At 35.7% G+C, this 54660-nt stretch overlaps 7 protein-coding genes across 8 annotated transcripts in view; 3 read left to right on the top strand and 4 right to left on the bottom strand.

Moving 5' to 3' along the window:
• LOC121234539 (F-box/FBD/LRR-repeat protein At5g53840-like) overlaps window positions 1-2110 on the bottom strand; it is a 2169-nt gene extending 59 nt beyond the window's left edge. The window contains exons 1-4 of the mRNA XM_041130503.1: window positions 2078-2110; window positions 1011-1928; window positions 780-923; window positions 1-304 (exon numbers count right to left, since the gene is read on the bottom strand). The exon at window positions 1-304 is cut by the window's left edge and continues 59 nt beyond it. Of these exons, the coding sequence (XP_040986437.1) occupies window positions 1-304; window positions 780-923; window positions 1011-1928; window positions 2078-2110 (1399 nt within the window). The remainder of the gene's footprint in view (window positions 305-779; window positions 924-1010; window positions 1929-2077) is intronic.
• A 2342-nt stretch (window positions 2111-4452) lies between these two features.
• Window positions 4453-6336, bottom strand: LOC121234902 (adenine/guanine permease AZG2). Its single transcript, XM_041131045.1, has one exon. The coding sequence runs from the start codon at window positions 6294-6296 to the stop codon at window positions 4632-4634; it is 1665 nt and encodes a 554-aa protein (XP_040986979.1). The 5' UTR covers window positions 6297-6336; the 3' UTR covers window positions 4453-4631.
• Window positions 6337-17541: 11205 nt separating this feature from the next.
• LOC121234315 (kelch domain-containing protein 4) lies at window positions 17542-28262 on the top strand. Its single transcript, XM_041130209.1, has 20 exons — window positions 17542-17740; window positions 18225-18311; window positions 18433-18501; window positions 18602-18734; window positions 18994-19040; window positions 19298-19384; window positions 21340-21401; window positions 21987-22029; window positions 22121-22201; window positions 22936-23052; window positions 23542-23647; window positions 24279-24342; window positions 24707-24749; window positions 24946-25212; window positions 25296-25457; window positions 26018-26149; window positions 26431-26577; window positions 27274-27360; window positions 27822-27890; window positions 27992-28262. The coding sequence occupies exons 1-20, from the start codon at window positions 17609-17611 to the stop codon at window positions 28082-28084; spliced, it is 2028 nt and encodes a 675-aa protein (XP_040986143.1). The 5' UTR covers window positions 17542-17608; the 3' UTR covers window positions 28085-28262.
• A 70-nt stretch (window positions 28263-28332) lies between these two features.
• Window positions 28333-31236, top strand: LOC121234317 (GDSL esterase/lipase 7-like). Its single transcript, XM_041130212.1, has 5 exons — window positions 28333-28980; window positions 29503-29633; window positions 29752-30000; window positions 30325-30571; window positions 30849-31236. The coding sequence occupies exons 1-5, from the start codon at window positions 28746-28748 to the stop codon at window positions 31055-31057; spliced, it is 1071 nt and encodes a 356-aa protein (XP_040986146.1). The 5' UTR covers window positions 28333-28745; the 3' UTR covers window positions 31058-31236.
• Window positions 31237-33943: 2707 nt separating this feature from the next.
• Window positions 33944-37754, top strand: LOC121234318. 2 transcript variants are annotated; one of them, XM_041130213.1, is made up of 10 exons: window positions 33944-34214; window positions 34477-34502; window positions 34720-34810; window positions 34895-35104; window positions 35874-35996; window positions 36075-36132; window positions 36292-36365; window positions 36659-36747; window positions 36840-36912; window positions 37392-37754. In XM_041130213.1, the coding sequence occupies exons 1-9, from the start codon at window positions 34110-34112 to the stop codon at window positions 36907-36909; spliced, it is 846 nt and encodes a 281-aa protein (XP_040986147.1). In that variant the 5' UTR covers window positions 33944-34109; the 3' UTR covers window positions 36910-36912; window positions 37392-37754. The 2 variants fall into 2 exon arrangements, with proteins under 2 accessions (XP_040986147.1, XP_040986148.1); XM_041130214.1 differs by lacking the exon at window positions 36659-36747 and having other exon boundaries at window positions 33945-34214.
• Window positions 37755-37860: 106 nt separating this feature from the next.
• LOC121234316 (heme chaperone HemW) lies at window positions 37861-39701 on the bottom strand. The gene is made up of 2 exons (XM_041130210.1): window positions 38807-39701; window positions 37861-38722 (listed from the first exon to the last, which is right to left on the bottom strand). Exons 1-2 carry the CDS (start codon window positions 39637-39639, stop codon window positions 38095-38097), a joined length of 1461 nt encoding a protein of 486 aa, XP_040986144.1. The 5' UTR covers window positions 39640-39701; the 3' UTR covers window positions 37861-38094.
• A 499-nt stretch (window positions 39702-40200) lies between these two features.
• On the bottom strand, window positions 40201-43730 carry LOC121234319 (probable ubiquitin-like-specific protease 2A). The gene is made up of 7 exons (XM_041130215.1): window positions 43427-43730; window positions 41680-41878; window positions 41422-41589; window positions 41163-41294; window positions 41009-41090; window positions 40793-40903; window positions 40201-40703 (listed from the first exon to the last, which is right to left on the bottom strand). Exons 1-7 carry the CDS (start codon window positions 43491-43493, stop codon window positions 40626-40628), a joined length of 837 nt encoding a protein of 278 aa, XP_040986149.1. The 5' UTR covers window positions 43494-43730; the 3' UTR covers window positions 40201-40625.
• Window positions 43731-54660: the final 10930 nt, after the last annotated feature.

The raw sequence follows: 54660 nt of genomic DNA, 5'->3' as shown, positions 1-54660 counted from the left end.
CAATGGCTGCTGATTTCTCTCCAGTATCCCTTATTCTTGCATCTAGTTGTGGACAAAAAATCATGTCTTGTAATCTCTGTGCACAACCTCTATCAAGCCATTTAATTTCCTCTTCAAATGAATACCGGCTATCAATAACTAGCTTCTCCAGGTACGCAGCATTGTTGAGTACATAGAGGGAAAGCTCCATGTCAACTGTGCAACCAATAAAACCTGTCACTTCAACCACCTTGAGGCATTGATGTGGATGTTTAGCCTTCCGCACCTTCATTTTTCCCGTTGCAGCCCCATTTGAGAATAGCAACTGTCACAAGGAAGAGGACGTTCCAGTAGTCATGTTATGGTAGTTAAATAATACACAGAAAGGTTAATTAATAGACAGTGGAATACTTGTATAGGGACATCATTTTTCAATGTTATCTATCATGAATATCCTCCTACCATCACCAAAAATTGGAAGCAGAAAACAGTACTACTTTTCTGTTTCATTTTTCTGTTCAATGGAAATAGGTCATGAACTTTGAGTCCAGAACTGCCAACCGAGATAACATTAATGTACATTTCATCAGAGGGTGCCAACCAGTTGCACCTTCTAGCTGTTAAATAAAACTAAGGAGAAAATGTTAAATAAAACTAAGGAGAAAACATCACTTTCACTTACAAGCTGTAGAATAAAAAAAAAAAACTGATGTTTTGACCTCGGCATTCTGTGCAAAACAGCACTAAATAGATAGTCATAAGAAGAAGAAGAAGAAGAAGAAGAAGAAGAAGCTATTTACCTGCAGTGAGAACTTTTCCAAAAAGGGTGATGCCTTTAGCAGGGAAGTGCAATGGAGCAGGGTCTCAACATCTCGTGCATTTACTCTCAACTTCAATTGCCTGAGATTTGTTAACTCTGGAAATCTGGGGAACCGGAAAAACTTCTGAAAAAATGAACCGTGAAAAAAGAGTACATGCATAAGCAGCTAGTCGTTATTAATCTCAGAGAGGGGGAGGAAAAAAACAAAAACCAAAACAGGATTAACAAGACACAAAATTGTATTGATGATCATACTGATCTCAACTCCGAGGTCTAGTTCGAGTGTCTTCAACTGAGAAAGACAACTTGAAAACTGGCTGGAATGATTAACAAAAAAGCAAGCATAATGACATGCTAAAGACAGGTCAACGAAATTGGGAACATGCTCTAGAACAATCTTTGTGATCTCCGGACCCCTATATTTAAATGAAACAAGATTCATAGCAGAAATCTCAAGACTCTCAAGATATACGCAGCGTAATATTTCCAACCGCTTTAGCTTCAGCGAAGGGCCAGCAACCTTTAAATTCACCAAAGATTCTGAGATTTCCACGTGCAACACTTCGAGAAATGGGCATTTAGATAAAATGTATTCAAGAACTAGTCCTGTCACTTCCACTGCAGTCAGACAGAGGGATGTAAGCGAATGAATGCTATACCTATGGAGGAACTGAGTAGTAAGAGTGTAATTTCCAAGAGTAATGCCAATGATAGTAGCATTTTCAAAGTCCAATGTAAGCCTTTTAACTTTCTTTTTCAGGGAAAAGTGTACCCAGGTTTCAATATCAGACTTAAAGTACCCCAGCTGGTACACTTCAAAACATACTTTGAATTCATCTATTGTTTGACTTTGATGCATTTCCATTACGTGTTTCACCAAACGGAAAAACCTACGCCTTTCAGCTTCCATACACTCGATCCGCACCTTTCGCCACCGTATCTGACTCATCAACTTTGACTCGTCAAAGTTTAAACCACATGTGTATCTCCACAGATATCTCCACCTACTGGACAGTACACTCGGCCTCCCCGCTTCTTTGATTTTCAATAGTGACAGGATGTAGACAATAATTTCTTGCGGCAATTCACTTAGATAATCCACTGATGAATGACTGCGTTTCTCGCCGCTCTGTGGATTTCAGAACAAGACAATAATGTTGACATTATCTTTGAAACAAAAGGTAAAAAAACGTAGAAAATATGTACGAAATTTGAGCAACTCGATGATTGAAAGACGAGGAAAACATAAACTTTAGTTGCTTTCAGAGAAAGAATCACCTTCAAAAGCACAAATTCAGGGACAGGTATCATCGTTTTCATTGTATTGGCCGGTTGGTGTCTTCGATCGCCTTCGTGCTGGGCTTGAATATATGGACCCAAGAAAATCCAAGACCGAACGGTGGTGCTCAACGAAAGGGCACGGCTGATCCGTGGCTGAGGAAAAAGGCGTGGAAGAGCTGCTGGACGTGGGTTGCTCTGTTTTTGGGTGTGAAAAACAGAGGCTTGCCGTATGATTGCAGGTGGCTTGTTGGCTCTCTTTCACGGTGGTTTCAGGGCAGGGCTACGGTGGCTGAGCAGAGGTTGCCGTCCTGGGTTGGTTGTGGTTGGACTGGGTACGTGGTGATGCGGCGTGGACGTTCTACCATGGAGGACAAACCGCGGCAGTGAGGGTAGTCTCGCGATGCTGCGGCTTGCCTCCTTGGGGGGCTGCTGTTCCGTGAGATGGAGGCTGGATGCGGGCTGGTGGTGCAAGGCAGTGGCTCGTGGCCAGGCTGTGGCTCGGTTTCTGTTTGGCGTTGCACGGTGACTGAGCAGAGGAAGGAGGTTGCTACGTGGTGGCTCGAGAAGGAGACGTGGGCTGTTGGACTTCACGTGGGGAGGTGGTTTCGTGAGATGGTGGCTGGCGGCTTGGGGAGGAACCCTTCTGTGACTTGCATGAGAGGCTGTGCGTGAATGTGTATAATGTGTGTGTATATATGTAGTGTTGCCGTGAACCCTGGTGGGAAGGAGACGTCCGACGTCCCCGCCGTGGAGACGTGCATGGCGTGAAGTCTCGACCTGGTTCTCACGGCTTGGGTTTTTTGCGTGCATTGGTTTGGGGTTTCGTGAGTTATGGGACTTGAGTTTTGTCTTAACAGACATATTTGGGTTTTGGTCCATTTCGAAATATTTGTACCCACGTCTTGGTAAGCAGTGTATGGACTTGACGAATGGGCTGGGCTAGTTAGAGCATAATCTTTTTAGTTTATCTGTATTTTCATGAGTCAAGTATATAATGAATACTAATCAGTCTCGACTCAAATTTTAAAATAATCTAATTCGTCTCATAAATCTTTCGGAATGATTACCAGATAAGAATATTCTAATTGATCTCTAAAATATTAAATGATTTTAACCTATTTATCAAGTCTAGTAAAATCGATATTCTACCAAAACAGATTTTGGGCCCATGGCCTATTCAAAGTTACTCGTTAATTCTTAAGCAGGCTATCCATACATATTAACTAAAAAAAAAAGTTAATAGTACGTGGGTTCGGTGTTGGGCCTGAGTGTTATAGAAATTACGTCGTATCTCCTCTAAAACCTATCCATAACTATTAAAAACCAAAAAATGGGGCAGATAAGAGAGTAGTTTGTTTTGGGGTTCACGTTAACTCGATGATCGGTGACATACTAGGTTACGACAAAAACCACTCGCCTTATAATGTTTACGTCCGCTGCGATTATGACTAGGTTGGTGCGACTGGTGCTCAGCCCAACATGAAACGTTAGCAATGTGATTTATGTCGAGCTACATGTAATCTTGCCGGCCCGGCCCAATAATTGTGGCCATCGATTTCTACGTATCCCAAATGTGAATGTCTTTCAGCGTGATGTTTTGACTGTACATTTACCTTAAAGTAACGCTGGTTACAGTTTTGTGTACAAATTTTGACATTCTCATTAAAGAAAAATTAAGACCCACTATTAAAAAAAAAAACCTTTTTTTCACTTGATGCATGTTTGAGGTTCATAAATCTGATCATTTTAATTTGAGATGGCTAACTCAACTCAATGTACGTTTTCCCTGCATTGGGGGGACTCATGATCTTTTAGTATGTTGTTTTGATTTTGTTAATGAGTTTTGCTAAGTACAAGCAAATTTGCGTACCAATCTACGTACTAATGTTGTTACCTTCATATTCTAAATTCAAATTAGTACTGTTTCAATAAAATTTACTTTTTGACTAATCATATTGAACGGGTGCGCGTATTAGTGCGCAGAATCGCTTACAATTAGATTTTTCCTTTATTGATATCTAGTGTCTGGAAAATCATTTAAATTCTTGTGTACGTTCCATATATATTTTGATGAATAGTGAAGAAATAAAGATGAGATGAAAGAGTTTCACCACCTTGTGGCGGCACAACCACCATGGGGTGGCAGTTATTCAACCAACCAGGGGTGTCTGAGGGTGACCATCCTGCCCATGGGTGGGTGGCCGCATTAGGCTCTAGTACGGTGGCTACTGCCAGCCACCTTGTGGGTGGTCACAGCAGGCCACAGCGGTAGCCTAGCCACCCAATTTAGATTACCTTCATTTTCATTTTCTTAGATTACCTTCATTTTCATTTTCTTAATTAATGTTTATTATTATTAAGATGATATCTTTTAATAATCAGATGACATATATTAATTAACATGGTTTGGGGAAAATTATTTTAATGTAAATGAAAATCTAGATACTCAACATTGGAGATGAATTTCACCTTATACCAAACATTAATCTAATCGAAATAATTAGGGTTAATCGATCCGGTCTGGTAGGTCTAATATATATATATATATATTTCATACATGAGTGATCTGATCATGAACTAATGTTGGATCTACATGATGACCAGCAGTAGCATGAGAGACTTGATTTTGTTCCTGGATAACCCTCCTCCTCATCTTGATCAGCCACCTTATGGACCCCATTACAAAATCATAGAGGCTAAGAGCCATATAAAGCCCAATCCCACCAATAATTCCATTGGAAATGGAATAAGTTAGTGGCATAAGAAGAATTGTGACAAAAGCTGGGATTGCTTCCTTCATGTTACTCCAATTTATTTCATTTACCACCTTCATCATCATCACCCCAACCATAACTAGTGAAGGGCCTAGGGCCCATGAAGGAACACTTGAAAACAGTGGGATGAAGAACAATGATATGAAGAAGTACAAACCAATAATCACAGCCGTTAATCCTGTTCGACCCCCTTCTCTCATCCCTGCTGATGATTCCACGTAAGTGGCTATTGATGAAACCCCCAATGTAGACCCCACGACTGTGGAGCCCGCATCAACCAAGTAGGCCAGGTACTCACCCTCAAAACCTCCTTGATCATTACCAAACCCTCCAATCTCAGCCATTGTGTGCATTGTGCCTGTGGTGGCAAGCACATCAACATAGAACAAGGTTGCTAATGCCACCCAAACCTGACTAGTATTGAAATTATTAAAGCTAACAGCCCCGGCTGTGGATTTGATTATGTGAAAATCAACAACTTTTTTGAAATACTCGTAGTTGTTTTCACCAAGTGGGGTGTTTGGAAAATATGTCACTGAGGTACCCCTAAACCATGATATCATTGTCACAAAAACAATGCCATATATCATGCTCCCCTTAATGTCTTTCATTAACCCATAAGATGTGATTATGAAGCCTACTAATCCAAGCCAGAACTTTGGACCCTGCAATTTTCCCCCCATGCACTCACCCGTTTCTGGGTTTGTGCTAGCACAAGCAGTGATGGTTACCAATGTAGACGAATCGGGACCAACAAGCCCCACGCCTTGGTGCACCTGTAAGCCTACAAACGCAATGAAAAGCCCAATTCCTGCAGCACAAGCAAGCCGAACTGGGCGAGGTATAAGTTTGGCCAGCTTTGCGCGCAGCCCAATTGCAGATATTGCAAAGAATGCACAGCCCTCGACTAGGACCACTGCTAAGGCAGTTTGGTAAGATATGGCCCCAGATCCATGAAAGCCCACCAAGTTGTAGGCAAGGTAGGCATTAGGTCCCATGGCAGGGGCCAATGCTAAGGGAAGGTTAGCAAGAACTCCCATGGCGATGGACCCGATCATGGCTGACAACGCAGTGGCTACAATAAGGTCGTTTTTGTTCTTCGAAAGACAATCTTGGTACCCAGAATTGGGTTCGAACATGCAATCAGGGCTAGCTGTTTGGTTTGCAGGAGCCGTGCAGTCAGCAACAGAGCAAGTTCCGCCGGAGTCGGAGAGGATGGTAGCATTGACGGTGATGATATAAGCCATGGTGAGAAAAGTGGCCGTTCCTGCTCGTAGTTCTCTGGTGAAACAGCTCTTTCTAGCTTCTAGTTTGAAGTATTTCCCTACAAAGCTCTTTGAGATCGCATCATTTAGGCTTTTCTCCATTTTACACCATGACTTGGCCAGATTTGTGAAGAAACTGCCCTCCACTCTTGCACACAGCTCATGACCTAGTCCCATCTCTCTCTTCTCAGCTTCTCTTGTATTTTCTCCTACTCTATGCTCTGTTTGTGCATGTTTGTATCATGTATTAGCTTGTACTTATATGCTTTAAAAAGGGAATCTTCTTAGATATTATAGACAAATGTGCACCATGCAGCATGCGCCCTGAATTACTGTATAAAGGAATAAGCGTTACAAAGGAGAGGTTTTCTTTAAGAAAATGAGATAGTTGCATCTGGGTTATCTCACGTTTTCTGCTTTTTATATTCACGTTTACTACGTACGTACTACTTCTGCAAGAAAAAAAATATATATAAAGGTTTGGTTTTGGAAGGGTGGCCAGTACTGTGATCATTAATAAAACAATCCATCCATCATTATCTTGCTTAATTACCAAATACTGATCGGCAATGACAACTTAATCTTTTTAACTGATCAAGTCCTTCTTGCCCCATATATAGTTTGCTGCATGCACCGACAGATGACATTTTTTAGGGTTAGAACTGTGGAAATTAGAGTCATAGTCAAGGATGTTGATAATTATGTTATTAATAATTAGGAGAACCGTTTTATGATCAGAATATAACTGCGCATGCTTAGTCAAACTAGCTAGTTTTGTTCACATGATTATTACATATTCATTATATTCTTGGATCCATTAGCGAAGCATTAATTTAATTACTTGACTTTGATCAGCTTTAATATTCTATCCGTTTGTTTTCACATATGAGATGAGATAAAAGTTAAGAGTTAAATAAAATATTGTTAGAATATATATATATTTTTTAGAATTTGAAAAAGTTGAATTGTTTATTTTATTTTGTACGAAAATTTGAAAAAATTATAATGATTAGATAAAATGAGATGAGATGAGTTGAAAAACTTTCTGAAAACAAACGAGATAGTTTAGAAATTGCATGCGTTTATATATATATATATATATATATATATATATATATATATATAGTATTAAGATAATGATTAGGGTTTTTTAGGTTTTAAGGGTAACTAGTACTACTGCATGATGATCACTATTTTAATTTAGATGATTTTTTAAAGAGTTTATAATTAACTTAGATTATTATATAGACAGCTAACATATATATATATATATATATATATATATATGATATAATGGGATATCATGGAATAGAGAGAGAGATTTCTAATTAACGAGATTCTGAGGTTAAATTTGTGATGTAATCCATGCAACAACCGATATATATATGTATATATATATTGATTTATATTCAGTACTTAAATAAATCGGTATGATGACCAAATATATATACATACGTGTTAGATCCTCACCATTCATGAAGACATATATATATTGATTTATATTCAGTACTTAAATAAATCGGTATGATGACCAAATATATATACATACGTGTTAGATCTTCACCATTCATGAAGATAGATCGAGTCTGCATTATTGATAACATCATCCTATATAAATATATATTAATATATATATATATATATATGTAGTTTGTTACTAAAAAAAAAAAAAATATATATATATATATATATATATATATATATACTAATATATTCATTAGGCCCACAAAATAAGAAGTAAAGCAAAAAACTGATGTTCTTTATTTATTTTTTTTCAAGTTGTTGGCTTGGACGGACTTGTATTTAGGTGGGTAGGGTTGAAAATTCCAAAACCAATATCTTTGAACGATCTAAAATATATTTTTTTAAAACAAATATAAATATAAGTTGAAAGGAATCTTATGATTTGATCCTTTGAGGGAGCCCTTGCAAGGCTGGTACATGGACCACTATTTCTAGAAGCATATATACCATTTCGTTTATTTTTATAAATGAGATGAGATAAATTGAGATAAAAATTAATAATTAAATAAAATATTTTTATAAAATATTTTTTAATATTATTATTATTTTAAAATTTAAAAAAATTAAATTATTTATTTTATTTTATATAAAAATTTAAAAAAGTTATAATAATTAGATGAAATAAAATGAGATGAGATTAGATGTTTTATGAAAACAAACGAGACAAGATTGAGAAATATTTTAGGTGCAAAAATATTTTATAAAAATAAATTTATTAATTATTAATATAATTGATGTCAAATTATAAAATTACTTTTAATATTGTAAAATATACTTAATAAATCACACGAAATTACGTCAATGTAATTACAAGTGATGAAAATTTAAAAATTTACTTTTATGAAATCGTTTTTTATTACCAAAATAATATTATTATTATTATTAAAAAAATATTCTAATAATATTTTATCTAATTGATCTTATCTCATTTTATAATCTAAACAAATATTAAATTACATCAATTTAAAAATTTACTTTTATAAAATCCTCTTTATTTCCCCACACTTCCCTTAGGGCCTGTCTACGTAAAGCTGTGCGCAGTACTTCTGAAGAAGGCCAGTAAACATTGAAATGGAATTGGTAGGTACCTCTTCTTTCGATAAATAAACGATTAAAATAGGTAAAAAAGAAAAAGCGGTATGGAACTATGTGTCTATGAAAAGAAAATTTTTTAAATTGTAAGTGTAGAAATACGTTAAAAGAAGTGTAAAACGCGTGCGATTATAAAAATGACAGCAAACTGAGAAAGGACCAAAACTACTCTTCGGAACTTGGAGGGAATTAAAATATATATATATTTATATATAAATATATATATATTTAAGATAATATCAAATGAAACATATTGGAATGTATTAATTCCATATATATTTGAAATTTGTTGATATAAAGAATTTTAGTTGGCTTCATTAATGCAACAAATTATATCGTATGATATCACATATTTTATTCAAAAAAAAAATTATAGTCTGCATAGAATGCACAAACGCCATACAATCCTTTAAAATAAATAAATAAATATAAGACTTACATAAAAAAAAATTAATTTTTTAATAATGAATCTTATTCTTTTTAAAAAAAATGTGCGATACTTGCACCACCTATAATTATATATAACATCATTCTTTTATTCACGACATGCATATATATATATATAAAATAAATATAGATAGAAGTTACTATTGGGAGCATCCATTTTGCACATATGATGTGGCATCATCTAGACCACACATCTTCCCAAGTGAGTGTTGGGAACAATTAACTGGAAGTAGCCATGCAGTAAATACAAAGTGTGCACTACTACAATGACTTCACTCTAACATTACTCATATATATATATATATATATATATATATATATATAATGTGTATCGAAGTGGCCGCGAATCTTATTTTCATCACAAAGAGTACATATCATCGATCCGACCTTTTGAGGGTTGTGACCATGTCATGTGTCATGCGGGATGTAATACTACGTTTTGTCATTTTTCTTAATTAATATGCAGTTTCTCTCGTTTTTTATGAGTTCTTAGTAGTTAGTACTACAGAATCACTGATCAGAAGTGGGTTCTTTTGGAGACGCTTTTTAAAATGTTCCGTTACGCCTTACGGCTCGTCTCAAGAATACTATGCCTCTTCTTGAGATTATTAATGCTCTTGCCCAACTTGTCTTGTCAATAGGGAGATATTTCATTAGGTGGAGTCTAGATTTCGCCATTCGACTGTTATTTGATGAGTAATGTTTGAGATAAAGTTATGAATTAATACAAACTTTAAAAAAAAAAAAAATAGTCCCATAAAAAAAATTATATTTTTTTACAGTGAAATCTATTTTACACAATTTTTTCTTAAGAAAAATATTTTAGCCACAAATAGATTATACAAAAGTAAACTTACAAACTGATGTGGTTTGATGTGATACGTCAAATTGTAAAATTATTTTTATTATAAAATAAATATAACAGATTTCATAAAATCACATCAATATGTGAGTTTACTTTGTATAATATCTTTTGGTATGTAACAGTTCTATTTTCTTAATAGAACTCATTTTTTTTTTCATAAAAAATTTATGCGATACTTATACATTTAAAACTTATATATATCATTATTCTTTTATTTGATGCACCGCATATGATTAATATACATAATTTGAAACGGTGAACTCGAAGGCTTAAAACATGCATGTCATAAAAATCTTCCTTCTATGCAATATGCATAAGATTCCATAAAAAGCATTTCAATTGTATTTTTTTTTTTTTGCAACATTAATTAAGGCTTAATAAATTGTTATATATATATATATATGTATGTATAGGACCTATATATATATAAATCAGCAGTACCTAGGCATGGAGCAACAACTGTGACGGGCTGTAAAAGGATCTTCCATTAGAGGCATAGCTTTAAAGCCATTATACAAATATTAAGACTTGCATGCGCAAAACGATTCAGATTTATTATTTACAACTTGTGTGTACGTAATTGAATTTGAAACACAAGTGGATTCTCCTTTTGAGAGACAGTGCGAGGAAAAAGTGAACCATAAACAACCATAAAGAAATGAGAGAAAAGACTGCCTCTAGTGCTAGAGTTTGGCATTACTTCGATAAAAAGGACTCCAGGAGCCCCCAAAAGTTAAAAAGAGGGACAGACAACCTCGAGGTACTCTTCTTTTTAAGTCTCATGTCTTTCCCTAGCTTCATCTGTTTACAAAGTGCTTTTTATCTGAAATTATGGTTATAAAGACCAACCACATTACGGCTTAGTACTTACTCCTAGGAAGAGTAGAGTACATAACATGAATGTTGTTAGGAATTATATATGACTAATATTATATACAGTCATAAAGTATACAATCGTTTTAAAAATAATGTAGAATCTACTATTAAAAAATTAATTTTTTTTTTCAGTCATATATTTACTAACTTTTTTAAAAAAAATTACACGATACTTACGCACTCAACGACTACAAATATAATTTCTCGTTTTATATATATATATATATATTATATCCTCTTACAAAGAGATTCGCTAGTAGTTGTCACAATCATTTAAAATGATCGTCTCACTAATTCAGATTGAAAGATCTCTCGATTCATAAAGGATATATATTTTAGGTGCTTAAAATCATGGTATTTTAGAAGACGAGAAACTTCATAAAAATATCTATTTTGTCGCATACAATAACAATATCGTCGAATAGGCCACTTTCGACAATATTGTCGTAAGCAATTCTCACTCATTCCACTTGGAGCAACTCCTAGACCCAAACATCACCTTCGGACCCATGATTCTCATTCACTTCTTTTGTTCTAATATTTATAGCTAGTAAATTTGCCTATAATATATATATACATATGTGTATCCTCCTATACCCAATTGTTTAGAAACTAAAGCTGCTATTTCTGCTAGCTTTTACTTTGCATGTTAATAATGGTGTCCATTACAAAGCAGATCATGGTCATGATATTCATGTTCGTGTTTCTTTAATTATGGAATTTCGTGTTAAGAGTAATAATTAAGAAGGCAGGCAGGCAGGCAGTAGGCTCATGGGAGGGGCCCAAGGAGAATCTTCGTTACGTTTGGAACATGGAAGCAGTTGAGTTTATCTGAGTTGAATTCAAATTTAAGCTTAATTCAACATCTAAATAGACATTTTTTAAATTACTAAACATCACTCAACTCAAGACCTATTTATACGTGAGACCTAAAAATCTCTTTACATGCGTGATCCACAATCATTTTCAGCTTCTCATATACACATTTCATTTTAATATCTAAACACTTCTAAACTTATCTCAGGTGAGTCCTACAAAACCCACTTTACCATTTTAATTCATTACTATTTATAAAGAACTCAACTCATCTCATCTCAACATCCAAACGTAATCTAAAAATTTAGCCTCAAGGAGATTATTGTGTAAGACCTTGTTTGGTTTCACATGGTCTCAATCTATTTTCATCTTAACATTCAAATATCATTCAAATATAAATACTTTTCAATCAAAATTTTAACTTTTCAACTAGAGAAAATCTTAAATCCAGTTAGTCCATTATATCCTAAATAACAGTCTTCAATATATGAGTGACACAGACATTTCAAATTAATTCCCGTGTAGTCACACATCACATTTGAAATTCTCAAATCGATTGTCCCCCTCTCAACGGAAAGAAAATCTCCTCATCTTCTCCAAGACCAACGCACCTCCACTTCGCACACCGTAGTTCATCTCTTTTTTTTTTCCTCAGGTTTTTTCTCTCATTCTCTCTTTAAAGGGTTGAGACAATGATTTTCATTTTGATTTTATTTTGGTCATGCTTCTAATTGGACAGTGGCATGGGATGTGGGGAGGGAGAAGAGGTGGAGTGCCTGATCACCACGGAAAGTTGTCTGAGGAGATCGAGTACTGGAATGGAGGGGAAGATTTCAAAAAAAAAAAAAAAATGTAAAATTTTATTTTTAATTGATTGTGTTGTATTGTACATGACCCAAAAAATTACATATCCGACCTTTGAATTTCAGTCCTTATTCTCATCATTGTTTGGCCTACACATTATTTATCACTCTTCAAGACCAAAGCTAGAAGGAAAACAAAATAGATTGATACCACAACAAGTGCAGGAAAAGTGAAAATTTTGTACAAGTTCTTTGCCTTTCTTTTTTCTTTTCTGTGTGTTTACAACCGAGCAAATAATCAAAGGTTTTGAAGAAAGGGAAGAGAAAGGGTCTGGAGAGTTCTGGTCATGAGGGGCTGGAAGATAGCTTGTTGTGGTGCCTTGTTGCAACGAGTACATGTGGCAAGAATGGATTATGGTGGCTCCGCTATGTGGGATTCCATGAAGGTTGCTGCTTGCTAAAGGTGGCGAGGATCAGAGGAGAGTATGTGTTTTATCACGTAGTGTAACGAAGTCTATTGTAATTTCTGTGAAATTGTTGACATGGCAGAGTATTATTGGAGGGCTGTTAATGCCTCAATATCGGATGGACCGCTGCAAAACGTTATCCTTTCAACTAATCATTACAATTTTCCTAAACTTTTTTTTTTTAAAAAAAAAAATCAACTTTTCCAAATTTCAAAACAAACTTATATTAATAAATTATATTATAACAATATTTTAATTTTATAATATTTTTATTCAACTATTTCTCTCTCATTTCTCAAAATCTCATAAAACATCTTAATCAAACTATTTCACTATTATTTACAAACTATCTTACTACTATTTATATATTTATCATATCATCTCATCTATATAACTAAATGAGGATAAGCATTCGAATTGTTTTCCATCTGTTGAAAGTATTGGACAATAACACCACACCAACTACTCTATAATTTATCTACAACTTCATATTAAAAAAATAATTTATTTTTGGTTTATTTCAAAATTATTGTCCTAGTAATAGTTTAAAGCACATGAAAAAATAATTATTTAATACTTAGTTGTAAATAAATTGTGATATAGTTGTTATTATATCATTTTCCTAAAACTATAGACTATCATGATCTATATATTATGAGCCGTGTCTTAGAGTACTACTTGAACGTGATCCAACCCAAAAAAAAAAAAAAAATATATCACAAGCTACAAAATTAAATTTAGTTATCGGTTGAACTCAAATGTATTGATCATGGTAGACATTGCTTCGGAGTTTCTTAAAAATAAAATGAATAGATTATAACTCTTTTATAATTATATATTAAAATGAGTAGTAGTTTTGTAAAACTGACATTTATAATTAATGAAATAATGTAGGGATGATACCTGCATAGTGCGGGAAGAGGTGGACCCTTCCCCGCACCTCGTCCCACACCATGTGAGGAAGGCTTTTCAACCCCGTCCCCGTGCCAAGGGGCAAGGTCGAAAATCTTATCCACCCCACTCCCCGCCCAGGCCAATACTACCCATGACTCATTTGATCTAAAAACTATTTTTGGGTTTAAAAATATTAGATCCAAATTATAATATAATTAAAATTATAAATTAAAATTTATAAATACAAAAAATAAAAATAAAAACTAGTAGCATAGTTTTAAACTCATTAAAGTTGTATTTTGGATTGTCATTAAGTCTTACATTACTTAAATATGACTAGTGTATTGCCTTGACCTTTCTATATAAAAGTTGACTTAAGAGGCCAAGATAATCTAATAACTTGAATATAATTTCAAATTTTTAACAAATTATATAAATTTATATAAATATTTAGAATTTATTTATTTTATATATAGAAGAGCGGGGGCAGGGCGGGTGAGGTTGCCAACCCCCCCCCCCCCTCCCCCTCTGGGAGCTAGACTTTCTCCTTGCGGGGCAAGAGCCCCCACCCCCACTGCACCGCATGGGCGGGTGAGGTTGCCAACCCCGCCCATGTAGGGGTGAGGTGGGATAGCGGGGTGTGGGCCCCGCTACCCACTCCTAAAATAACGTGCATGCTTACATTGACTGATTGTGAGATGGATTTTAAAATAGTTGTTAGAGAATTGTAGTTGTGTCATTATTCTTGTCAAAATCAATTCTCGTGCTTACTAACTTTAGCATGAATGACATATATAGTATACACATTAGAGAGCTGGCATAATTAACATAAGAAATTAATATCAATGTTGAAAAGAAGAGTTTCTTTCTAGACGGACGTAGAGACGGCTTCAGTATTTTATTATATTTTCAAGGATTTTAAGGTCTTGTTTGGATAGAAATATGCTTTCATTTCATTTATATCATCTCGTATCATTCTATCTAATTTTAATATCTAAACACCATAAATATAAATATTTTTCAATTTAAATCTTCAACTTTTTTTATCTAATTATTACCTAATTATTATAATTTGTTTAAACTTTTAAACAAAACACAAAAATAATTCAATTTTTTTTAAATTCTAAAACAAAAATAATATTCTAACAAAATTATATTTAACTTTTTTTCTCTCATTTCTTAAAACTTCATAAAATATTTTAATTCAAACCATTTTTAACTCATTTCATCTTAACTCAAATATCTTACTATTATTTATAAACCATTTCAACTCATAATCCAAATCGGCCTTAATATATCTCACATTTGTTACGAGTTTCATGTTTTTTTTTTTTTTTTTTAGTTATGTTGTATGCTCCACAGCTCCGGTATCCAAAAATATGAGAGGGATTAAGATTGTCAATAACCGCCTCAAATGCAAATAATTGTAGTTCAAAACTATAGTACTGCTAATGGATTCTCCTTCAATCAATGAAACTGTCTCCATGACGACCTTTTCCCGGTTACGAGTTGAGAAATTATAGGACCGGAATCATTATATTTATTTATTTTTCAGAGAATAAGGATAATACTCTCAATTTTATTAGCCAGTATACAAGGCCATGACGATGGAATAAAATAATAATAATAATAATAATAATAATAATAAAAGCCAAAAACCAAGGCCTTGTAAAAGTATAACTATGAACATACTTAAAAAAAAATGCATTCATTCATTCTTTTAAAGAAGAGAGCGGTATTTTAATTTTATCGATAAACTCTCACTTATAATATAATAATACTTTATATAAAAAGAGCAAGAGGATTACAGATGTAAACTCACTTCTATGAACAAAGAGGAAAAACCATTGTTAGGAATGAAACGAGACTGAAAATACAAGAAAAAACCATGAAGGACGATCTAATGTCGGAAGTCGGGGATACGTACACACGGATCCAAAGCAAAATGGCCAATCATATGTTTGGGAAATTCATAAATGGAAGAGAAACTTACATTGCTGCCCAAAGCTCTATAAGTAGTGAGACTATCCGCTAAAGTGCTCCCTTCTATGTAAACATGAGTAGGAAAGTGTTAATGCAAAAAATTGCATAACAGGTTAGAACAGGAGAAAAAATCATTCTTAACCCACTAAGGTACTCCAAGACTAAATAAAGTGGTTCGAAATCCACGATAGAAATCCGGAACAGTGGTACGGTGCTCGTACGTACATCCATAACAATAAATAAAAAATAAATATAGGAAATATAAATAAAGATGAAGACACACAGATTTGTGTGGTTTAGCACAAGGCCTACATTCATAGGTCATTTGAAGGACAAATCCATTATAATATGGGTATCTTATAATCTCTCATGATCTTTCATTTATCTTTGTACAATAGAAGTCGGATACCTTTTTTCCGGAAAAGATCATTTCAATAGCTATTCTCGTGAGGTCGAGGGTGATCTATGTGTTCTCATAATCCTTTCTTCGCCGTTTGGAAGTCTTGTTTCCTCAAATCTCAAATTCCCTTTTTATTGTGGCCCTATCAGTGGTAGGTGAGGAAGTAAGGTTTATCCCACTTTTCTCTTGCTTATCAAACTGGTTTTCTCCCTTTTCTTATTTTTCTCTTTTCTCTAACGCCTTCCTCTTTTCTCTCTAGCACTGGCTTTTTCTTGTCCCCTCGTCTTTTCTTTAGTGCTTCTAGATGATGACCCTTTGGTGTTGGGCCTGGGATGCCATATATGTCTAGGTGATTTTTTCCCTATAACATAAATAAATGGTTAAAATGTGAAATATCATCCTAAAGATCAACATATTTTCAAGGGGGACAAGAATTGTTATAAAACCAATTTATTAGGATGAGGAAATCCTTTTCCACCAGAAGATTAGGAATACTTAATTTGCTTAAACATGCTACACTTTTGAAGTGCACATATGAGTGAGTGAGAAGTGAGAGTGTCATGCCAAAGTATGCAATGGTGCCAATGAGGACTAGAATACTTGGATTTCATTTCTCGGTTTATTTTCACTTTCTATACTATAGTGTTTATTTTGAAATGTTTGTTGTTGTTATTATTGTACATTTTAATTATATTGATCTCACTTGACCATGAAAATTTTATTAAGAAAAAAATTTTATTTTCAAGCTATTGTATAAAACACACTTAGGCTACGCTTGGATATTGAACTGAGTTGAATTGAGTTGAGTTGAGATGATAAAATATTGTTATAATATTATTTTTTAATATTATTATTATTTTAGAATTTGAAAAATTTGAATTGTTTATTATATTTTGTATTGAAATTTGAAAAAGTTGTAATGATGAGTTGAGATGGGTTTAGGAAGCAAACGAAGAGTTGCGTTTGGGTAGTAATGTATTTTCAAGTATTCTGTAAGTAGTAGTGAAAAAATAATGAAAAAGTAATGATATTGAATAATAGTGAAAATTAAGTAAAAAATAATAATAAAATAATAAATAGTAGTGAGATATTCTAAAAAGTAAAATGTTTACACGCTATAATTTGATTTCAAAGATAAATTGTAATAGTTTCTTATATTTTCTTTTAAAATAAAAAACAAAAACCAAAATGGAACCCGCCCTTTGAAAACGACACGGTTCCAAGTCCAACGCCGTCGTTTTTATAAGCCGTGCGTCTCTCTTCCACTTTCGCGAACCGAGTGAGGTCTGCTCCGACTCCGAGAGCTAGCCGCGCTTTGAACGATGGGGAAGAAAACGAAGAAGCCCGGGAAAGGCAAAGAGAAAACAGAGAAGAAAACAGCGAAAGCAGAGGAAAAGAAAGCTCGTAGAGATTCCAAGAAGCTCTCTCCCGAGGATGACATCGATGCCATTTTGGTACTCATGTTCAGTATTTCTATAGTTTCCCTATATACCTATATGCTTCTTTAGTTAAACATGAATTAAATAAGCTAACTTTGGTATATAGATTGATGGTTCTCATGAGATTGATCGAATTGTGTACTATTTAGACAGAAATTCTGAACATTTTACCGAATTGAAGACTGGTAATTGATTAATTTGATTCACTAAGCTAATTTAGAATTTGGGCTATTGTCTGTCATTCCTGGAAAACTTTGATAGAAAGTGATGTTAAGTCTAAAGGGACACGCACAAGCTCTTTTGTCGAATATCCATTTGAGGTAAATGGGGGCTTAAGTTGAGCTTATCACATAGTTAGATTCAATGGGTTTTATCACAAGTGATGTTGCTCAAATGAAATTTATTTTATGAATTGAATGGTCACATTCTTCAACAAACAATGAAGAAGTGACTGTTTTCTTGAAGTGTATGATTATATTGGATGCATTTGATTCCACAGTTGAGTATACAAAAGGAGGAAGCAAAGAAGAAGGAAGTCCACATTGAGGAGAATGTCCCAGCGCCATCTCCCCGTTCCAACTGCACGGTAATACCCTTACTTGTAGTCGTCGGCAATTTTATTGAGTGTGCTACTTCTTTTATTTTTTTTCCTTTTACCGGTATCATTAAAAGATTTCTTTTCTTATCTTACTGACTTACCTTTGTAGCTGAACATTAATCCCTTGAAAGAGACAGAATTGATCCTTTACGGGGGTGAATTCTACAATGGCAACAAGGTTAGGTCTAACATTCATCGCTGTAATATTTGCTCTATTTGAAGAAAAGTATGCTTCTGCTTCACTTACGTAGATTCTATGCTAATTTGAATGGTTGCAGACATATGTGTACGGTGATCTTTACAGGTATGATGTGGAAAAGCAGGAATGGAAGTTGGTTTCAAGCCCTAATAGCCCACCTCCTCGTAGTGCTCATCAGGCAGTTGCTTGGAAGAATTACCTCTATATCTTTGGTAAACTGATAACATCTTTGCTTAATGTTACTTAGGCATTTTCTGTGTATACTTCATGTGCACTTGGGCTATGCCTATTCCTATCAATAAAGTTTTACTTTTACTTATCAAAAAATAAATAAAAATCTTTGCTTAAGTACATACGTACATACATACATACAGCTGCACACACACACACACACACACAGAGAGAGAGAGAGATAAAGACACATTAAATGTCATTTGATACATGTATATAGTCACATTCTTTTGTTGTTAGGTGGTGAGTTTACATCCCCAAATCAAGAGAGGTTCCATCACTACAAGGTGAACCATGTTTTATCTTGCTGCTTTTTGCCTATTTCTTGTTAGGTCTTCCTCTTGCACTTCCTTTGTACTCAGGCTATACCTTTTGATTTTTTTAGTAAAATCTTTGATTCTTACCTAAAAAAAATAATAATATTCTTGCAGCTTTTTTATTCAAGAATGCATGGCTGAGAATAGATATGGTTTTCAACTGTATTACCTACCTCTATATGTATATTTTCATGCTTGATCTGACAATGTCATCCTTTTTCTCACAGGACTTTTGGATGTTGGACCTGAAAACAAACCAATGGGAACAACTAAATCTAAAAGGGTGCCCTAGTCCACGCTCGGGTCATCGAATGGTAAGTTCAGGTTATTCTAGATTGATGCCCATGTCAGATAGGATCTTTACTTTATTAGTTTCAATCATGCATGTAAATTATAAGAAAATGTGTTAGCTGAAAATAGAATATATTTTTGAAAAACGGATTTGTACTTTAGTTCATTTATATTATGTTTGGGTGAAGTGGAATTGAGACTTGGTGTAGTCTTAAAGCAACCTAGAAGTAGTCATTGATAATCTCTTGACATTTAAGTTCGTGTTGGATAAATAATAAGACTCCAGTAATCAGTGCAATCTAAGTAAACATAAAGTATACAAGAAATAAGCCTATATTTAAGGAGAAAAAGATACAATCGTGAAAATTAAGCCCATTAAAGTCTACAGAAGCTGTTCAAAGGAAGATGGTATCGAAAAAGAAAGTTTTGAGCTCTTTCAGCGTCGTTCATGATCCTCAAAACTTCTACCTTTTCTTTCCTTCCAAATATACCATATGAGATAAGTACGAACCATTTTCCACATCATTGTGATTTGTGAGCTGCCACCTAGCCCTCTCCAATAATTGGGATTGGTCCAATCTTCTTCTGGGCATGACCCAAGCCAAACCAATACGTCTGAAGAAAACACTCCATAGAGCACTCGGAATCTCACAATGGAGTAAAAGATGATCCACTGTCTCCCACTCCTCTTACACATGTAGCACCAACCAACTAATATGACATGTCTTTTTCTTATGTTATCAGTGGTGAGAATCTTGCCTAGAGAGACTGTCCAAGCAAAGAAAACACAGCCCTTATGGGAAGTTAGACCTCCAGGTGCTCTTTCAAGAAAAATGATTAAATGATTTGTTATTATGATGAGCATAGGCATTACAAAAACCTAAACAAATTTTGCCAATTGTTGTTTATGATTCTGTCAAATAATACAGTGTCATCAATATATATGATTTCATGTTCCTGACTGAAAAAATATCCTAACAACTCATATGTCAACCTTGGCCATTTTTTTTTTAAATATATGTGGTTTCATGTTGAATATGACATGCTATAAAAGGTTTCCAATTAGTATCGGTTTTGAAACTAATAAAAGGTTCAAATCCCCTTGGGTGCAAACAATCTCTAGGGGCCATCGGACTGGAGGATTTTCTCCTTGAATTACCCGAGGTGCACTTGTGGGAAACTCCTTGCTGAGGACCTGTGCACCCCCGGGATTAGTCGGGATGTTCTTGGATACCTGGTGCCAATAAAAAAAAAAAAAAAAATCGCAATGATAACTCAAGATTACAATTTGCTGGATTGAACAATCCACACAAGTTACCTTCAAGTTCAATATCTAGTATCTCCTCAGTAACTAAATATTTTCTTTTGTTTGGAGTTTTATTCACGTGTGAAATCTGTGGAGTTTTCCTTATTGATCTTGTTATAGAAATTCCATCTCTTCTTTCTCTAATATGGTCAAATAAATTTGAAACACATATTAATTAGGAAAGTCCTACATGTATTAGGAAGCTGGAAAATTGTATGTCATGCTGTTTGGTCTTTGTCAATGCTAGAGTATTGGTTGCTGTTAAGTCTATGCCTTTAGATGCTCATAGAATATGTAAATTATTATCAGCAGTTCATTATTTGCATTGATATATTTCATGGATGGAATGATTGTCTTTTTTTGTTTTCTCTCCCTACTGTCTAGGCTGTTTCTTTCTAATTTACTTGTTGTATCTCTCAAAGCTTCTCTTTCTTTCTCGCTTTCCACATCACCAACCAGCACACTGAATGCATAAGTATTTTTTTTTTCCTTCTCGTTGAATGACTAAGTTGTAGCTTTTTGGCCTTTTGCCTTTTTTATTTTTTAATGGTATTGTGTTCAGCTTTCTGGCTTGATATTGTCTTCCACTCGGGTTTTGATGTACATAGTATAAATTCATAATTAAGTCTGTCCTCGTCTCATATGGACCTTTGTCTTTTTCATCTTTTACAGGTTTTATACAAGCACAAGATTATTGTATTCGGTGGCTTCTATGACACCCTTAGAGAAGTGAGGTTGTTGATAAGTCTTTCTTTATTGTTAAAGGTTTCATCATTGTATATTAATGGGTCTGTGTTGATTGTCTGATTGCTTGATGTTGAATGCTTTGACCCAAACCACTTTAGGGCACTAATTGTGAGTTTATTTTGTTGCATCTGTGGCTCTACTGGGAGATGATTCTCTTTAATTGGAAAAGCAGAATATTTTAAATGCTTTAAATTGATTAAAACAATTCATGGTCTCCTTGATGCTACATATTTTTCGACAGGGATATTTATCAAATTTTTTTTTTTTTTTTTTGGGGGGGGGGGGGGGGGGTTGAACTTTCGGCATCTGTTTAATTCAGTAATTTAAGTATTTGAATGACTGAACCCAGAATCAGAACCTTGCCATGTTGTTTATACTTTTTAGTTGTCATGGCACTGGAGTTTTTAAGTACTTCGACGTGGCGGTTGTTGTTTTTTGCAATACGTGTTTAACATTACAACTCTTTTCTTCTTCCTGATTGGTTTTTTGCGTTCTGTCTGAGAATTGCATGAGTTTCTTTTTACTCACTGCCATATGATAATTAATGCAGTTATTTTACTCCATTTATACAGGTATTATAACGATTTGCATATTTTTGACCTGGATCAGTTCAAGGTGAAATTTTTGGCCCCTTTTGTAGTTGGATAGTATTACCATGATCTATTGTTGTTGTTTTGATAACTGATGCTAATGCAATGCATTGTAGTGGCAAGAAATTAAGTCTAGGCCTGGATCCATGTGGCCAAGTGCCCGCAGTGGCTTTCAGTTTTTTGTTTACCAAGATGAGGTCAGTGATTTAGAAATGCACTTTATTATTGTAATCATGGAAATACTCCCTGCTTTAGTTTTGGATTGTAAATTTTCCATTCTTTGCTCAAGATGTGCTACGAAGTCTGGGGGCATGTAGGTATCAGTCAGAAAGTCAAATTTTGTTGGTCTTGAGGAGGAACTGATCTTAGTAATTTCAGAACTGAAGTCTGAGCTGATCACCTCACTTCGCTAGTTAGAGTTGCTAATTTTTAAAATCTTCCTCTCATCTTGTGATGTCCCCATATTGTTTCGAGTCATGTTTTTGTGATATGACAAATAGTTCTTCCTTTGTATGAGTAATGATCTTTTGGTGGTCTACTTTTTCACAAAACATTTTGAAAAGAAAATTTTAGATTCTGCACTGATTTTATCTAGGTTTTTCCAGTGATTTTATCAACGTATATGGTCATAATTTGATGCATACTGTTAAGATTGGTTCTAAATCTCTGACATAGTTACAAGTCATAGATAGCCTGATAGATGCAAGGTGCTTTTCAATTATATACCATTCCTTTATTGTTGGTTTGTAGATGATTCTTAATGGATCATCTATAATTATCTCATAAAGGTATCTCACATTTATGGTTTCTTTCATCCTTTTCAAAGAAGTTGACATTGTGGTCTTTTTTGCCAGCTCTAAGCCTCTAAATTCAAATATTGACAGGAGAAAAAGAAAATCATATATTTTACAGAGTTGGTTTGACATTGCAGATTTTCTTATATGGTGGCTATTCCAAAGAGGTTTCATCTGATAAGAACAGCTCAGAGAAGGGAATTGTTCATTCAGACTTGTGGTCCCTTGATCCTAGGACTTGGGAATGGAGTAAGGTTCGTGAATTCAGTGCCTTCTTTATTTACCCAGTCCACACTAGATGCGTATTGATAGCTCCCTTTATAAGCATGTTTTTCTGTTCTGTTATCTTTCATGTTAAGATTTGATTGCTTTGCTTTGTTTGTTGAATAGAAGTATGATGTGTTCTCTCACTCTGTTCTTATTTACATTTATCCGGGTGCTCCATGTTTGTGAGTTGATTACTGAGTGTTATTTGTATCAACAGTACATAATCTTAGGTGAGTTGGAAGCTGTTGGCTCTTGAAAGTAGACCAATCCTTTCATTGCAACAATCATACTGTGAAATTCAGACTCTTATGTTGTTGTTTTAGCTCTGTTGTAATATTTTATCAGAAGAGTATGGCATGAATCATGAGCAAATGCCTCTCCTATTCACCTTTCATGAAATTTTTTATTTCTCATTCGGTGATCTTGTTGCTATCAAATGTCTTTTATTACTACTAATGCCATTTCCTTTGTAACAGGTAAAGAAAAGTGGGATGCCTCCTGGGCCTCGTGCTGGGTTTTCCATGTGTGTTCATAAGAAGCGGGCTTTGCTATTTGGGGGTGTGGTGGATATGGAAATAAAAGGTTAGTTTTTTCTTGCCTATGTACTACTGTATTCATGTCAGAATTTTTCACCTTAAGTGTAATCTAAATATTTCTTTTTTCTTATCCTCTAAACCGTTTTCTATATCATACGTGCTCGTGTTGCATCCATCCTCGTGCCATTACCATATGGAACTAACCCCTATCAACTTGAACTGCATATCCTCAACATCTACCTTTCATGTGGTCATTTTATAGTTTTGTTTCTCGTTAAGATTGTAAGAAACTATTTTATTTAAATCCTCTTGAATTGTAATTCTAATCTCCTTCACTTTGGAAGCTACCTATATACCATTTGAACCAATTTCTGACAGTAAGATGGGGAAAAGTGAAGTGCATTTTATATTTCCCTGTTGGTCAAGACCAATCAATGTATAAGTGAGAAGTGAGATGGTGTGTTTCAAGGTACTAATCATGACACAGAGAAGAAAAAGAGCTAAGCTAGTCAGTAAAACTTATTTGTCTTGTGTTTTAATGGATAATTATGCTCGGCAGAAGAATAACTGTGAAATGTAAGTGTTTGTCACTGACCCAGTATGGTTAGGTTAGTGCTTTTTGTTATTAATGTTCTTGGGGGGTGGGTGCTTATTGTTATTATTGTTCAAATATGCAGGTGATGTGATAATGAGCTTGTTCCTGAATGAACTTTATGGCTTCCAGCTAGACAGCCGTCGCTGGTAAGTTTGAACAGAGATTACTTCCGTGAATGGATGAGTTTATTTAAATTATTGTCAGTGCTACTTAGCAGACATACCCTATAACTTACATTTGGTACGTTGAGTCAGTTCGGTTATTAAATCTTGGTTCTCTGTAAATTTAATCTGTAAGCTTATTATGTTTTCATAAACTAAGTTGTATGTTTCTAATGTCAATGCAAGCAGTGTCACTGAATTTTCTTGCTTGGTTAATATATATCTGGTTCTCTTTCTCTAATTACTTTTTCTTTTGTTTTTTTTTTGTATAGCCAATGAATATTTTTACTGTGAATTTGATGTTGTAGTCCGTGCCACTTACTGGCAAGTATATATCTTCTGTATATAGGTACCCATTGGAGCTACGGAAGGAGAAGTCAACAAACAATAAGGTACAGTCTCTGTTTAGAAGGAAAAAAAGAATCGGTAGAGTCTGAACGAAATATTTAATATGGATATCTACCCATACGTCCCTAATCTTTTTTTCTCACAAATCTTTCACATTCTATGGGTATATATAGTGGAAGTCATTCCTTGAAGATTGATTCTGTTTTAATAGTGGCTACCTTTTGCCTCGGTGTTTTCCAGTTAAAGAAGAGTTCCGGGCAGAAAGATACTGATGCCAATCTTGATGGTAAGGCAAATCCGATTGAGCAAGAGGAGAGTGCAGCAATGAGTGAAGATGATAATTTAGAGTACCATGAAGAAGCAGGTGACATAGAAAGCAACATTGATGAGATATCTCACCACGTGTCAACAACCATGAATGTTGGTAATGGAGGGCTGGCTTCCAAATCTGGAAAGCCTCTTGAATCTAGTGCCAAATTGGATATGCAAAATTCAGTATTGCCAGAGGTTTGCCACACTATTGATTTTTATTTTCACTGGCATTTAGATTTTTCCTACTATTAGATTATTAATCTAGTGCTAAATTCTAGATAGTGAAACCCTGTGGGCGCATTAACTCCTGCACGGTCGTTGGAAGAGATACATTGTACGTATATGGGGGCATGATGGAGGTCAAAGATCAGGAAATTACACTTGATGACTTGTATTCCCTTAATCTTAGCAAACTCGATGAGTGGAAGTGCATCATACCGGTTTGTTACATTACCTTCTCTACCTATAAATGCTTATTGCTTTTTTTTATTTTTATTTTATTTTTTATTTTTATTTTTATTTTTATATATATATCAGTAAATAAGAATTTTATTAAAAAAGGTGAAACCAAGTACACGGGAGATATACAAGGGCAACACCTATGCATGAGTGTCTAAAGATACAAGGAATTCATGTGCGTTCATGCCATTAAAGTCTATTGCAATCGACCAATGCTTATTGCTATCCTTTTACTGGTGACTTTATAGATGGCATAGAAGTAAGGCGATAGTTTCTAGTCTTAAATGTGGACCATTTAATAGTCTTTGAAGTTCCAAGTTGAAACTTCTAATGGGTTGAAATTACACCATTAAAAATGGGCTTCTACAATGTTGACATTACTAATATTATATATTTGCATCAATACCCATAAAAAAATTATATAATTCCATATCAAGTTTGTTTGGATCTGAGAAAAGTTGCAAAAAGAATCCTATTGGTTGTCCTAGCTTTATTCAATTTTGTCTGCTTAGCCTGATTATGCTTTATTTTATTGGCAAAGGCATCAGAATCTGAGTGGGTGGAAGCGTCGGAGGATGAAGATGAGGATGATGATGATGATGAAGATGATAGTGATGATGAATGCAATAGCAACAGCGATGAGACTAGTGATGGTGATGATGATGATGTGGAGGTGCATCTTCTTACTTGTTCAGCAAAAGATGCTTGTGTTATTTTTTAGTAGTTAGCTGCCCGCCCTCCTCTTACCAAGTCATGCTCGGTGTTTTTAAATTTGAACCTTGTAAAAAAAAGTTGAACCTTACTTTGCCCTCATGTTTTGGGCATGTAAGTGAGTGAGAGAGAGCTGGTGATACTCTGCAGAACGTAGATGTAGGGGCTTCTACTTTATATTTAAAAAATTGAGGAAGGTGTGCCGGTTTGTTTGAATTATGCTTCACTCTTCTGTGCATGTAGGCTGCAGGTGATGGGTCCCTTCAAATGGGAGATGCTGTTGCTTTGATCAAAGGCAAGGGGAAGACTCTAAGAAGAAAGGAAAAGCGGGCCAGAATAGAACAGATCAGAGCCAGTCTAGGCCTTTCAGATTCACAAAGAACCCCAATGGTACATTTACATGCACGCGCACACACATATATATGTACACATGTATAATTTTTTTTTTTTTTTTTTTCCAGATATACCAATACTAACATAGTATCACTACTATCACTAAGTCACCACCACCGCCACTATCATTATCATTGTAACTACTAGTCTGATGGATGAGCTTTAAACCTTCTTCAATACTTCGTTTCTCTAGGCGTCTGTTATAGATTTTGATTGGCTGAGTTTCTATGATTTTCTTGTATTTTTCTCGTTTATCATTAGGTGTTTTTCTTGTATACGTCTTGTGTACTTCGGACTAAGCTTTTTCGTCATCCTATAATTCAATTACCTATAAAAAAAACTACCATTATAGTCATAATTTCTTATTTTTGAAATATACTCATCCAAATAATATTTAATGGAAAAACCTATTTATTATCATCCTCTCAACATCCCTTAATGTGACATTAAATGATAGGCCCACAAGTGAAATATAATAAATAGTCTCCAATCATTTAATACCACATCATGGGATGATGAGATGGTGATGGTAAAAGGGATGATAAGTAGCATTACTCATAATTACATCGGTTTAAATCCCATAACTAAAAAATTTTTAAATTGTTCATCCAGACACAACCTTGGACTTCTAATATGTTTTCTGCTTCAGCCAATGATGTTCTCAACTGATAGCTTCTCATTTTTCACGTGAAGCCTGGAGAATCTTTGAAGGATTTTTATAAACGTACAAATTTGTACTGGCAAATGGCAGCTCATGAACATACTCAACACACTGGGAAGGTTTGTTTGTTCTCTTCATAATAAGCCTATTTACATGCATTCTTCAATTTTATTAACTAACCTGCTACATGTTCTCTCATATGCCTTTTGTTGTCCTCATATGGTTAATTAACAAATGTGGATTGGGTTTTCCGGGGGTTTATTTCCAGTTGAAATTAGAATTAAAACATAAAAAATACCAACAATATTGTTTCAGTTCATTTTATTGATGCAAGGCAAACCCAAGCCACAATTTCTACGAAACAAGCTGCATAAAGCAATTCTTGGAAGTGGTTGAGTTGAACTGTGTCTTTGGTGATTTTGTGTGAATGGGGAAATACAAGATACATTAGTTTGGATGTGATCTCAAAATCCCCTAAACCCAATTTCATTGGATTTCCAAGTTAAACATGCCACAGTGTAAATGAATGTACCAGTTGATGTCTTCGTGCTTTTGTGACATAAATTGTATTGGCTCACAGGAGCTCCGTAAGGATGGTTTTGATCTTGCTGAAGCTCGATATCGTGAACTTAAACCAATTCTTGATGAGGTAAACTTTTTGGTTTGTATCTCAAGGTTCAGATAGGACTTCTGCCTAAGAAAAAAAAAACATCAAATTTACATTGATTTTTCTTTATGCATATGATGCAGCTGGCCATATTGGAGGCAGAGCAGAAGGCCGAGGAGGAAGAAGGGCCTGAGACTAGTTCAAGAAAGAGAGGGAAGAAAAAAAATAAGCATTGAACCCCAGCAATTTTGAACTCAGTATATGCCATGAAGATATGTCATATTTATTTGTTGATTTTCATAGTAGAATTAATACATTATACAGCCCATGAATATGCCCGCATATGTACTAAGAGTGAGACATGTTTGCGTAATATTCACACACAAGTAAACTTCCCCTTTATTTTTCCCAGAATGTAAGTGCCCTCGATGTCCAACACATTCTCTATCTCTCTCGAGTCTTTGAATTCTTGTAATGGTTTAGAAACTTGGCAACTACTTTTGCAGAATTTTGCTTTGGTGCAAGGGCTGATTTTGATACAGCATTAATAAGCTACTAAAATGTTACGTGTTTTTTTTTATTTTATTATAGTTTCCGAGGGGTTAAGACAATGCTTAAATATTAGAAGAATTCTATTTACAAGCCGGTGCGGAGGATCTGTTATATTGTTAGATCCAAATCATTTAATTTGAAAATTTCTATGTTCTAAAACATCGTAACGATTTTGGGATTTTCATCCATAACTTCTTACCTCGCAATGCCAATGCTATTTTAATTCCACCTTGTCTAAATTTGGCAACCCTAACTGCATACCCTATTATAAGAACATGAAATATCCCTCCATTTTTGCATACCGATGAGAAAAAATCCCAAATAGTAAATACAAGAAAATAAAAAATGTTCAGGAACTCCATGATTCCTCTCGTCCTTGTTTGCTTCTTCTTTTGGAAGGTCGAGTCTCAAGCTAAGATTGCATCAGCTTTATACACATTTGGAGACTCGACTGTTGTTTCTTGGAACGATGTTGTCCTAAACACACCTGGAAAAGCAAATTATGCACCTTATGGCATAGATTTTCCTGCTCGTCCCAATGCCAGGGCCACGAATGGTGCTACCATCAGTGATTTCTTTGGTTAGTTTGTCTCTAACTAGCATTGTATCTTGTGTTGCATCCTATATCATTTTTTGGTCACGAAGATTTCAGAACAAACCATCGGATATTAGGGAATGAGAAATACTCTAGCCATAAAGTGATTATACAAAAGTAATTCTACAAACTGATGTCGCTTGATGTGTTTTGTCAGATTATAAAGTTACTTTCATTGTAAAGTAGATTTAACGGATCATATTAAGTCACGTATGTTTGTGAGATTACATAAATGTAATCTCTTTGTGGCTGTAGCACTCCTCATTTTGAAGTGTGGGTCCTATAACATTTAATGCCGCTCATATAAAGTTTTCGAGCAAAGTGGACCTCTCATGAGTATTTAATGTTGTGTCTATCTCTTTCTATATTGGGTCATCCAATTTGATCAAGAAATTGGAAAGGATCTCAATTAGACTCGTAGATTCTATTATTTGAGTTAAGGTAAGAAGAAGGTTTGCCTTGTACTAGATGCTCTTGAATCATATTGACTTTGTGAGCTAAATGCAGCTCAATGGCTTGGAATACAAAGCCCCCCTTCATTCTTGAGTATCAATCCTAAAACAAGCAAGTTCTCCGAGGGTTTTAACTATGCATCTGGCTTGGCCGGAATCCGTTCCGAGACTGGCACTGCTGATCCTGTAAGAACATCGATTTGCCAATGCCTCCGAGTTGCTAGTTTCATATCACATCTAGAAAGGAATTGCTAGTTTTTTTTAAGACTGTTTTGTATTGCTCAAGAATGAGGTTATCATGCAGGGAGTTGTAAACTTGAGCATGGAGAAACAAATAGAGTTGTTCAGAAAGACAGTTCAAGAATATCTGCCAAGGCTTTTTAGCAATGAAGCCGAGCTCCGAAACCACCTGTCAAAGTCTATTTTTCTGGTGGTTGTAGGCAGCAACGATTACTCTCTCAATTATCTTTCAAGTCAATACAATACCAGTCGCATTTTCAATATGGTACAATTCGCTGATTCCCTTGTGTACTATCTCCAAACACAATTACAGGTAAAGTCGTCATTTTCTTCTAAAGAAATATTTTAGCTACAAAGAATTTTTATAAACGTAAATTCATAAACCGGCGTAACTCAATGTGAGACGTTAGATTATAAAGTTACTTTTATTGTAAAATGGCTACCATTTTGTTAGTCGATTTAAGAAACTACTTATAATGTGCCGTATCAATAAGCGTGATCCTGAATAACAATATTTAGAATACAAACTAGAATTACTCAGAAAAAGACTTGTCAAATGTGGTGAGTAATGATGAAAGATATTATAAATTGAATGTTGAAAATATAGTGGTTTAAACAGAGTGGCATATTTATGCAGGATTTGTTCTCGTTAGGAGCAAGAAAGTTTGTAGTGTTTGAGATAGAGCCAATAGGTTGTAAACCAGCTTTCCTCCAAACAGTAAATTCCAAGGCAAAATGCGCAGAGAAAGTGAATTCCTACATAGCTTCTTACAATCACAAGCTTGGAGTTATGGTTCAAAGTATGGGACTTAGAAACACAACATTCGTTCTGGCCAAGAGGTACCAATTCATGAACGATTTGATGGCAAATCCAACTCGTTATGGTAAGCAAACTCATCTCCTTCCTTTTCGTACATATTACATGCCGAGAAATGTTATTCATCATCATCTCTTAATCGTCATCAGACATAGTATATCTATTAGTTTGTAGATTTACTTTTGTGGGATCTCTTTACGGATAAAACATTTTTCTATTTAAAAACTATTTATTATTTTTCATCTCTTCAAACCCAATAAAGATTGCACCCTTTATTTTTAATGGTACTTTTGAATGATGATGGATTTGGCATGTTTCTAACTTATGAGTCTTGACTTTTACAGGTCTAAAAGATTCAGTGAACCCATGCTGTGCCGTTTCAAAATCAGGGATGTGCATTCCAAATAAAGCCCCATGCCAAGACAGGAACTCGTATGTCTTTTTTGATGCAAATCACCCAACAGAAGCAGTATACAAGACAATTGCTGAACAATGTTTTAAGGGTACTGATCAATGTGTTCCAATTAACGTCCAAGAACTTGCAAAGAGATGATGAAGATATTGTTCTCTCAAGATTAACTAAAGTTTATCTACGTGCATGTTCTGTTCTCCTTCTCCTTTGTCAATATTAATATCTTTATCTCCAAAACTTGCTCGATCGAGCACCTTGATCTTCTCTCTCCCTTACTCTTTTCTAAGCAGTAATGGGAAATCCCACAAGTTTTGCTTTGAGTAGAGAGAGTTATTAACTTAATAGATATTATATTATGATATACCCATATAATAGGATAAGGGCACGTGGTGTATGAGATCTCAAATTACTTGAAAAGAAAAAATTTTTACATTTTATAAGGTTCCGATAGAAATCCAATTGTATCATGAGAAGTTCTACTCACCAACCTACTATTCCTTCTACACCGCACACCTTGCTGACATGTTTTATTTTTATTTTTTCCTGCTGCTAACCTAAACATACGTTTCACAAATTCATTTTGAATGTTTCTCCTTCCCCGTGTTGTTCCCTCCACAAACACAAACTAGTACTCAAACTAGAAAAGTTGTGAGATCAGAAAGTCAGGGAGATGATAACTGGGAATGATTTCTACAAGGTCATGTGTGCAATGGTTCCTATATATTTCAAAATGTTAGTAGCATATAGCTTAGTAAAATGGAGGAAGATATTCACTCCCGAACAGTGCTCAGGGATCAACCAGTTCAGGCTCATCACTCTCTTCCTTATTGCTACTTTTTCCTACACACTTGTGTTCGTCAAAAGGAGAGAAGTTCGAAGCTGAGAGAGTGAGAGAGCAAAACGAGGAAGGGGATCTAACCTTGTGAACCCAGTTTTTTATTTGGGGTGCGGTGTGTTGTTTTCAAACCGACTGTGTATCAGAATTTTTTTTGTATTATTGATTAGATTTTTTGGAGTATAGGCTCTATGGTTTGAGTATGGGTATCAATGAGATATTATGTTCATCAGCCGCACTCTCTCCGTACACTTCATGTGAGATTTTTTTTTTTTTTTTAAACTCAACACATGGTGTGCTGCGGCTGCAGCATACAGTAGGTTGTAATAAAAATTTTTCCGAGTGTCAATTCGTGTTAACGGGTCGTATTCGTGTCGTATCAAAATATATATATTATACTATATAGGTCAATCCTAACTCGACTTGTTAAGTTTATCGTGTCAAAATATGAAACCCTAACACAACCCATAAACATAATGGGTCGTGTCAACCTGTTTTGACCCGTTTATGTAAATTGGTTAAACAAATATGAAATTAACCCGTTTGACCTAGTTAAGTTTAGCATAATTTTATATAAATGTTAAAATCACAATATTTATAAAAAATATAAAACTAACTACAAGTCTAAAATTACAATCAAAATAATAAAAATATCGAAATTAAAATCTCAATAATTTTATTTTTAGGTATAATGGTATAATTGTAACTTTAACTTTTTTAACGGGTCATAACAGGTTATAATGGGTCAAAACGAGTTGACCTGTTATCAACCAATTAAGTAATCATATCTAAACGGGTCAACCTGTTTTGATCCGAACTCGTTAAGGCTAAATTCTAACCCGCTTTTATCGTATCGTATTCGTATTAAGTTAACGAGTCGTGTCACATATTGTTACTCATAGATTTGAGTCTTCTATTGAGGCGTTACAATATAATTTTGCAATGAAGTCATAGAAAATGAAGGGATGTATGATGGGGTTAAATTAAGAGCAAAGCTTGGTTGAAAGAATAGCCAGTAAAGGAGTAAAAGGCACATAGAATGATTATGGAATGTTACATAAAAGCACAAAAGTCACCCATCTTTGTATAATAAACAAATAACATTCAGAGTTGGTGCTCATAACTCAGAAGCCAATAACAACATATGACAAGCTGATAATCTACATGGGTATGTCTTCTAAGTATAAGAGAAGAGATAGGGGAACCCTTTTTTGAATCATTTTCTCAAATGTAATTTCATAAGGAATAATTATTACATAATTTCAGAATATGAACATGTGATACTGTCATGCTATTAAAAGTTAATACTTATATAAGCGGTTTTAATATCAGCAATACTTCGTGAGTATTTCATAATTTTCCTTCAGCAAAAGATATATAATTACAAAACAACAAACTAAAAATCCGTTAAAAATCACAAAAACAAAAGAGACAGGATATAGCACAAGAAAACTTACAAGCAAAACAAGAAAAATCATTACAAAAATTTACACAGGCTTTTCTCTAAAATGCTGCTGTTGCCCTTGTAGATCAAATAACTTGATGTTTCTATGAAGGCTTTGTGCTTTCCCTAGCAATCTTAGTTCAATATACTGATTACCTTAAGCCTGCAACTAGACAATATGGTTGAGGTTGGTTACCTTCTGGCCACTCTCAAGATTCAATCTCAACCATAACCACAATTGCACCTTAAAAAACTTTGGTAGTTTGTCCTAACCAAAGTGTTTTATAAGTAACAAACTTTGGTAGGTTGTTATAACTAAAGATAACATTTTTATAACTAATTTACAACTTATTTTAAATTAACCAATGTAATTATGCCACTTCATTAAAATAATAATTTTAATTTTATATGAATACCCTTCATCTTAAGTAGAGTTGTAAGTTAATTGTAAGTTTATAATTTTTCTTTCTTAAAAAAAAAATACTCTTTTACAATTCCATATTTTTTATGGTATTAGGACATTTTCGAGGTATAGGAATATGAAAATGCTACTCTTCCCGTTGGAAGCTTCTGTTGGGATGTTTTTATTTTTTATTTTATTTTATTTTTACTTAATGATTAAAAAATTATTTTTTAATGATGCTATAAATTTTTATTTTTTTAAAAAATATTAAAAAATAAATGTAAAAAAAAAAAAAAAAAAATCCAAAATACATTAGCAGAGCCCAGCGAGAGGCTGTAGAGCCAGCCGCAGGAATATTCCTATCCGTCACAAAGGGTTTCATAATCCAAGCATCCAAACACATCCATATGAAATTCCAAGAAACGAAAACGTAGTTCAATCGAAGCTTTTCTTTCCGAGGAAAAGTTTCGCAGGTAGTCTCACAAAATTTCATACCAATCTCAAGATAGAGATGAAGAAAGCCACAGATATCGCTTCGATTCTTCTATTGATATCTCTTTCCCTTCAAGAAATATCCCATGGTTCTTCGGCTTCATCCCTTACAGGGGGAAATCAGGTACTTACGAAGCTCAAAAGCATGGATGGAGAAGTTGCATTTACAAGAGTTCAAACCACTATAATAAATACAAAAATGGGATTGGTTTGTTTTTATATTGAATTTCATAATTTGAGTCATCGGTGTCGCTGTGATTTTGGTAAGTGATAGTGATATAGGTTCTTTTATGGATCTGGTGCTTAGTTTATGTATTGTGTTAAAAAGGAATAAAGTATATAGGATGAATAAGAGATATAATTTTTATTTTTGTTTTGTGCTCCAGGATTCTGAAGGATCTGCAGCTGCAAGGTACCATTGCTTTCTTGACAGATTACGCAGAGAAATTAGTATTTGAATTCATTATTAGTGTGGTATTTCAGTATTGAGGTTAATTAGATGCCTGTTGAATGATTAATGAATTAGGAGCATATACTCGTTATGCCTGTTGAATGATTTCAGTATTATTGGTGTCATATATTATTGTGCGAAGTTTGGTAATCTGAACTTGTTATGCGTCTTATGTTAGAACTCTTAATCAAGAGCAAGACCAAGAGCATGCTCATGAGGTTCATTGTTCTAGAGAAAGAAGTAGGGCAGCTTGGGAAGTAATTGAGGAGGTATGAGGAAATGTTTCACAGTTACTTGTGGAATTCTGAATTTGAATAACATCCATGACTTTGTTGTTTGTACACATTGTGCAGTATCTGATGCCATTTGTGGAACGAGAAGACTATCAGATTTCAAGTAAATGTAGACTTCATCCTGACAATGATCTGTTCAGGGATCAGGAGCAGCACAAAATTCATGTGGATATAAATGAATGGAAGTGTGGATACTGTAAGAAAAGCTTCCGTGCTGAAAAGTTTCTTGATCAGCATTTTGACAACAGACACCACAATCTATTGAATATTGTATGTGGAACTATGTTCCTTATCTTTATACAATCTATTGAATATTGTATGTGGCACCATGTTCCAGATCTTTATATGTTCTGCAGCATTCATTCACTAATTGCAAGCTGCAATATATCAATTGCCACAATGTGACCAACGTTGCATTCTAGTTTTTTTATTTTTTCCTCCATGAGATAGTGCTAATTGTCATTCATGCATTGACCAATGTTGAGTTGACCACCTGCCATCTGTCATCAACTAATTTATGTTTCCCTCTTCCTTGTGCTCAAGTCTGATTTCTTTTCAAGTCTAATAATTTGTCAAGTATCATGATATTTATTTAAATAAATGATGATTCAAAAGAAGTGGTACATGCCTTATACAAGTTATATTTTAATTTCTAAGTTTCTATTGTATTTCATTGTATACCATAGCATCTGAAGTATGAAATAATTTTTTTCAATCAAAAAATAGAAATAGAAGTATAAAACTAAATTTAACATACATTCTTTGTGAAGAATATATGCTGATTATTCTGTGATGGTGGACGTCGGATATTGCATTTGTAGTTGCTTTTGATTCTGTAAGATTGCCTTGATTACATTTCAAGACTACACATGCTGAAAGCGCCAAGTCTCTAGGTTCCTAGACATGACAATGAATTCATAAATTCTGTTTTCAAGAAATTGTGTAATAATTTACTTTTTAGTTTTGAATTGAAAATTTGTGGTCTTTGCATTCAGAAAAATTGGATTAGCTTAACACAACCAACTTTTAATGAATTCAGAGTCATGGCAAGTGCTTGGCTGATTTATGTGGTGCATTGCATTGTGATACCATGATGAATACCAAGTCTCGCAAAACCAAGTGCAATCCTGCGGCTACTGCTAGAAATCGTCACCTATGTGAGGTTGCTTTTCAGTTGTATTATTGCTCGCCTTCAGTTTTTAGTATGTTTTGTTGCTCACCAATATTATATTTCTTTCAGGGTCTTGCTGACAGTTGTTTTCCAGTCCATCAGGGTCCCTCAGCAAGCCATCTTCATGGTATTCTTCTACCTTTTCGAGAAGATATTCTGTCTTGTTTGTGTAACATACTACTTACATTGACATTACTGCTATAATTCTTTTTATTTTCTTCAAAATAAATGTTTTCAGTCTATATAGTTGCTAATTTCCCATGGTGGCATTTTGATGCACTGGCAGATTTATTTTTGCACCAATTTTGTGATGCTCAAACTTGCTCTGGAAAACAGAAACCTTTTCCAAAGGGAGGCAGGGTAAGAGCACTCTCTTACTGCAGTAGTTTGGGTTTTAAAGGCAGAGCTCCAATTTACAATTAATAGTCTGTGTTGATCAATGTTATTACAGAATAAGGAAAATTTCATCTTCTTGTCCATAGATGTTTTGCTCATATAGGTTTTCTGGCATGCCTATCAGTCTCTCTCTCTCTCTCTCTCTCTCTCTAATCCACTACGTCAGAAGATGGCTTCCTGTTGGTGTATGGAATTTCTAACTATTAAGATATTTTCTGCATAGTTGATGTCAGCTACCCACTTTTTCATCTGTGCAGAAGAAAACAAGTGTATTCTACCTGGCTATATCAATATTGACTTTGATGCTGCTCCCTATTTTCTATCTAATCGTCTATTTGCACCAGAGGTACCTTTTTCTGCCTTTCCATTTCTCATTTGACAAGCTTTTTTTTTTTTTTTTTTTTTTTTTTTATAACTTTTTCTTTGTGTATTTTGCAGCGAAATGAGGAAGAAAACCCAAGAGCTTAGGCGCATCTCTAAAATTGGACAGAAAGCAAAACCCTCATAGCTGGTAATTTATACCCATACTTTTCGTATAAAATAAGAGATTACATCAATAGATTTCTAAAGTTTTCAGTTGTTGGTATAATGGTTCACATAGTCCCAAGGTTAATTTGTTGAGTAAAAAAATGTGATTTTTATACTTTAAGCATTTGTATGCAAAAAGAAAAATAAACCATTACGCAAAGATAGATTGTCACAGAAATTGGTTAAGAACGGCAGGAAATTATCTTTGTATTACTCTATAATTGCGGAATTATTAAAGCTCAATAGACGTTATAGCCTTCAGCAAAGTAGACACACTACTAGCCTTACATTATATCTTTCCGCAAGTAGATGCTACTAGTCTTGGATCTAGCTTCGTTATTAAAGCAAGAATGGTTATGCTGCCTGTTGTGTAGTATCCGTTATACAGGATAGCAGTAAATGTTTCGCAGGTTCATTTCAAATGGTTTCATGTTGTACAGCTCCATTGTTTTGTTGCTACAGGTTAGGCGAACAGGGAGGATAATGGCGAGATGTATTGTATGTGTCAATGCTTTCTTCCAATAGATTCCTCTGTAAATTTGCATTTGTCACGAAAGGCACAGGGAAGGAATTGCATTGCAAGTGTTTGAAGGTACCAGGAACGGAGGCAAACCTTGCCAGGGTTCCATACGATAGTGTAACCACTTTTTTCCCTCAAAAAGGATCTAATAGTTTATGAAAGGGCAGAGATATGTGAAAATTTTCATTTTTATTATTTTGTTTTCCATTGGTTGGAACATTTTCTCGTGTTGAAAAAGTTCTTCCCACTGCTGGGAAACAATCCAAATAAAGTTATAAGTAAATTTTTGCTTGCTTTTTAGGCAATTCATCCCCTGTTCATTCTCTGCCTTGTTGTGCCCGCAGAGCAGACAGCTTTCTTTCTTGATCACTCGTCTCTTCGCAACTCACCTAAATAACGCCATATCACAACTAGGTTGAACTGCATAGTACTTTGTAATACACCAGACGATCTGGTGTACAAAATTTTAGATTCTCATTATTTATGCAACAAATTAGGCACTTTGAAACATTCAACAGAAGGTCACCCTAGGATGATACTGGCAAAATGTTTCCACAAATGCTTTTCAGCTCTACAGCCAGTTGCTGTAGGAATCAGATTCTGGTCACTTCCAAAGGACTCTGAATCCCATGAAGAATCGTAGTTCTATGGAGCTATTACCCGAAATGCAAGAGATATCAATTCATTTGATAAAAGGAAACCATCTGGATCACTTAGCCGAATATAAGCCAGCCTTCTTTCCATCCTGTTCTCATCTAGTAATTCAGCATCCAGTTCATCTGCAGTCAAGGCTCTTCTGTTCTCATCCAAGCAAACAACATGCCCACTTTCCACATAAGGTTTATAGGCCTTGATAAGAGAGGAAACAAGAGAGCCACCATAAGCTTCTCCGAAAGACCTCAGATCTAGGCCTCTTGCAGTTCTGAGAGAGAGCATCAGAACATCCATGGCCACGTCCTTGACATCGAAAGTATCGTTCCCACACCAATCCACCACCCCATTCTCCAAATTCTGCACATAATCCGTGTATTCTTTTAGTTTTCTTGGCCTTGAAAATCTCAACCCGCCGACATAACTAGCAGACCCAAGGCCAAACCCATAGAAAGGTTTGTTCTTCCAATATGTAAAATTGTGTTTGCACTCAAAGCCATCCTTGCAGTAACTGCTAATTTCATAATGGTTGTAACCAGCATTAGAAAGCGTTCTTGAAGCCGTTCTGTAGAAATCAGCAGACCATGTTTCAGAGGGCAGAGGGGACACCCCGGGTGTATACCTTCAAGCAACTCCAATATCAATTTCAAATCCATGAGGAAGCTAAAAATAATGTGTTCACTTCATTTATGATTTTAATACTTACAAGTTTCCAAATTTCGTGCCTTGTTCGACTTGCAGATCATATACGGACACATGGGTGGGTTGCGCCTCAACGGTGAGCCTCAAACTCTCTCGCCACATCTCCGGTGTCTGGTGAGGGAGAGATGAGATAAGATCCACACTCCAATTCTCGACCCCACATGACCCAACAATTTCAATGGCTTCATAGACCTCATTCAAACCATGTGCCCTGCCACATACCTTCAGCAGTTCTTCTTGAAATGCCTGAACTCCCAAAGATACTCGATTCACGCCCAACCCAATCAATTCCTCCATCTTCTTAGAATCAAAAGTCCCAGGGTCCATCTCCATAGATATTTCAGTATTTGAACTCAATCCAAATTTCATCCCCAAAACTTCGAGAACCGACGCCACAAGTCTCGGTGGCACCAGTGAAGGCGTACCACCCCCGAAAAAAACCGTTTCCAGAGAAGGGCTGGTCTCAAATTCTACTCTAGTGGCATTAATTTCTCGACAAAGCAATTGTATATAGTTTAACACTCGTGGGTCGTCATCGGTTTGGTTAGAAGAAGAGCCGAGAGCGACAATTGGGAAGTCACAGTAGTGGCAGCGCTTTCGACAGAAGGGTAGGTGGATGTATGCTGAAGTAGGGGGAAGCTGGGGTGCTGGGGCGGTAGTGAGAGTGTCGGGCGAAGCATTTTGTCGGACAGTTGGTGGGCTGTGCGTGAAAGTATTGGTTAAAACTTGGTATACGAAGTTTGGCGTTCTGGGTTTTGCAGGAAAGATTGAGAAAACGGGAGCAAGTGCTGATTTGAGCATAGTTGCAATGGTAATAAGATGTAAAGCCAAGAGCATGGAAGATGGAACGACGTCCGCAGCGAAGACAAATAAATTATTTTATTTTGCATCTGTTTTTTTTTTTTTTCCCCATCACATCTCAGTCTGTTGTATGCCTAGCTTTATTGGGCTTTATGGGTTTCGGCTTATGATCCTCCCCTAGACATCATGGGAATTCAGAAGCATTGTCCAGTAAAGTCCAGACGGGCCCAGGTTCCTTTTTCTGGGTCTGAGAAGAAGTCCCCATACTTGGCCCAGCACAGGCTTACCGGTCCACCTTTTTATAATTTCTTTATAATTCTGTTTTAAATGGAGGAGTCCTCCATTTAAAATAATGATACCTCTATAATTATTTTAAAAGTTATTTTATAAAAATACCCTCTATTTAAAACAAAGTTGCAAAAAGAAAACATGGTGAAAAAGATCATGTCTTTAACATCATTCATATAACACTGCCCGACTCAAGGTTTTGCCATCTAAAAATGATCAAATTGTTAATGACAAAGCCAATGGTAGAGGTAGAGGCACCACTTTCATTTCTGGAGTTTCAAAACCAGTAAAATCCAACTTCACCTACCATACAACTAATGTAGATCTTATATTCATGTAATGCTTTTACAATTTTCCCAGCTAATGTGGGGACTTAAAAAACTTGACAATTTGAAAGATCAGAGAAGAGAGGTTCTACAAACATGAAAGAAGAAAATGTAGGTAGCCAAATAGTTAACTCAGACTTTTAGCACCATTAACTATCTCTAATTGACATCACACATCCTAGAAAGTAAATCTATGGACAAGACAATTGCCTCAAATACAACAGTAAACCTACACCTATCTACCATCTGTAATCCTCTCGCAGAGCTTAAAGCTACGGAGCAGTTCAATCCGCGCAATTTCTGTATTCATCATCACATTCATCACTTCTCTATTTATCCATGGCGGGGTGGAAGAAAAGAGGTGCTTGCTGGATAAAGTGTCATTTCATCTGCCAAAGCTTATAAACATCAACTTTTCTTTCTCAAGGAGCCAAGTTTTTGGCAGAAGCTTTCCAAGCCTTCAGGGGTAAACCAATTTTTTCTCATCTGCAGTATATCACAGAAAGGTAAACTCCCTCACTACATCTATGTCCAGTGCTTTATATAATAAACAGGAAAACAGGTGGAAAGCTTACAAAGTAAGGATAATCCTCAATGCTAAAATCCTCAGGAGCATCCTCCATGAACAAGTTAATAAAGTAGAGAACATATATGCCACATTCCTCACCATTTCTCTGTTGAGGAACCTGAAAAGATTCTTTTTCCCTTTTCTTATTCTTCCAGAGGCAAAGATAAGTGAAAACACACTAGCATTGATGTGAATATTAATTGCAAGCATGCATCATTGTCACCTTAGGCACCAAGAGGGGAATTTTATAAACAGAGCTTTTACTCTCAGGCCTGCCCTCTGCTTTATAGATGTCCACTGCAAATCTGAAAGAAACCAAAACAAAAAAGTTCAACAAACTACTAGCTGAAACAAGTGGTCAGGGTCTAGAAGCATACTTTCTTATATCTGGTTCAAGACGCCTTGGATTTCCCATTTCTAGTGAATCCAGCAATAACATGCATGGTGTTATAGTTTTTGATTGCAAGCTCTCACCAAAGTGGCAGAAGATCAAGAGGCTCCAGTGATTCCTAAAGAAATGGTATTGCAAACAATAAAATAGTCCTATCTCAGGGAAAAGAAACAAGGCAATAAAATATAGTCCCATGCATTGGCAAGAAACAAAATTTACAGCAGCAAGTTGATGGAAAAACCTACCAGCAAACTATGGGAACGAAAACAAATTTCTTTGAAAAAATTTGCTTCTTTTTAATCCATGTTATCACCTTGGCTTTATAGTGTGGTTTCCTATACAAGGCAAACCACAAGCAGTCAAGGTAAGCAAAGGAGGTCCTCTTATCTTCTGAAAAGCTCCTCCATAGATTTCTATACATGTTAGACACTTGTATTAAAAAACAGGGACAATAAATCCGACATGATTATTGTCAACATATGTCAATTGATATTATGACTCACTGAAAGTGATATTCAAAAGCTCCACTATCTATCTTCTTTTCCTGTAAGATAGCATTCTTAGGGCTAACTCTGCTCTTTGTACGCTGGCGGCGAGGAAAGGGAGTTACAACCTGTGGGACTTCAGCTTCTTCTTTACTCATCTTTTTGCAACCAGACAAGGACAAAACAAGACACTCTGGCATTTGATTATCCAGAGACTCTGTCGCAACAAAACAAGCTCATTCATCAGAACCTGATTAATAATCACACAACACCAGTCTTCAACTGGTATGATTAAAACAGTAAAGCACGAGCCAAGTTTCTTTGACGAGTTTGGTTGCTAAGAATATACAGGAAAAGAAAATTTTCGATTCCACCAGAAGTTTTATGGCACTATGACATGGTTATGGTGAAAAATCCCTGGCAACTAGCAATACAATCTCTTGTTAAATTTAAAGCTTCCATTAATGTAAAAATGGACCAAAGCCCATTCTCCTAGGGTGAACAAAGGCCTCAATAGCTCAGCACAAAGATAAAAATTTGAAAAGTTCAGATGAACAAAAGAATAATTACAATGAGTAGAGATAAAAAGGTTTTGGAAAAAACCAAATAAATGAAGCTCAAAATTTACTGTCCCCCCCCCCCCCCCCCCCCCCCCCCCCCCCCCCCCCCCCCCCCCCCCCCCCCCCCCCCCCCCCAAAAAAAAAAAAAGCAGAGAAAAAAATACAATTCCACACATTCAGCTACAATATCAAACAAAATAGACATTAGTAAAAAAAAGAGGTGTCCCGCTTTGTTATGGCTGCAATTCACACAGGGGCAAGCAAACTAACCATACACCATGCCGAAATGATTCCAACCTTCTAAAATCAATGTAATAGAATGTAAAATATTTAGCATAACAATCCCTGCAATACCACCTGAAAGAACTAGTGATCACAGATACTCAACCACCTCAAGTCCATTCAATATTGAGGATCCTATTTAACTGATAGTAACAGGACAGTTTTTGGACCTTCTAAAATCAATGTAATAGAATGTAAAATACTTAGCATAACAAACCCTGCAATACCACCTGAAAGAACTAGTGATCACAGATACTCAACCACCTCAAGTCCATTCAATATTGCGGATCCTATTTAACTGATAGTAAGAGGACAGTTTTTGGACCTTTTAAAATATGTTATAAATACAAACTCCAAAGCAACCGTGTCCACAGATGCCATTTTCTATGATTTTCCCTGTGAAAAGTTAGAACTACACATACACACACTACGTAGAACACAAAGTGGCTATCAATTACCCGTCAACTCCAAGACACTCAGTATCTACATTCTCTAAATTTTTCTTCGTTTTGTCTGAAATATTCACAAAAACAGTGTGAAATCTGATTCAATCGAAAAATGCGAAACAAATCACTGTGTCATTGTTAAATTGAAATGTTCATTATTATTCTGTCTAAACGCACGAGAGAGAAAGAGAGAGAGAGCTTCAAGTATAGATACAAACACGTCGCAAATCCTATTTCTCTTTACCATTAACAAAATAAACGTTTTATTTAATCCTTTGTTTGGTAAATAACTAAAAAGTGTAAGAGACTATCAGAAACTTCCATTCAAATCTTAGGTTTATTACCATCTACCTGTATCGTCCAAAAGTATTGCACAATCAAGCCCAGTATTTATATTACAACAGCAACTTTTGAAACTTCCAACTTTTTCTCAGAAACCAAACAAGGAAGATGATAGAACATTGAAGAATGATATACCGGAACTCGGATTGTCGCTGTCAATTGCGATTGTTTCTGGAACGAGCTTTCTCTTGCCCTTTGCCATTGATACGTGTCACACACCCCAAGTGTTTGACAGAATGCAAGAATGGGACTGCTTTCTAGGGAGCTCCTCTTTGTGAATAGGGAAAATAGGAACAGGGAGGAGAGTGAGGAAAAACGAGTAGTTAAAAGGGTATGTTTGGAAAAAATTTTCATTTCATCTCAGCTTTTCAGATCCACCTCTACAAAGTAATTGCCGTTCCCGACTCTTGGAAGTTTTCCTATATGAATTGGTTAAATCATTGATTTTTTATCAAGAAGTAGTTCTAAAAGATTGTTTGTATTCATGAGGTGTTGAATTTTGGATATTAAAAGGAGTGATACCCCAAGACTAATGCCTTCACCACTTGAGCCAATCTCTTGAGATTTTTTATTCTTAAATATCATTCAAATACAAATACTTTCAAATTAATCATTAAACTTTTTCTTAAACTTTTTCAAACTAATCATTATAAATTTTCTAAACTTTCAAATAAAAGACAAAAAACAATTCAATTTTTCGAATCTCAAAACAAAAATTATATTAAAAATTTATATTCTAACAATATTTTAATTTTATAATATTTTTTACTCAACTTTTTCTCTCTTCTTTTCCAAAATTCAATAAATACTTAACTCAAACTATCTCACTAATATTCACAAAATTCTCATATCATCTTATTCCTGAAGCATCCTCTAAATGCCTTATAACGCATTGCAACGCCTAATGCCTAGTGCCTAGTGCTTGGATAATATACCATACGAGAATCCTTAACCTAAATAAAGTCATGGGCCCTCAAGTCCAATTAAACAAAAAGAGAAATGAAAATGCAACAACCGGCCTATAACTCGGCCTTACCCATATAAAGGAAAATAACAAGAATTGAAAGCAATAACAACTAAACATAGTCTTGGATCATATAAGCCCATTATGCTCGTGAGCCCAGTCTAACTTCAACTCAATCACTTTAATTAAACTCAAGTGTTTGATCGAAAGCCATGTTAGTTCTCTTCTGCATGTCTCGAAGTCCTTTATCTCGAACCCATTTTTTTCTTCTTGCAAACGCTAGATCTAAGGTTGTGACAGATCCCTCCCCATTAAAACACCTTGCACGCAAGCTGTGGAAAAACCTTTTTCAGCTTCGAGTAAACCACCCAAGTAGCATTCTTAACCTTTTGCCCTTGCTAGGAAACAAACAAACTCTACCCTTGCTCGATTTCCAACCTTGATCATCCGTCGTGCAAGGATCTATTCAGGTTTGGGCTTTATGATGCCTTGTTCATCTATGAGAGGTAAAATTGGTACAACGGTAATGGTGTGGCCCAACTTCCTCTTCAGCTACGAAACATGAAAGGTTGGATGGATCTTGGATGTCTCGTATAGGTCCAAGTAGGATACTTTTCCCACTTTCTACAACACTCAAAAACGCCCATAGAACTACGGGGCCAACTTTAAGTTCCTCCACTACGCTACCGTGGTCTAGAGGTAAGGTTGAAGCCTCAGGTAAACCCACTCTCCCTCTGTGAATTCTTGGTCCTTCCTTCTGAGATTAGAATACATTTTCATACATTCTTGTGCCTTGATTAGATTTGTTGTAATAGTTTAGAAATTTGGTCACGGGAGCAAAGGGTGGCTTCCACTGCTTCCAATTTAGCTGTTTCTGATACATAATCTATGAGCTTCGAAGGGGGTAGTCGTAGAGAACCACGAATGGGGTGATTTTGGTTGACATGTGTGGGGTACAGTTATACCACCATTCGGCCAGTGGTATTCATATGGACTAATCACCTGGTCTGTCCCATGTGAAGCAACATATGTAGTTCTCCTAAGTCTTATTTACAACCTCTGTTTGGCCATCTGTCTGTGGATAGTAAGTAGTGCTGAGGAACATCTGAACTCCTTGGAGATTAAAAAAATCTTGCTAAAATTGGCTAGTGAATGTGTTGTCTCTGTTAGAGACCATAGATTGAGGTAGCCCATGTAGCTTAAGGACATTTTTTAGGAAGAGTTCAGCCACATCCTTAAGGGGTTGAGTAGGGGTGCTTGAGGGGGCGAAAGTGGCTATAATTTGTTAACACTACCCAAATACAACTAAACCCCCTTGAATTAGGTAGGCCTTCCACAAAATCCATGGTTATTTGAGTCCATGGTTGAGAGGATGGAAGTGGTTGTAGTTACCCACTTGCGTGACTGTTTGGGGCCTTCACCTTCTAACAGACTGACACATGTCCCACCTTATAATAAATTTCTTAACATCACTTTTCTGTCCAGGCTAATAGAAATCCTTCCTAATCCTTTATATAGTCTTGACATACCCTGAATGGCCTCCCTAAAGGTTGTTGTATGCTAACTGCAATAGCTTCTATTTGAACTCTTCTTATTGAGGAATAAACAGTCGGTTCGTGTACATAAATAATCCGCCCCTTAGCTCATAATCACTGCTCAGTTTATCCGCTTGAAGTCAAGAGATTAGGGTCTATACTTGCTGGTCAGTGGCATAAGCTACCTTTAATTTCTCAACCCAATCCACTGTTGGAAATGTTATTAACATGAGAGTGCATTCTTCTTCTTGCCCTTTCCTTGAGAGAGTATCAAGCATCAGTAGCCGTATTTTCTACCCCTTTCTTGTGTTCCATAACAAAATCATATACCATTAGCTTGGAAACCCATTTTGCTATAGAGGGGTTCCAACCTTTTGATCTACTAAGTATTTGAGGCTTTGTTGGTCAGTTTTGACCACAAACCTCTACCCAATAGATAGGGTCTCTGTTTAAGGATGACTGGCACTAGGGCAAACAACTTATTTTCATAAGTAGACATACTAAGGCCCTTCCCTTCAATGCTTGGCTGTAAAAAGCTATAGGTTTTCCATATTGCATCAGCATTACTCCCATGTCCTCGATGCATCACACTTAACAATAAAAGGGTTTAGAAATGGAAATGTTAAAACTGTGGGACATGTAACAACCTCCTTTAGTTGCAAACATGCAACCTTGACCTTATCATTCCATTAGAACTTACCCTTTTTAAGCAATATAGTTAGGGGATAGCAAATGCCCAATATCACTTTATAAACTTTCGGTAATATCCTGTCAGTCCCAAAAACCCCCTTTAATGCCTTTATGGAGTTTGGTAGAGTCCACTATTTCATGGCAACCAGCTTGTCTATGTGGGACTTAACCTCTTGGGCTGAGATCATATGGCCTAATTAAGCTACCTCCTTATACCCAAACCGATATTTAGACTATTTTGCATACGTGTTGCCTCAAGTTCTCTATGGCCACTTAAAGATGCCTCACATGGTCACTCTCCTGTTTGGCTGTAGATTAGAATATCATAAAAACACAGCATGAGCTTCCTTACATATGGTCTAAACACCTCATTCATTATGTTTTGGAATGTGGATGGAGAATTAGTTATCCCAAATGTTATAACTAGGAATTCATAGTGCCCCTCGTGAGGTCTAAAAATTGTCTTAGGTACATCAAGAAAATATGACAGTCACATGTAGTTAATCCATTAGTTCCTCTATCACAGGAATTGGGTACTTATCCTTAATGGTAACATTGTTGAGCCCCTTTATGGTCAACACATAGCTTCCAAGTCCGATATGCTTTCCTGACCAGCAACACGAGGGAAGAATAAGGGTTTTGCCTTGGTTGGATGACCCTAGATGCCAATAGTTCCTGGACTGTCTTCTAAATCTCATCTTTTTAGTAATATGGATACCTATAGGGCCTTATGGATTTAGGTTGAGTATTGGGAACCAAGTTAATGGCATGGTCATGGGTTCTAAGTAGGGGGAGAGGGGGGGGGGGGGGGAGGCGAAGGCCTTTGGGTTCACTAAATACATCAGAAAAGTGTCCCAACAACTTCTGTATTTATGTGGATGGCTCATTTCCAGCCTGATTTGTCTCCCAAGTCTTACTCTAACACCTGTAAAATCACTCCATTCCTCTCTAATTTGTTGAACTTGTTGATTGACCTTTCCTTAGTTAGTTTAGATGTTGTCAGCCCTTGTAGCACCACTGCTTGGCCTTGGTAGCAAAACTCCATGGTTAACTTTTGAAAATTCCATAATATTTAACCCAGTTCTCTAAGTTACTGGATTCCAACATATCACAGCCAACCAACACTAGTATGTGCACATCCATATTAAAATCAGTTTATTGTATTTTAACCATCACTAGGGATCACCTCCCCATTGATCACCTTGACCTTCGCCCTTTCAACACATATAGGGGCAACTTTCCCTTTTACATCACAACTGGGTCTAAGACATTGTGGGTGGACCCAATATCCACTAAAATAGTCACCCATTGGGTCTCAATTCTTCCTATAATCCTCATAGTTTTAGGGTTATGGGATCCCGTCATGAGGGATATTTCTAGTTCCGTTTGGTTGTCACTTATTTCATCGATCCTCACTATTCCTTCTTCCTTAACAAACTTCTCTTCTTGGTCACATTCATCTTCCCTATCCATTAGGAACTCCTTTAAGAGATATAATTTAGGATTTTGGCATTTATACCCCATAGCATCGCAATAGTAGCAAAGCCCATTTCTTGTTCTTTTTTTCATTTTATTCTGATTAATTTTCTAGATCTGTAAATTTGGTTTTGGAACCATTTTACTTTCCTCACTGACAACTGGACTAGGTCTTTTGAGTATCCCCGGGTCAAGGGAATAAGTGACCCCAGACCTGCTGTTCCTTTTGGCTAAATTAATATTCTCTTCTTGTATTTTAGCCAAGTTGTATGAAGTTGTTAAATTTGGGATTAAACATCTGGACAGGCAACCGTCTATCATCACAAAGGCCACTTAAGAAACAACTAAGCTTATAAGTGTCGAACAACCCTCTTAGCCTATTGGATATGGTTTCAAATCTAGCCTTATAATCCTATATAGTCCCCATTTGCCTTAGCTTAGTAAGTGCCTCCATAGGATTATCATAAACACTTGATCAGTTTGATACAAATTTGACCAGCAAGGCTTTAATAAAGGCCTCCTAGTTAGTAAGCTGTCCCGACTCCTCTAGATCTTGAAACCATGGTAAGGCCTTGCCCTCCATATGAAATGAATCTAATCTTATTCTGTGTTGTTGTGGCCGGGTGTTGTGGAATGTAAAAAATTGGTATACCTTGTAGATCCAGTCGGTTGTGTCTTAACCATGGAAGATTGGAAATTCCAAGCATATGGTTTGGATCTGCACTTCACCCCCAAACCTTTGGTTAACTTCATCATCCGTTGGGTGTATGTCATAAGAAGTTCCACTAGTGTTTTGGTTCCTTTTTTACACCTCCATGGTTAAGGCAGAAAGTTGATGGACAATAGAATCATTATATCTTTTTAAGGCTACCACCTCAGTTTTTATGTTGTGAATCCATTTGTCTCTTTAGTGCCTGCACTTCAATTTCTAAACCTTGATACTGTGAATCTGTAGCCTTCTTAATGGCATTAAGCCCATCTTATAACTAAGTTAACCTGGTTCCTTCAGCCATGGAAATGTATGCAACCAAATCATAGACATCGATATATCTTTAATACCAACTTTTCATACACCCCAAGTGTTTGACATAATACAAGAATGAGGACTCCTATCTTCGAGGGGAGATCCTCCTTGTTAATTGGGGAAAAAGAGAATAGAGAGAAGAGAGCTAGGAAAAAAGAGAATTCTATTAAGTTCCATAATGTCTTACAACGCATAGTGCTTGGGTACATATACTCTAAGAGAATCTTACGTAACCTGAAAAAGGCCATGGGCCCTCAGGTCCACTTAAACAAACAACATAAAAGGAAAGTGCAACAACAGACCTACAACTCGGCCTGACCTATATAAATAAAAATAATAAGAACTAAACATAGTTTTGGATCATATAAGCCCATTACGCCCATGAGCCCAGCCCAGCTTCAACTCAATCACTTCAGTTAAACTTAGATGTTTGACCAAAAGCCAAGTGAGTTCTCTTCTGGATGTCTCAAAGCTTCCTCTGTCCCGAACCCATTTCTTCCTACTTGAAAACCCTAGATCTATGGTTGTGACAATATGCCAAATTCAAAACCGATTGGAAATTTTCCCTGTAAAAGAGATTCGTTGCAACTAGGATTGGGCTGCGAAGCGTGATTGTTGTGAGATTCTCCATCGTTGTTAAAATTTTAAAAAATCTATTGTTTAAAGCAAAATGTGTTTGTACAGACGATTTAAACTTGTTAAGATACTAACTTAACAAATTTAGCTATAAACTATACAACTGTTTGAATTAATTCTAGGCAGAAAATATAACTTATTTTACTTTTTAAGAAAGACATTATTTTTTTGAGGAGGTTTTTAAATTATTTTGTAGAAAATATATAAAAAAGGTTTTATTTATGGAAATTATACTCATTGTGAGTGTGTAATTGATATGAGTTAGAGATAAATTGAAGTTAGTTTGAGAATTTGAGCATATGGAAAGCATTAATTGATCTTTTTTCTAAAGTAAAAGTTTAAAAAGTAAGTGATTTTCATCCTAAATAATACACACACACACACTATTTATATATATATATATATATATATAAATATTCGAGCATTTTTCGTGATGGGGCGGGCACATAGTCTGCCATGCTGGTTGGTCAGGGAGAAATGTAGTGCTCGGGAGGTAAGTGACCGGCATGATTAGTGTTTGGGGTGAGCTTCATTGCTTGCTCATGAGCATGGTTATTGAGGCAAGCAAAATGCTCGCAAGCGTTTAGCGTGAACGAGCTTCATTGCTCGCCCACCACGCTGGTTGGTCGGGGAGAAATTTAGTGCTTGGGAAGTAAGTGCCCAAAATCTTTTTGCTCAAGGCGAATTTCATTGCTTGCCCTCCATGCATGTTCCTCGCTGTGAGTTTCATTACTCGCCCGAGGTATTCCCAACACAGATAGACTAAGTGCCTGTCGTGCTTGTGTTCGAGGGTAAGCTTTGGTGCTTGCCCTTGCATGCCATGTGCATGGGCGTGTAGTGCATGTGTGTGCAGCGCACGCCACAATGCTTTTAACGGTTAGAGATAAGGATAGGTAGTAGTCCCCACTCAAATAGTTACACTAGATGGTGAATAACCATAAAGCCTACTTCTTAGATAATGGCCACTAAGCTTTATTTTTAGGAAATAACCACCCATTCCCAACCATCTACCCAATCACAAGTTGACACGTGGTAAGCATTTCTAAACTCTGAAAATCCTATAAAAGGCTACTATGTAAGATGGAAAAGGGATGATAAAAAGAGGGAAGAAAATACTCTCTCTCACTCTCTCTCAGATTTCACTTTAAGAAAAGAGTAACTAACTTAATCATCAGAGTATCCCCAATCCGTTGGAACCTGGCAGACTTTAATGAAAATTTTCTTATTTTACAGGAGGAGTTCAAATCATTGCAAGAAAGGAGAGATTCATTCGATCATACTAATGTCATTCTCCCTAAAAAATGAATGAACAGTTTGACGCCATATGTAGCATCATTTTAAATAAAAGGTTTCATGGCCCAATGAAGACTAGTTCTATACAAAGGAGGTGTATAGGAAAATTACAAAAAAAAAAAAAAAACTATGTTATTTAAAGTTTAAAATAGCAAGCAACGGGGTGTTCGCTGCACACATAGGCACTGCATGCCCATGCGTACGACATGCAAGGGAGAGCACCAAAGCTCGCCCTTGACCACAAGCATGATGGACACTTAACCTGCCTGCGCTGGAAATACCTTGGGCAAGTAATGAAACTCACTATGAGGAACAAGCATGGCGGGCGAAAAGCTTGTAAGCATTTTGCTCTCCGCAATAACCACACTCACGAGCGAGTAATGAAGCTCGCCCCGAACACCAAGTGTGCTAGGGACTTACCTCAAAAGCACTGCGTTTCTCCCCATCCAACCAGCATGGTAGACGAGCAATGAAACTTACCCCGAATACCAAGCATGCCGAGCACTTACCTCCTAAGCATTATATTTCTCCTCAAGCAACTAGCATGGCAGACTGTGCTCGCCTCATCACGGGAAGCGACAAAACTCTCTTTGAGCAACAAGGTACACTCACGGGTGAGTAAAGAAGCTTGCCTTGAACAACAAGCGTGTTGGGCATTTTCCTCTTGAGCACTGCGTTTCTCCTGAGCAACTAGCATGGCGGGCTATATGCCCTCCCATCATGAAAAGCAACAAAGTTCCTCCCAAGCAACAAGGTATCTGACAACGAGCAATGAAGCTCGCCCAAAATTAGAAGCGTAGCAGGATTGGCACAACGAGCAATAAGACAAAAACTTCCCCAAGCTTTTCTGCTGAGTAAACTTCCACTTTCGAGCAAAGATATATCTTGTATTCTAGATTTACATGTGTTATGAATTCAACAACTTGTTCAGTTCATCTATGCAAGCTAATAAAACTCATCAAGTTTTTCCAAGCTTTCACACTGACTTGCCTGTCCAAACAACTATCATCCCTCTAATGAAAAACATGATGGTGCAAAAAACTGAAGACAAGGCAAAATAAAAGAAAGAAAATCTCAATCTGCTAAGCATGTCAACCATGAAAATCTCGACTAAGAGTTAAAGGTAAGGATAGTTAGTGGTCCCCACTCAAATATCTCATTGCATGGTTATAGACACGTGGAAAGCATCTATGGACTTTGAAAATCCTATAAAAGGCACTCCGTAAGATGGAAAGGGAATGGTGAAAAGAAGGAAGAAAATACTCACTCTCTCTCTTGAGTTTCACTATAAGAAAAGAGTGACTTAACTTAATCATTGGATGTCCTTAGCCCATCAGAACCCGATGAAGACTAATGACAATTTCTTATTTTATAGTAGAGGTTCAAATCATTACGATAAAGGAGATGATCATCTGACCATCTTGTTGGCATTCTCCCTTGACCGGAAAAATCACCAACACACATAAATAAAAGATCTAATTTCCAATTATATTGGTTAGAAATATATATTACTCAAGGAAACTCAAATATTAGACGTTATAAGAAACTTGAAATATTAGTTAATTTTATTCGAAGCTCTGTTATACAAATTTAAAATTATTAAAAAAAAAGTAATATTTCCATTTCTTTGATCACAATAATATATGAATATATAAAATATATTTTAAAAACCATATTTATTTAGTTTTACTTGACATATATATTTTGTGGATAAATGTTCGTGTGCTAAGAGAAAAGAAAAAAAATGATGTTTACCCATTTGCCACAATTTTAAAAATAGATTCAAATGATAAGTTATATCTTAATAACTATTTTGTATAGAAAAATGTTTAGTATACATATAAATCTTACATGATAAAATATACACGTGAATATAATTTAATATAATCTATTAAATTTTAAAAAAACACTTTCTACTCTAAAGTATATTTGACTTAGGTACCGTTTAAATAGTGAGTTGAAATGAGATGAGTTAAGATGAAAGTTGAAAATTGAATAAAATATTGTTAGAATATTATTTTTTAATATTATTATTGTTTTAGAATTTGAAAAAATTGAATTATTTATTATATTTTATGTGAAAATTTAGAAAAGTTGTAATGATGAGATGATATGAGATGAAATACTTTCACTATCCAAACAGGGCCTAAGTCAAATAATGAATTATAAGTTTGAGAAATTCTATACATCAACCACTATTCACTTTCATACCCATACTTATGATTTTTTTTTCATAAGTAGAAAGAGTATTTTTTATAGGGTGTGAAGTGTGAAATAGTGAATGATAACTGATGTACAGAATTTTTCTATAAGTTTTAGCGTATAAGTTTTATTGTGTTCGATTTATTTATAGACTTCACAGTTCACACTCGTCTACCATGTATATCAAGAGTTGGGAAAGAGAAAATCTTATAAACGGTCCGGCTGTTCAATCCAAAAAAATAGCCTTCCAATAAAAACATGCCACGTACGCTGTCCATGGCATCTATGTTGTGACCGCACCACAGCAGAATCCCAATCTCATGAATCCCCCTTCGTTCGTTCCCCCTCTCTCCTTCGCTCCCCCTTCGACATTCAGCTGCAGCATTCTCACCCCTCGCCCACCATTGGCCACCCGCAGAGAAGCCCCTCGCCCACCCGTAGCCTAGTCCCCCTTCGTTCCCCCTTCGTTCCCTCTCTCTCATTCACTCCCCTCGCATGAGTCGCAGCACCCTCGCCCAGCCCCTCACCCACCCGCAGCCCCTTCAACTACCATCGGCTCTCAGCAAGCACTGAACAAAATCGTAGCGGCCCCTCGCCCACCTACAGCCCCGCCCACCATCGGCCACCTATCGGCAAACACAAAAAAAAAAAAAAAAAAAAGAATCACACCATTGAAGACCATTCTTTGAGCTTTGCAATTTTGTTGGATAATCTCGAATTTATGGTTGTGAATTAGAACTCTCTTGCAACAATGGTTGGATTTGTTAGAATTCTCTTGTATTAATACTTGGATTCTGTTAGAACTCTCTTGGGTTGAATGTTTGTATTCATGAAAGCACAAATGAGCTACAAACTGTATTAATGGTTGAATTAAAAGGAAAACACAACAGGTGTTTGAAGAAAAGCTCAAATGAGCCACAAACTGAGTTGGTAGTGTTGTTCACATAAATAACATAAATGGTCCCCATTTTCTTGGTAGATATCATCATTAATAGTTAGCTAGCAATATTGGCATGCCATAGACAATAAAAGTGGTGATATTGAAAAATAATATGTAAGACACGAGCCTCGCAAATTTAGGCATAGAATGGAACTAAAAGTTTAAGAATGGAGCTTTATGGAATAGCACATATACTACTTTTCACAAGAGAAATCTTTGAGGGATTCCCACCAAGTTCCTCAAAGAGAACCAGCAGATTTGGACTAGGCTTGATGTAAAGTGACCAAAACTAAAGAGCACTAAATCTATTGGGTATGATTTGAATGATTTGATTAACGAAGCACTTAAAGATTACATTTTACTTCAGGATTTGATTTCATCAATAAAGCACCCAAAGAGTTCTTTTTATTTCAAGATGACTTAGTCCACACAGGGTTCCTAACCCTTTTCTCATCCTGTGTTGATTAATTAGATGAGTTACCCCAGAATAGAATAGTCTGATGATAAGTTATCATAGGTTGAGGTATCTCCCATTAGAATTGAAGTAGCAGATACCACCTTATTTACTAAATAGTGCTTGGAACCTTGGATTGTTTCAAGCTTCTTAGG

This window comes from Juglans microcarpa x Juglans regia, chromosome 6D, assembly GCF_004785595.1.
Source record: "Juglans microcarpa x Juglans regia isolate MS1-56 chromosome 6D, Jm3101_v1.0, whole genome shotgun sequence".
Taxonomy (NCBI): Eukaryota; Viridiplantae; Streptophyta; class Magnoliopsida; order Fagales; family Juglandaceae; genus Juglans; species Juglans microcarpa x Juglans regia.
The sequence above is the reverse complement of the archived record's forward strand: the minus strand, read 5'-3'. Positions and strand labels throughout refer to the sequence as shown.

What these genes read in the sequence shown, in the direction of transcription:
- LOC121234319 (XM_041130215.1), bottom strand. Translation starts at nt 43,493, where the DNA reads ATGGCAAAGGGCAAGAGAAAGCTCGTTCCAGAAACAATCGCAATTGAC. An exon ending in CTTGAACCAGATATAAGAAA is followed by an intron (nt 41,091 to 41,162) that starts GTATGCTTCTAG and finishes GGTTTCTTTCAG; the next exon opens with ATTTGCAGTGGACATCTATA. An exon ending in TTCCCCTCTTGGTGCCTAAG is followed by an intron (nt 40,904 to 41,008) that starts GTGACAATGATG and finishes GAATCTTTTCAG; the next exon opens with GTTCCTCAACAGAGAAATGG.
- LOC121234315 (XM_041130209.1), top strand. Translation starts at nt 17,609, where the DNA reads ATGGGGAAGAAAACGAAGAAGCCCGGGAAAGGCAAAGAGAAAACAGAG. An exon ending in GTGATGATGATGATGTGGAG is followed by an intron (nt 26,150 to 26,430) that starts GTGCATCTTCTT and finishes CTGTGCATGTAG; the next exon opens with GCTGCAGGTGATGGGTCCCT. An exon ending in ATTCACAAAGAACCCCAATG is followed by an intron (nt 26,578 to 27,273) that starts GTACATTTACAT and finishes TTTCACGTGAAG; the next exon opens with CCTGGAGAATCTTTGAAGGA.
- LOC121234316 (XM_041130210.1), bottom strand. Translation starts at nt 39,639, where the DNA reads ATGCTCTTGGCTTTACATCTTATTACCATTGCAACTATGCTCAAATCA. An exon ending in GGCACGAAATTTGGAAACTT is followed by an intron (nt 38,723 to 38,806) that starts GTAAGTATTAAA and finishes AGTTGCTTGAAG; the next exon opens with GTATACACCCGGGGTGTCCC.
- LOC121234902 (XM_041131045.1), bottom strand. Translation starts at nt 6,296, where the DNA reads ATGGGACTAGGTCATGAGCTGTGTGCAAGAGTGGAGGGCAGTTTCTTC.
- LOC121234318 (XM_041130213.1), top strand. Translation starts at nt 34,110, where the DNA reads ATGAAGAAAGCCACAGATATCGCTTCGATTCTTCTATTGATATCTCTT. An exon ending in ACCACAATCTATTGAATATT is followed by an intron (nt 35,105 to 35,873) that starts GTATGTGGAACT and finishes TAATGAATTCAG; the next exon opens with AGTCATGGCAAGTGCTTGGC. An exon ending in GAAATCGTCACCTATGTGAG is followed by an intron (nt 35,997 to 36,074) that starts GTTGCTTTTCAG and finishes TATTTCTTTCAG; the next exon opens with GGTCTTGCTGACAGTTGTTT.
- LOC121234317 (XM_041130212.1), top strand. Translation starts at nt 28,746, where the DNA reads ATGTTCAGGAACTCCATGATTCCTCTCGTCCTTGTTTGCTTCTTCTTT. An exon ending in AGACTGGCACTGCTGATCCT is followed by an intron (nt 29,634 to 29,751) that starts GTAAGAACATCG and finishes GTTATCATGCAG; the next exon opens with GGAGTTGTAAACTTGAGCAT. An exon ending in GGCAAATCCAACTCGTTATG is followed by an intron (nt 30,572 to 30,848) that starts GTAAGCAAACTC and finishes TGACTTTTACAG; the next exon opens with GTCTAAAAGATTCAGTGAAC.